Consider the following 72089-nt stretch of genomic DNA (forward strand, 5'->3'; position numbering starts at 1 on the left):
TAACAAAACTACTGAGTCAGCAAAGGTCCCCTTGATTCTTGTACCCTTGATTTATATCCTTCTCAGCTTTGAAACTGACCTGTGAGATTGGATTGCTTCTCTCCTGAGGGGACCCTTAGAAAGCCCTAGAAACATATGGTTAGTCTCAGGAAACATCAAAACAGCATCACCTGCTGAACCCACCCTGCGTGTGGTTCTGTGTTCTTATTGTGTGTTATGTGGCTCACATCACAAACAACCCGTTCTATAAGGAGAAAGGGTTCCCCCATTTCACTGTCCATGCTAATCCTTCTATCAATGGGTGAGGACATACTTAAGTTTAAAGACCTAGATAGTGTAGACATATAAGATAAAAAGTTTATGCCCCCATGCAGACACTGTGTACACTCCATGGTGTATTTCACAGCTTATTCTCAGTAATTGTGGGAACATATAGCATGTTGTTAATTTAGACAGAATCGTTCTATTGTTGGTGTCCTGGGTGCTTCTTTTTTTTCCATTAGCAGTACATTGTACACTTTGTTCTTCAGGTTAAGACATCTGGACATCTGGTCTAAGTCAATCTTTAGTGTGTAGCATTCATAATTTTGGCTTTGTATGATTATTCTCCTTTATATAGATTTATTCATTTATTTAATTACATCCCAGTCATTGTTTCCTCTCCCTCCTCCCAGTTCCCACCCCTGTTCCCAACCCCAATCTATAATTAAACCATACATTTCTATAGAAGCAGAAAGCTTTCGTCACACAGCCAAAACACTGCAGTTGCTAATGTATGATAATGTTATACCTGAGCCCAGGTGTCCCAGGCAGTGTCTGTTGGTGTTGTGTAGCATGTGCAAACTTATACATGTTATATATTCAGGACCACGCCTGCCAGAAATACCTTGAATTCATTGCACTTTTGACTCTTAATTGATTTTTGATCATTGCATTCAGAAACCTTTCAATGTTGAAAAAAGTCATCACCCATATTCAGCTGTGGAACTCCACATCGGGTCAAGACCTACAGTTTAAAAAGCCTGCAGAAAGTTAAAAAAAGGCTTCAGGAAGATTGGAAGATCCAGATGGGACAGACTGACACTGAGGGAACAGTGCCTTCCACACACAATGGGGCTGATGCTCATATGAACTTGCACTGTGGTAACATGCACAGAGTCTACAAAGCTCAGACAGGTCCCCATCTCTGAGAAGGGGAACTGACTATGAGCTCCCATCTCTAATCAAGAAGTTATCTTCAACTGACAACCACTGGCAAAGGAAAAACTAGTTTTCTCCCATGAAGTCTCATTGGGTTTATTAACCACACTTGAGGGTAGGCATGATGCCTACTTTTGTCTTGTCTGTGTGTGGGCATTGTTTTGTCCTACCAGTCTTTTGATTGTATTTTATGGTTTCTTCATGTCTTTTTTATAGGTTTTGTTGTGTCTGTGTGAACATGTGTGTTTCTTGTGCTTTTTGTTTTGTTTTGTTTTTGTTTTTATTTGCTTAGTCTTTTGTTTTTTTATTTGCCTTTTTGTTTCCAAAAGAGGATGCGAGAGAAGGTGTGGCATTAGATGTGTAAGGAGACAGAGAAGATCTGGGAGGAATTGCATGAGGTGAAACAATGATCAGAATATATTGCATGAAAGTAATTTATTTTCAAAAAATACAAAGCAAAATTACAAAATGAAAGCTGTGGTTTAGAGACTTACTTCTGGCTGTTTTAAGAACATCTCCCTGCCAGTCTCCCTCAATTTTCAGCCCAGCAAGCAGTGTGCACTTAATTCTCTGATGGAGATAAGCTCTTGGGTGAGAATGAACTGGCACTGTGAGGAAAATACTTTCCTCGGTATTTTTTACTGATGATCTATTAGCTAGGGGTTTTATTTGTTAGACAGCTTCTCCAGAAACTGTGGTGTATGTATCTTGTGTTTAATCAAAGCTTGCATGAGTTTGAATAAGGTTTCTGAACTTGTACACTGAAGTCCAACCTCTTCAGGAAAAGGAACAAGCTTACACCCTCACAAGGGCAGGTCCCTTAGGGAAGAGGCAGGCAAGCTGCTGGCTATTGTGGGTCAGACATGAAGCCCATACGTGCTGTGCTTGAACCACTGGACCGTGTGGGAATGTGAGACCCAGCAATGAGACCCTCTGGTTGTCAAGAAGTAGATAGAGCTAAGGGTTTGTGCTCCTGATGGTTGTGTATTGGTACACTCATTTCTGCCACCACTGGCTGGGTTATTCCTAGCTACTCTTGTTAAGAAGAAGGACCTGGCCCATGGATGACTGGCAGAAAGCTGCACTCACCTAGCTCAGTGGGAAGCACACTTTTAGCCACTGCACCTAGGATCTAAAAGTGAACAAGGCTCCTTAATTCGGAAAATTGTGCAGCAGACCTAAGTCTCCATCCTTCATCTCAGGTAAGTTAGCAATAGGTGTTAGAAGAAATGACTGTGGTAATTACCAACAATATTTTCTTCACACTTAGAATAATTTTATGACTGTTATTCACATATGTATATCTGGGGACTGTGTGAATCCCAAGGAATACAGATGATTCCTCTCTCTACCATTTTGAGTTAGAAATTCTGCAAGGCCTGAGGCATATACCTGTAACCCTAGCAAATAGAAGGTTGGGGCAATAGGATTTCTCTGAGTTCAAGGAAAGCATGGGCTTCATAGTGAGGATAAAGCCAACTCCAGATGTGTAGAGATGGCCTATATCAAGAAGAAAGGAAGGAAGGGAGAGAGGGAGGGAGGGAGGGAAGAAGGGAGGAAGAGAGATAGAAAAAGGAAGAAAATAAAGAAACCCTAAGTCACAAAATAGCTGTACCGACTTTTCAAAGACAAATTCCCCAGGACATTCCTTTAGACTTCACACTTCCCAGCCACCTGCTGAGCCACTTGCCTTTAACACAGCACATGAAAATACAAATGCATTCTGCTTCTGTGGTAGCAGTGTTCAGTGTTTCGTTGTATTTTGCAACCTACAGAGTTTTCCAATGGCCCACTGATAGTTCTGACATGTGTCCTCGCTCAGCTGTTTGATCTTGAAATACCAGATGTGCCTTCACACAGTGCTCAAATCAATCATTGCCCCATCCATGCTTTATGCCTCGTTTGATGTTCAAAGATGGTTTCTTTCCAATCTGTGTATAATAGAAGCATAAATGACGAGCAAGATCAGTATGTTACTCAAGACCTAAGACTGGAGATATAAAGAGATTTATGCTTCGCTTATAATCCAAGGATGAGTCTCCAGAGCATGGCGAAAGCCAACTCACGATGTGCCGTTCTTCAGTGAATTCAGAAAAACCCAGTCAAATAACTGCAGCCTGCTGATGGGCAGGGGATGCAGAGTGGAGGATGAGAGCCATGGGAGGGTAGACTCCCTAGTTCTGCATTTCTTTGCTCTACACAGTTGAGAAAGGAAGTAGCTACAAAGAGCACCAGCCTACGTTAGTCTTTACTTTTCCCTGCCTAGGTAATTTGCTCTCTTTCCTTCATAGTCAGTGTGGTCAGGCTCATTAGACATTTGCCATAAATGGAAAGCTCTAGAAAAAAAATTCATGCTGAGGTATTGGTGATTTAACAAGCATACATTTTAAGCACTAGAACAATGTGACATGTGGGATTATGTCATGAGACATGTGACATGTGACGTGAGAGACATTGAAGTAATGTCTCATGATTTTGTCTCTGGTGGTGTTAGCACTCAGATGTTGATGCTGTGGCAAGGAGGACACAGGGAGGGATGAAAGGCACTGGAGTCACCTTAATAATCATACTCATATCAGACCATAAAGTGCTCCCTAGTACATCATGTTAAACAAATGAAGCGACATCTTTTCAAATGGTGTTTTTTGACTAGTAAGTCCAGTGTTGCGTTGAGGTCTAGGTTAGACATCACAACCTGGGTGCTGACATGGACCTTAGCTTGCTTGACCCAGAGAGACCTTCTCCCTGATCACTTCTGAGTCCCAGGACCCAGGGATTTCTGGACACGTTTCTATGTATGTTCAAGGATAGATTCAGCCAATGGAAAGTAGTGCAGCAAGGTCCCACCGAAAGTCACACAGGTGGCTGTAAAATTAAGGGGTGACTTCTACTAGTAACTTGTCTCATATTTGAGTCTGTATTGGTCCACACAAATCCAGGAGATGAACTGGCACAGAGCACAATAGCCACGACTTGACAGAAACCAGAATAAAATCAAAGTGATTTTTGTGGTTTTTCTTCTTGGTCACGTGTAACCACCTGAGGCTGCACTTTCCTGAACCAGTGTCTCCACCCCCATGGTTCATATGATTGTGCCCTATCCACCACCACACCCACACCCACCCAGAGGCTGCGGAGCACTGAACCACAGAGAGACACACGGGCTGTACCCACTTCCATTTTGCTTCATCGTCTTCAACATTTCTCTCTTTAATCCAGTGGATGGATCACAAAAATGTGGTCAAAAATGGAGATACCAACTTCCTGTCCCATCGTTCATCCATGCTGTGGCAGGTGGCTCAGTCTCTCCAGATTGTTTCCAAAAATAAGGAAAAGAAATGGTTCTGTCTATGTGAGGGGATACTTCATAATAAGGGAGTTGATTGACAGAAGTGAAGGGAAGAGTACCAGGCATATGACAAATGCTAGAGCCAAAAGCATCTATTTAATTACTCTTTGGTGTGTGTGTGTGTGTGCGCGCGTGTGTGTGTGGGTGTGTTTGTTTAATGCACACTGGTGTTTGGCCTGTATATCCTGTATATCTGTGTGAGGGTATTAGATCCTGGAGTTTACAGACAGTTCTAAGCAGCCATGTGGGTGCTGGGAATTGAGCCTGAGTCCTCTTGAAGAGCAACCTGTGCTCTTAACCACTGAGCCATCTCTCCAGCACTATTTAATTACTCTTCATGGTAGTTTTTCCTTGTAGGAAACCAGAAACTAAGAAGTCATCTAACAAGATGACGAATTCGCTAATTAAGGACAAAACTCTTCGTGTTACATAACTTACTACCTAGTGAGTTGTGGAAAGTCTCCTGACATCTCTGAACCACTTTAAAATTGAGGCACTGTACATCACATCTTATACTGATGTGATATATAAACGGGTGTACTTGGTACAGACCATAACCCACCTCTCCACTTATGAGGCAGAAGCACTGACTCGTGATTTAGGCGATCCCTATGCTATTGCTGCCCACCACATTACTGTGTATAGTTGTGAGCGCTCTGGTGTAGGTGCCTTCATCAGAGCCTGTGCACACATTCATCCATCCCCTTGTCTTTGGAGAAATCACTGTTGCTATGTTAGTCGCATTCTGAAACTCAGCCATGAACGTTGAGGCAGGCACCACATGGGGGACTGAATTTAGATGGAAAGAGTGAAGAGATCAATGGAGGACTCGGGCAAGTGTGGCTGGAGTAACATGAAGAGGCTGCACCATCAGGTTGGACAGCCCGAACAGGAGGAAGTGCTGTTAAGTGTGGTCTCCAGCCCTGGCAGGAGCTGGGACAAAAGTGAGCTGGCAGACAGCCACGATGCAGGGCCCCCTCTCTGCCCTCCTTAGTCATCTTCCTATCTTTGTCCTCTATAGAAAGCACTGTGCTGGGGACATTCATCCCCGGGAATAAAACCCTGATGCTTCCCATAACTGTGGAATGAGGAACAGGAAAAAACATGGAGTCAGGGGCCATAGAGGCAGGGCTGGCAGGGTCACCTGTGGGCACAGTTCAGCTCCAGGTAACATGGCTGTTTGGCACCAAGCCTGTACTTTGCCACCGAAAACCCATTTCAGAGGACCTAGGGGCATAGAACAGATTTAACACCGGGAAATTTGGTTTGGCAGCAAAGGTCTATTGAAGTTCCCTGTCCTACCTCTTAGCTCAAAGTTGTATTTCCCAAATACTCGGGGTGAGTGTAATGTTACAGAATGCATGAACACTCATCTCTGACAGTCTTTATTTTAAGGCGTAGTTGGCTTCCAGAGGTAAGTACATAAGATCCATTTTCGGCCACATAAACCGTGTTGACAGTACTTTCTGGCCTTGCATTTTCAAGCATTTTCATTTATTTAATAAAATGTAAAGGTAAGTCTGATTTGTGTAAACTGCTCTCAGAGGTTAGTCCTGCGTCTGACGAATTGCGGCAATCTACTGCTCCTCTGCAGCAGCTCATGCTCTCAGCAACTCAACATTCGTTGGCTTCAGCTTTGTGTGATAACAAGTGCAAAGCAGATACTTTCTTCCTCAAGGAATTTATGGTTCATTTGGTAAGAAATGTCAGGCAAATAAGAGAGAAAAATGTGCAATTAAAATATAACAAGCTAAAAATAAATTTATTTTGCAACAACATTGATTAACATGGAATATATTATGTTAAGTTAAATAAGCTTGACACATAAAGACAGATGTCTGGCTGGGAAGGTGTTCAGTCGGAAACTTGGCTTATATGCATGAGGACCTGAATCTGGAAAACCAGAAAGCATGCAAATAGCTAGATGTGATGGTGTGCAGGTATAATCCCAGCTCTGGGAACACAGGCACATTCCTGGAACTCACTCCAACAACCAATAAAGGAGGGATTTCCAGGCTCAATGAGAGGCTCTGACTCAACAAATAAGGTGGGGAGAAAGTGGAAAAAAAAAATAAACATAGCCCTGAGACCTCCATTTATGCACAAATGCCTGAGTATCTGTACATGTGCACAAATGCATTCTTCCCCCCGCTGTGTCTCTCCCTCACTCTCTGTCTCTGCCTCACTGTCTCTCTGTCTCTCTCTCTGTCTCTCTCTCTCTCTCTCACACACACACACACACCATGGTGCCTGTCTGTGCTGATGCTACAGAAAATAAAGAAGATAATTGCATCCTTTCAAAACCTATCTGACCTATTTAGGGTCTCTTTCAGGATCAAAGGAAACACAGCCACTGAGCCAGAGGCTGAAAGAGCCTGTCTGCTCATGTGAAGCTTCCAGCTTTCCACTCCTAAGTCATTCACACTATGAGTGGACTGTGTTTTCATTCTTGTATGTGCCAGAATTTCTCTTCATGTATTTCTTGCTCTGCTCTTCCTGAGAGCGATAACCAGGGGCTTCACGCCAGAGCAAGTGTCATTCCGAGTTTGCACATAGAAGATTGTACCCAAGCAGCCGAGGAAAGACAATCAAGAGGACTCATGAAAAAAAAAAGTCAAAAAGTTTAGGAATAATGTAAATTTGAGCTCATATTAAGCTTCTCCTTTCAATGAATGATTGGAGCAGATCACACAGCCTTGCTAATGTCATAGCATTGAGACAGAATATAATGCACCTGTGGTAAGCCATGATCCAACATAAATGCTTAAAATGGGGACAATTTTATTCCATAAATAAAGCGATTTATATGTTTGTGTATGAACAAAGGAAACCAATAAATACTTTATTTTTCAAAAGCATATCATAACAATTAGTTCTTTTGCATTATGTATTTACTTATTTTATATCATGCATAAGAGTCTAAGGGTTTGAATGTGCAGCAGGAGCATTGGTTTTGTCAGAAACAAAGTTACAAATGGAGATGAGCAGCCAGGTGGTTGTTGAGGGCCAAACTCAGGTCCTCTGCAAGTGCACTAAGTGCTCTTAACTGCCGAGTCACCGCTCCAAGCCCATCAACTAGTTCTCAGCATATACAACACTAAAAATATTCAAGAGTGTCCACGAGTTGTTTTCTTAGCAATGAAGTCAGGCTCACTGACCTGAAGTGGGGATATTGCTCTGGGGATAAAAGTGGGAGCTCCACTCTGAGAAACAGGGTGCCTTAATCAGGAAGACCCAGCAAAACTAGGCCACTACCCATGGAGCAGGCTGAATTCTGCAGTTCACATTTCTGTAAATAAACATATTTTTCCCGAGGGGACTCCATATACACTCAGCACCCCACCACATGGTGCCATAGACAGTAATTAATGGACTCTGAGAGGTGTGGTTCCATGCAGGTCTGAGAACAACTTCATTAGACATGAAATGAGTAGAATCTAAACCCAACTGTCTCCTGAACAATTCCCACACGGAGAAGAGCAAGGGATTGGTGTTTCTAGAGCTTTCTGCCTCACCTCTTTACTAATCATTTCTGCTTTCAGAGTTTGGGATAGGAGAAAGAAGGAATGGAGGACAAAACTCATCATGGTGGCTCTAGCCAGCTTCATAGCTCCATAATTCTCCGCATAAGGGTCAGGCATTTGTCTCCCAAACATGGAGGAGTATACACAAGCTAGGCTCTCCCTCTGATTCTCTTCAGCACTATTTGAATGAAGTGGACCATTGAGAAACTACTACAGAACAAGCCTCCACCCAGGGGACACACTACTCCTCTGGGGAAGCAGCCTGCCCCTTCTTCCAGTCAGCAGCTTGAGGAGGGGAGGAAGCAAAAGGAAGAAATGATTCAACCCTCCTCCAGTCCTGTGGAAAAGCCCCTTGCCCTGAAATATTGGGGGAGGGGGAATTGGAGCTTGCAGTTGTGAGAACAGGAGGCCATCTTTGGTCATTCCCTTATCCCTTTTATAAATGTGGAACAACTTAACAGCTACTGTTTTCACTTCAAAGCTTTTACCAAAACTCAGAAGAGCATAAGTTCCTTGGGATACATTGTGTTGACTTGTAAACAAATCCAGCCTTTGCATTTCACTGGGGAGAAGGGTAGGGCATTAAGTACTGAATTCTCTCCATCTCAATTTAACTGGAGAGCAATTCTGTCATTTTATCATCTTTAATCTGCTTTATAATGACCCCCCCAGGGTTGAAACAAGATAGACTTTAGATAAACCCATACCATGACCACTAAGTGTCCATCATTGCTTTTAAAACAACTAAATGAATGTCATCACTTTACAGGTTGGACACTTGCAGTGCAATGCGTTTGAGCTGCTCAGTGTCACTGAACCGGTTATTGCCATTCAAGAAACAAACATTTCTGAGTCACAAAATTGGTGCTTTCAACACAGCATCAGGAAAACTTCCAAAGGAAGTGTTGCATGCCTTGCTGAAGAGCCTGGGGGTCAGGCAGGCATCACTAAAGAGTGCTGTGCTGTGCTGGCAAGAAATTTGTACAGCAGGCTGGTCTTGGCTTTAATCCTTTGTCTCTATCAAAAATGCCAGAAACATGAACATAGAACATCGCTCCATTTGTGTTGGTTATGTGTCCTCAAGACCAGCTTTAGATGTTTGGGGGTGGGGAGACAGAGAGTAAACTTGGCTTGCTGTGTGCATCAGGAGGCTGCAAGGCTACTGCAAACAGGGACACTCACTTTGACACCTTAATTAAAGAGCCCATTTCTCTCCCCTGTGTAAGGAACATGTGACCCACGTGGAGATACTTTGCTCCTGACTACACATTATCTTTCCTCATGGAACTCTTCATGACCAGATCCCTTCCATGAATCACACATGTAGCCATTAGTATCATGGTGACTGTGTCATGACAATCATCCGCCATTTCTTCCCATTTTAAAAGAAACTATTGACCTCTTCTGTAATAATAGGTTTTCCTGCTCAATTTTTGGTAGTCAGCCAGCAATCGTCTATTTTTCTTCTCAAAAATATAACGGTGTGGTTGGAAATCCTTTTGAGATAAGAACATCTAGGGAACATCTACCTGAGGAGAGATGCATGCATACACACACAGAAGTAACCGCACACACAGCGGATACAGTACATAGACTTTCTGTGTATAGATGCATTTTTAAACCCATTAACAGACAAACATGTATGGCAGCTGTGAAGTCCTTTCTGGCGCTATCATGTAATGGTGGGTCTGCACCCATTTAAGCGATTTGAAGGAAGCAGATGGTTGGCCTATTGAAACAAACATAGCAGGTGGGTCCATCTCTCATTGATTGGAAGTTTCTTGGGAAGCAGCCTGCTTGGTTTCTTTTATAACATTGCACAAGTGCTCTCAACCATAAACGTGAAAGCTTTTTTATCTTTTTAATATTCAGAAATCTAGAAAACCCCTCCCTTTGACCCTTTCTCCTTCATTCTTTTGGTCCCTATGGATGGTATGAGGGAGAAGTGGTGAGGTATGGTGCTGTGTTGGTGATGGTGTAGGATGCAGGATGGTGGGGGGTGGAAGACTGTAGAGAATGAAGGATGCATGGTAGGGGGTTGCTGTGAGGGTCATTCTTGGGTCATTACTAGTCAGGTTAGCAAGAAGGAATCTCCCAGGAAGTATTTATACCATAATTCTTCTTTATTTAAAATGAGATACAGATACATAGTCAACACTGGAACAAACTATTTTATTCTAAACTGAGTTCATAGAGCCTTGACTTCCAGCCCCTACTCTAACTCATAGCCTCTGGTCTTACTGAGCAGCACTATGCCTTGCTTTGTTCCATGCACAGTGTAGACCACACTGATGTCAGTGTATCCAGCAATGCTAGCAGTTCTAATTGGCCAACAGGCATCACACCACAAAGGGTGACAGACATAGAACCCAGTGCCTGAGCCAGGGTTTCTTTGTTATAAATGATGCCTGGCTGTACAATCGGCCCTATACATTCTGTAAGGTAGGTCCAGGCTTGTGCTTCTGGTGCACATCCCCATTCATTGCCAAAAGCACATTAACTCAATTTCAGTGAGCTAGTTTCTGGGGCTCTTCCCAGAGGTCACCTTTTAAAATCAACCCTGCCAAGTTTTTCAGTTTTTAAGTAGTTAATCATAAGCAAGAGTCCAAATCTCTACTAAGTTAAGTTTACTCCACACCTGCTTTCCTTTTTAAGCCAAGGCAGCTGGGGGATAGAGACTAGAGTGATAGTCAATGATACCTGCCTCATGGCCATAGGAGGGTAGGCTAAAGAGTTGCAGTCTCAGCCTCAGGGAACCTGCCAAAACACAGGTAAGTTTTGCCAGCTGCCAGTCTCACCGTGGTGCTAGCCCCAATTAACACACCGAGACTCTGTATTAGATATAATTCTGTTGGCCTGTTACTTGTTTCTTATCGGCAAGCTCTATCTTAATTACTAACCCATTTCTATTAATCTAAGTACTTCCATGTGGTCTTATCTTACCGGAGAGAGGGGACCAATGGTTCTGCTCTCTCAAGTCTCTCCATGTTGACCCTCTGTACTACTTCCTCAAATCCTCCTTGTCTCCTAGTCCCGCCTATCTTGCTTTCCTATTGGCCAACAGTGTTTTATTCATTAGCCAGTATGAGAAACATATTTACAGAATAGCATCTCCCATCAGGTGCCCACTTCGTTCAGTCATGAACTTGCCCTTCCTTTCCTCCCTCCATCTTCTTTGGAGATGCCATCTTCATGCCCCTGTGTGAAACACCAGCCCAGTTCCTTGAGTCAAAGACCAGCTATCAATTGCAATTATATTAATCATGTCTTACAGAGAAATCAAGTATGTTTTCTGCCATGATTTTACATGTACATATGTTGTGCTGTGTGTGTGACTTCCTTTCATCCCCCCCCTTTTTTTTTTCCTACTGAAGGAACCATGTACAAAGCATGCATGAGATCTTCCTCCTCAGTCACTGTGGAGATTCCCATTAGCTTGTGGCTAACTATATTTCTTGAAGGAAAGTTTAATTATCTTGTACAAGCCTAGTTTTATTTCACTTCAAAATGTTTGTACTTAAAACTATTCCTCCCAACATTTGTGGCCTTTGTATAAATGTAACAAACCTTTAACTTTTTCCTTGTTGAAGTTATATCCCTGAATCTCTGTGCTCAAACTACTTTGTAAAGAAAATTTAATGAATAGATATAAACACACACACACACACACATATTTTATATAGCCTCCCTTAATCCTATGGCCAATAACCAACCGACATGCATGAATTAGAATCTTTACAATGTACAGCTTTGAATAGAAACAACATTTGCATGCTTTCTTTGTTGCTTTTTTTTTTTTTTTTTTTGGTTTCTTGAGAAGACAGTTTCTCTGTATTGCTTTGGATTTGGAGCCTGTCCTGGAATTAGCTCTGTAGAGCAGGTAATAGTAAATTGTAATTAATAAATAGTAAAATCAAAGCAACTGATTTTTAGCAAAACATATAAAGAAACATTTTAAATATATACAATTACACTCAGAGTTACTTATTTCAAAATATAATAAAACCTAAGTGAAACAATTTTCAATATTATCAAATGTTTTAAATCTACTAACTAAAGTAAACCCTGTGAGCTACAGCAATAATGAGCCTGGTAAGACATTTCTTGGGAGTAAGCAACTACTTCCAGATTGAATGTAAGGGCTGCTTCACAAGGTGAAAGCTGTAGTTACTACAATTATCAGGGCCAAAAACCTGCGACTAGATAAGTCAGAGCCCCCAGGGAGAGTACCTACTAGTATTACTGTGATAGATGAACATGGTATCACACCAACTTCTAATGACATATTGTTATACCCATAGATCAATGCATCTCTCAGCCCTTGTCAGAGAAGATTCTTTTAGCAGCAGATGGCAGTAAACTTAAAGATCCACAACTCTTCCAATGTTCACCCCTACAAGGGTTGGGAAGACTGCACACCTCCTTCCAAAACTCAGCAACCATCATGGAAGAGGGGGCAGAGAAATTCTAAGGATCAGAGGCAGTGGATGACTACAGAGAAACAGTGTTTTTAGGCACAACAGGAAAGATTCACATAAGAACTCATCGTGGTTTTGACCTTGTGACTAAGACCTCTGCAAGCCCAACCCAGACAAAACCACATCAAAGAGGGGGAAAGTTGCCAATAAATCACTCTTCTGGATAAGAAGTTATTAGCTATCAATAGCTGCTGAAAGAGAAGGAGTCAGTTTTCTTTATGGGGCAATCCCTAGTAGTCAGCCATGCTCTGGTGGATGGCCATACATCCAAGAGTACATGAGCAGCACCAATGGGATTTCACAGATTAAAAAAAAAAATGATGACATATTTTTAGTGGGTAGGAAAGCAAGGGAGGACCTAAGAGGAGTATATACTCAAAAAGGAGAGGGAGTATGAACATACTCAAAGAAAATATGATAAAGTGATGGGGGTATTCTTCTGTATGCTTCACTTATTAGTTGATGAATAAAACACTGTCTGGCCAATGAGGCAGGAAGATAGGCGAGACTAGGATGAGGAGAGTTCTGGGAAAGGTAGGCAGAGAGGGGCCACCAGAGCAGTTACCATGTAAGCCACCAAAGGAGTGACAGATCTGGGCATTCTCTGGTAAGCCAAGACCATGTGGAAATAAACGGGGTTAATAATTAAGGCACAGCAAGCCAATAAGAAGCCCAAGCTACTGCCCAACAGTTTTATAACCAAGATAGCATCTATGTGTTCATTTGGGGCTGAAGGGTGGTGGGATCAGCAGGGACTGAAAATTTTGTTTATGTGTGTGTGCCATGTGTGGAGGGAGTGGGGGGATGGGGAGGGAGCACAGTGGAGGCTAGACAGAAGAGATCGCATTGTCTGGGGCTAGAGCTACAGGCAGTTATAAGGGCCCCAACATGGATGCTCTTAATTGCTGAGACATCCATACATCCATACATCCCAAGAAACTCAAGTTTAAGTTACCGCGGAAGCCTTCCTCGCTTGCATGTCTCTGCAGAGCAACACTATGGTTTAGATGTGAAGTGTCTCCTTGCCTTCACATACTGAATGCCTGGTCCAAAGCTGATGATGCTCCCAGCTCAAGGAAGTGCATCACTGGGAAGATGGTCTGAAGGTCACAGTGGTTCCTTGGCTCCGTAGTGACTCTGTGTCCTGTCCTCCGTGAGGTTAACATCATCTTCCTCAGCTGGTTCTTGCTATGTTTTTGCTATGTTCTTGCTATGTTCCTTCTGTGGGTCCAGACTCAATGGAGCAAAGATCTGGAAAGGTGGAGCTAAAGTAAACCCTTCCTCGAGCACATCTATTTCGACTTGTGAATTGTTTAAGGAAAATTTAGTGTGGGCTTGTATTTCTAATTGTCCACAATGAGAAAGGAATTTTTAAAAAGTCATCTAATATCTACTAACACATAACTGGTAAGGCAAATTCTGTTCATTAAGTGAACACCATGTAGTTTTATAATGGATGAGGGAGACTGGTTGTTCTCCACTATTTTGATGTATATTAGGCTTTGCTCTAATTATCTATCTAACAAAGAAACCAGTAGACTCTCTCCAAATCCATAATTGCCAGTGAAGCCTGCCTCAGAACTGGGAATACAACCATCCTCAGTTATCCCCAGCCTGTTCCTTAGGAATCCACTGGATGACACTTACTGCAGAGACAACTGCTAATGTGCACTCCTTGCTGAGGGCCTGCTTCATTTCTTTGTGTTTTTCACAAACAAAACCCCTTCAGTAGATGAATGCCCACTGCAGGGCAGACTCTTGCTGGATACATATTATTAAAACAGACGCGATAAAGCCCAGCTGGTATTGCCATCTTATTTGAACACACAGTACCCATCATTATGCAGTAAGTATGTCTTTCTTTGAGAAAATAACTTTGTGCATCTCCATTTTCAAAATTGGAAGTAATCACAAAAATAATTCAAATAATAACAAAATAACAATAATTTAATGAAATAATTATTCCAGTGGTTCAAACAACAGGTTTTCTGATGCAGTCATGACCTGTACTAATGTGAAGGGGCTGTGGCCCCCAGGCAGCAGGACAGGGCTCAGTTCATTGTCAGTGCTTCTGTGTTCAATTATTTCTCCTAAGGCTTTGGTGGCTATTTTCTGTTTTACTCATTTTTCTTTTCTTTTCTGGAAAAAAAGCATCTAAGCCCAACTAGGTCAAGACAGTTAAAAGAGAAAAGTCATTTTATCCACTTAGTGAGAAAATATGTTGAAAGTGAATTCTCTGCAGTCCATAAAGAACAAAAATAGCAGTTGTGTAACACTGCAATTTTTTTTAAGTCTGGGTTTGTGCATATTCTTTATTTCTCAGCACTATGTCTGTGAGGAGGGCACTCCCCACTGCTGTCCCCACATTTCCTCTGTTCAGTCATCTGTTTGAATGGTCACTCCATTAGTGAGAAAATACCTAAGTTAGCTTACTTAATGGGATCCCTGCGGATGAGACTCAATTGATAAGAACTGTTCACCAACAAGTTGAAGAAAAGATTTCATCCACGTGTACTATATATGACTCGGTCATCTCATTGCTTTAACAAATCTTGTAATTATCTAAAAAAGAATTGGGGAAAGAAATGCATTCTTTGAAAGATTATAAAAATCTTCAGCCTGGAAGACTCCAAATCTTGTGGTTCTTTGTGCCTGGCCCCTGGAGATGTGAACATCTAGATATATTTTTTCAATAAAAAAATGTAATTAGGAAACATCACGAAATCATTATGTGTTTGAGCTGACTGGAAGCAATTCTTTGTTCATTTTCTCCCTTGCATTCTCGGGTAGTAACCTTCAGGATATTTCCCAGCAGGCCTAAGTCATTACTTTTGTAGAAAAGGCCGATCCAGCCCCGCTGTGCTTCTCCATTCTGTATTTATAACACAGTAGATGCTGACTGGGTGGAGTTGGGTGGTGGCGGCTAAGTGGAACACCATAGAGGCTGGGACGGGCAGTTGGCCCTCCTGCCACTGGGCTCTTCTGGGAAGCAAAATGAAAGGTGGCTTGTTCCCCTTGTCCTCTAAATCCATGAAGTGGAAGGAGGAGCTTGAAAGACTCCCTGAGGTAGTTATGGGAAACAACAGAGAGAGTCTAACAGAGGACTCACAGACCCAGGTAATCTCAATGTAAAATTGGGTTAAGGCAGCTTTGTAACCACTTTCTCAAATTTAAAGCACACTATATCTAGGAAGGGAGGTCCTTGAGACCCAGGATGCATTAATGACGGTGAAGACATCCATCATGGGGGAAGCTTGAGGTTTAGAAGGTTAGGGAGGTTCCTACAGTTGTAGATTTCCATATGATCTTTCAAAAGGTTGTTTTTTATATTATTTTGGGGTTGTTTTTTATTTTGCTGGGTTTTCTTGTGGTAGTGGGGCTATTGTGAGAGAAAGAGAGCATAAATTAGGTGAGTAGTAGGGTAAGAAGAATCTGAGAGGAAATTAGGGAAGAGGAAATGCATGAGTAAAAACTGTATAAAAAGTTATAATAAAAACCTTGTACATATATTTTAAAAAACTGACTTTGGAGGTTCTAAAAGGTTCTCAAAGACCCAGGAAGTAAATACAAAAGTCTCAGAAGTCCCTGAAACTGACCAGATGTATGAGTCCCCACCTCCTACCCCCCAAACTTACATAAGTAATGAATATTACTGGGAGACACTACGTATTTAGTCAAGCCACTCAGGAGAAGCAGACAACAAGCAAACAGCCCAGGTGACCTGTGCGGCTACTTGAAAACTTTCTCAGCCATTTTGCCATTGGCTTCTGATGATGTAGCTGCCTTTGAGTCATTCCTGCCCCTTTAAGGACCGCCCATTTTACACACCTAAAAATAACCCAGTAAACTCATTGGTTAGCCAAACTGGACATTGGTGGGATCTTTACTTTGATTTGTCATTGGTTACCTCTCTAGGGCTAGTAGACATTATTTGCATCTTCCTAAAAATAATGTCATATAACAAAGATCCTCAGGTTATCAGCATTTCTTTGGTTATATGAGCAATTGGCACAAACTTCAGATTTCTAAGTTATGCTTGAAGGCACCGCAAGACTCCAAACATTAGTAAATTAGTTAACGGCAATTGCAGAGACTCAATTCCCACAAGATGTAACTGTCTTTCCCAGCAGTCACATCTATGCTTACCCGATCCAAATATTGAGAGCGCCCATCATCCTTGTTATCAGTAAATGACCCAATGATTTCTTGATGATGTTTGGCTTTCCATGGATTCCTTCTGCCTTTTTAGAAATGCATGACTTATGCACAAAGCATCCTGTGATCAACCATGCTGGGTAACAAAAATTAGGCAGCGTGTTTGCAGATGTACAGACAATACTACCCAACCAACTCTGAAGACCAAATAATGTGCTTCCAAGGTACTCTGGGCTCCCAATTTCTGCTGTTTTTGTCACACCACTATCCTACATTTCTATCCTTTAGGTTCTAGTATCAACCAGACCATCTCTCATGTGAAAAATACCTTGTCATGTTCCCATGGCGATAACCATAGAAAAGAAAATGTTGAAGAGTCCATTGCTGACTTTAACTTATTGCTTCATTGCTATTCCTGTATATTGACTCAGGATTCTGAGATTAATGAAAAACAAGAACTAAGAGGAAGTTTAACATATGATAAGAAAAACAAACTAAACAATGCACCCCAAATGCTTATTTCCTTTGTCCAATTAAATAGAGCAAGTGGAAGTTAGAGTGCATGTAACAGAGGTTAAATTGCATGCAGTAGAGGTTAGTTAGATTGATTGCAGTACAGGTTGAATTGTATGCAGCACGCGATAAATGTTGGATTGCATGCAGCAGAGGTTGAACTGCATGAGGTAGATTAGATTTCATGCAGTAAAGGTTAGATTGCATGAAACAGAGATTAGATCGCTTTCAGTAGAAGTTAGATTGCATGTGGTGTTGATTAGATTGCATGCAGTGGAAGTTAAATTGCATGTGGTGTTGGTTAGATTGCATGTGGTGAAGACAAGATTGTATGCAATCAAGGTTAGATTGCATGCAGCAGAGGTTAGATTGCATGTGGTGGTGGAGATGAGATTGTGTGCAATGGAGGTTAGATTGCATTCATGTGCCTCTGTACCAGTCATTGTGTCAGATTTTTTCATCTTGTCCCACCTTCTTCCAATAAAGGTCATATCCATCAAACCTGCCTGATCTGTAACCCCTTCCCTCCCTGCAGAGGTCAGAAATGACCCACACAAACTGTTTTCATACAAACATTTCAACAGTCAAACAAATGCTGCCACAGAGCCAATAAATCCTCTTCCCCAGAGCTTTTGTGAACTCCTGGGAATGTGTTTATTCTATTTGATTGTTGGTGTATAGTGGGAGACTTCTTGTTTAGTTGGTTGTTTCGCTTTGGGAGTGGGGTTGTTTTTGTTTGTTTTGACTGTTATTTTTTGGGGGGACCAGATATTCAAAAGCCTTGAGCATGCAGGACTACTGCTATCTAATTCTGAGATACCCCCTGTCTCCCAGAGAGCCCCTGAAGGAAACTCATTGGCACCTTCTTCGGAGATTTTTGGCTCCAGAATAATACACACACACACACACACACACACACACACACACACTTGTTACTTAAGTTGCAAACATCACAGAAATCTGTGTGTCTGCCATAAGAGATAAAAACTATCTCACACCTCTTAGTTAAAGGCAAGTTGCTACTGGAGAGGAAGAGAGTTGAGAAATGGCAATGCAAGAGGAAGGGTCATGACAAGCTAATCTGATGAGAGGACTGTAGTGCTGGGCCTGATCTTCAAAGACACTGGACTGCTTGACTGAATCAAAGACCTCCCAACATGCTTTTAAGGCAAAAACAGTATACTGAAGGTACTACAGTCTAGTCTCACATTGTGGAAAAGAACTTGTCCCTAAACGCAGCATGGTCCCCAAACATGACTCCCTAGAATGGAAATTTCACCTTATGGATGAAATTCCTAGCTATGATTCTTTCCCATTCTCCCTATAGAGAGAGTCCTCTGGCCTTGGACCTGTCCTGGTGCATGCCTATGTCATAGGAGTAGATGACATTGTTCATGATGATGATAGTAACTCATAGTAACTCAAAGAATAGAAAGCAGTAATACTACATTGTAATAAGAGAGTTTCCGCCCCCCCCCCCCCGCCCTCCAGCCTGGTCCCACAACCTCATCAGCCCCAAATAAAAATACACAGATACTATATAAATTATGAAACTGTTGGCTGATGACTAGGGTTTCTTATTGGCTAGCTCTGTCTTAATTATCAACTCATATCTATTTATCTAAGTATTTCCACATGGTCTTATTTTACTGGAGAAGGGTCAGGCATGTCCTACCTTCCTGATCTCACATGGCGTCTGTTATCTGCCTACACTTCCCAGAATTCCCCTTGTCTCCTAGCCCTGCCTATACTTCTTGCCTCATTGGCCACAGTGTTTTATTCATCAACCAGTAAGAGAAACATATAAACAGGAGGACAACCCCATCACTACATGACTGAGAATATTCCTTTGAAATGCACACCTCACAGGAGTGTTCTGAAGCAGTTCAGCTGTGACAGCTCCAGTGCCTAAGGAGGTTGAGGACTATAACAGACCTGCTCCAAATCGTACTTTGCTTTGCTGGGGAAGGGTAGGGCTGAGTCACAGGACACAACCATATTCCAAAGGTTGGCTTCAGCCTCCTAAAATATATGTTGAGATCCTCATCCTCAAGACCTGTGAGAGTGGCCTCATTTGGAAATAGAGGCTTCGCTGGGTAGATACAGCATCACTGGTATCTTCATGGGCAAACTGAGATGTGAGGACACACAGAGCCATGTGTACACTAAGGTGGAGAGTCATCCTGTGAGACTGAAGAACACCCTATCATTCTGAAGTGACCCAACCTCACCACTGGGCTCTGACGACAGCTGGGGGAAGCAGGCTGGGTCCCACAGGGGCTTGGTGACAAGTACCTTGCATCTACATGCTGAGCCTCTTTACGGACCTGAATTACACCAGTTTAAACTTTTTTAGGAGTGGCCTGTGAGCAGCTCACACCTGGTTCGTGTTGCTTGGCTTTTCCTCTTGTTTTTCTGTGAGTGTAAAAATCTCCTTTTCCTTTTGGACTGTGACTATTGAAATGTGTTTTCTTTCTTTTTCCCAACGTAATATTTGATTGATTATTTGGGAATTTCATATCATGCACCCCTGATCACACTCACTTCCCAATCCTCTCAGGTCGGCCCCCACCCCAACCTGTGACTTTCTACACTAGAAAGAGAACACACACACACACACACACACACACACACACACACACACACACACACCAAACAAACAAAAGACGAAAAACACAAGTCCAATTTGTATTGCCCATATTCTCACTGAAGCGTGGTCAAACTCCCAGTGGCCAGTCCCTTAAAGAAAACTGAGCCCCCCAAACATACCTGCACCCTCAGGCGTGGAAGGCTACACTTCAGAATGCTTACCATGATTTTTAAGAATTCTCTCTGATGGCTTCCTGTCTAGGCTGTTACCTTTCTGGGAGATGTGGTAGGATGGGGTGGGGGGTTAGGATTGCCAGAGAAACCTTCTATGTCCCTTATTCTCTACTGTGAATCTGCAAAAGTCCCTTTCCTTTACACTCAGCAGGAGCACTGATCACAGACTTCCACCTGGGTTCTGGTGACAACACAGCACATTATTTCTGCTATTTTCCCTACCATGGTTTTTTTTTTTTTTTTTTTTTCCTTCTCCTGTAATGTCTGTGGAAACACTGCAGATCCTTGTGAATTTACTACATTAACGGCACAGGTCAGCAATGTTCTTACCTTCTTGAAACACAATGAGAAACCACTCAAACTGACAGGGAAAGGAAATGGCCTAATTAGCATTCTTGGAAACGTTTTTCTGGCTACATTTAAAAAGGGTGATGTCATAATTAATGTTTTATAGACACCTACTGGCAATTTGCCATTATAATTATACAGTTGCTAATATGATGTATACAAAAGAAAACACTGAGAACAGGAAGTATTTTATAGGAACTAGGTCTAAAATAAAGTAAGATGCAAACAGTATCAGCTCCCCAGTGCTGGGCCAGCAAAACAGACAAGAGAGCTAAGGGTCCTCCAGATGCAGGAGACTCCAAATGCTACTTGGGATATGTGACACTTAATCATCGTCTAAGAATATCAGCATGATACCCTCCAATGAGAGCTGTGTCCTCTCACTGACAACTATACCATCCGATGACAGCTGTGTCCTCACTGACCATGATGCCATCCGATGACAGCTGTGTCCTCTCACTGACCACAATACTATCAAATGAGAGCTGTGTCAGCTCACTGACCATGACACCCTCCAACAAGAGCTGTGTCATCTCACTGGTGAGACTCCAGACTTTTCTCTTGACAAATAGTAATCTGCTGGTTTCTTTTTAGAGACCTTGATGGACAACACTAAAAAGAATAGCATGATTTCTTTCAAAGTTGGAGATGAACTTGTGTGCATTGACCTTATTTTATCTGAAAATTGAGAAACAAAAAACAAATGAAAGGTCCTATCTTTTGGCCTTTCTTAAGGAATACCAAGTTAATCCTTTGAACATATGAAGTAGAAACCTTAAAAATTACTTCAAACTGCACAAATCTACTATCAGCCTGTGGGAAAGGCAAAAGAAAAAGAAGTTAATTCGGAACCAACCAAAGCTTTTTATTCAACTTAACCATATGTATTGACTGTATGTCACCACTGGGTCTACATCACTGTCCAACAGGCTCTTGGACACTTTGTGATATTTTTAACCACTGAAAACTAGAAGTGGAGATTTGTGGAAAAGAAAAGGGTTGAGATCATGAATAACACATTCTTAACAAAAACATTATTGTGCAATGAGCAGAGAGAATTAAGGACAAAGAGACCATGGGAGAAGTGATTAAGGAGAAACAGTAAGAGGCAGCCATTCCTTACACTGATACACAGTAGCTCTTTGGTGCAGAATTAGGAAGAAATTGGTTGCAGTGTTTCTAAATGTGACACAAGTCACTTCTGACTCGGGATGTGTACAAACAAGGAGCATCATTGTATGGCAGTGTTGCATTTATTTGCAAACACATTGTCAAATTCACTCTTTTGGCATGGAGATGCAGATATGTTAAATTACCATACCAGGTACACCTTAGTAGTCATCATGGGTTGACCACAGGTCCTACCCATACCAGTTAATGAAGAAATCGGGCATTTTCCAAAATACCTTAATCTCCAGAAGATACAACACAAGTTACAATAACAGAAAAAATACATGAGAGGACTCATGGCAGCCTAAATCACATGCAGAATATGGGGAATCTTCTGACAAGGAACCGATGGCATTCTGGTGGTTACTGAGTGAGACTCAGCAAGAGAGATAGATGAAGAGGAGCCTGGACAAGGGGGATGAGGCTTCAAGGAGGCTGTAGAGGCAAAGGTGGAGAAGTCTGCAGGGAATGGGACTGTGAAAGTGAAAAAGTCAGCCAAGCATCTGATTCTGATCCTAAGCAGAAACAAAACACAGGGAATAGAAAATATTCCACTTAAACAAATTCTGGTTACCCCTTCTTCTACTGAACTAATTTCATTGTCTCAGACCAGAGCTCCTTCTCAAAGACAACCCAGTAAACTCAACAACATACACAATTCAACTGTATCAACAGTAATGTCATCTAGCTGTTATTAAACTTTGTAAAGAACATAACTGTGGGTGAGAGAGGGGGGGAAGGAAGGGAGAGAGAGAGTAGGTATATGTGAGAAATACATGAAAATGTCAACATCTCCAAATAATAAAAATCTAATTCAAACAAAGCTATGGCTGTTTCCTACCCAGGAGTTTCGGTTTTGGCAAGTCATCTTCTTTGGCTCACTATCGCAGGATTGAATCTGCAGTGGCATACTCTAAGTGTGGGGGCGTAAGCAAATACATCTGTTTTGATAGAAAAGCTGCACCATTCACCTTTAGCATCCTCAGCTGTCCTGCCTGACTCCTGTTCGCCATCATCATCAGTACTTATTGGAAGATGACCCCTGAGAACCTCTCACCTGTACTTGTGTGCAATTAAGTTCATCAAACTGCCGAGGGGTTAGATGGGAGCTGAATGCTACATGTGGTTGATCACTCAAGTAAATTACATAAGTGACGATCCATTTTTACCAAATAACCAGCTGTCCCTTTTTGCCTGCAGGTGGCTTATTTGGAAGCAGCTTGCTGTGACAGTGTTCCTGGCGCCCTCTAGATACAGACCACTTAGCTGTTTCTCACATCTGAAGCTTCAACTGGTACTTCCCTCAAAATGGCCTCCCCACCCCTCCAAAAAAAAGTTAGCTAGGGAGCAGAGTTCCTGGAGCCCTAGCTCCACAACTCACCATGGCACAAGCTAGGACAAACTGGGGGAGGGGGGGCTGAAGGGACAGACTCTATCTCTTCATGTCTGCCTCCTGCTGCAAGGAGATGCTCCTGCCTGTGTCTCTGACACTCATAATCCCCATGAGATCATATACCGGAAAAATCTATTGGCAGTGCTCAAGGAGAAAGGGTAATGGATACTTTAATTCACTTGATTTAATTACACACAAAACATGCATGGTAAACCTTCTGTCTAGGTGTCAAAAATACGAGAAAATCTTGAAGTGAGGAATTATGAGTCACAATTTCAAAGGTTATATAGTCCATGGCCACAGGCAAGACAGACTTGAGAGCACAGTTTCTCCAGCCATGGTTGACAGGAATTCTGGGATACCCCTTTTATTCTAATGAGGTCCTTACCCTACAGCATGGCACCCCCTTCATCTAGGACAGGTCTTTCCCTGTTACTCATTTCTGAAAGCTCCCTTGTAAAACCCTTAGAGGTGTGCTTGAGCAAGGGGCTTCTTAATGTGCAGTCAAGAATAACTACTCCATCATCAAAACATCACACTATGAGGGGCCAGGGAATGATGCTGCCAAGCCTGAAGATTCAGGTTCAATGTAACCCCTGTGAAGGACAGACAGAACACACTCCTATAAGTCATCCTCTAATCTCTATCTACAAGCCATGGCATAGGTATGCAGACACCCACACCCACAGTCACTCCCCCCACACACACACACACTCACTGACAAACATATAGTATCCCATAAATGTATACGAGTATAATTTATTAATTAAAACACAAATAAAATTTACTCAAAAAAATATAAATTTGAGTCCACACATTTTCATATAACTATAGAAAGTGTGTTTAAAAAAAAAACCTAAGCTCTTGTTATGTGTGCAGAGTTCAGGCACCTGAAAGTAACCATGATTATGTCTTAGGGTCAGGATCACGGAAGAATATCCCTGTAGTTCTTTAGCATTTCCTCTTTCATGTCCTGCTTTTTGTGCATGTGGATATGTATAGAGAGAGATGGGGGGGTGCATTTCCTCTTGCTCCTCATCTGAGTTGATACATCTTGGGGCAGAATCTAGGCAGGGAACCTTTTCAAATGCATTACTTTACAAAAGCAGACATTTGTTTACCCCTGATAGGGAAGGGAAATGCAGTAAATCTGCATAACTGCCTTCCACAGTGTTCCACCAGACCTTTTTAAAAAGACTTGCCAGCATCATTATAAGAGCACACACAATTAAAATGCAAAGAAGAAAATAGGGAGCAGTGGGGGGTTAACACAAATGGCAATTGCTTCCCCAGTAGACTGGGTTCTAAAATGTACGGTTGAAATGTCCTTCAAAGTTTCTGCTGCAGAGAGACCACACTATCCAAGGACATTGTAAAAGACCAGCGTCAGACCACAGAGCTCAATTTAGTATTGAGGGAAGCTAAAACTCAAAGCAAATACTGAAAGAAAATGTGTTCAAGCTTCAGGAGCCCCATGATAATAGTGGGGAAATTTGCTTTTGGAAGAGGGGGGGTCTCTAATCCATCCCAATAAAAACTGTCCAAAATAAATTTCCTATATGTCTAAAAGCAACGGTATGTTTACCTAGAATCAACCATAATCAGCTAGAGAGTTGTCTTCTCCCAGTCCTGATGGCAGAAGATGTGGGGGACTCTTGGGGTTCCTCTTAAAACAGCAAATACCAACATCAGGGTCCTACCCTCATGGCCCAACCAAAGGGTTCCACTTCTGAAGCCATCAATCAAAGGCAAGAATTCAACGTAGGGTGAGCAACGCAGGACATTCATCCTATCACAGGAAGTCTCTACAGACAAGCCACTTAGCTCAATGTGAGGCATCAAAGTGATGAGCCAATGCCTTTTGGTTAGGCATTGGGTGAAGATGACTTTCATTAAAGTAAATAAGAATTGTGGGTAGATAGTATGTTAAACAGTGTAGAACACTTGTTGAGTTTACATTTTCTGGCACACATCCACCCCACCTGTCAGATCTACAAGTACAAAGTACAAGCAGGAAAGCCTTGCCACTGGAGGCAACTTTGCTCCCACCAAAACACAGGGAAATTGAATGGTGTCGCCTGAAGAGAAAACACAATCATAAGTACACCCAAAAGAAAGTTATCCAAAACCTGTGCCTTCTCTCCAAATTAGTTTCCCAGAGTCACTTATTCTGTAAGGTGCCTATAATTGTGTGAGATGCATTGGGTGCCAAATAATAGGCTATAAATAGGAAGCTCAGGGGAAACAAACATTGTATTATGGATCATTTAGCTGGAAGCCCAATGTGGAAACTGCTTCAGATGGTGTCTTTTATGGATCAATATTCTTTGCCAGAAGTACCACTTAGTGTAAGCATTGGAGAAACCAGGATTGTTAAGTATGTAGGTTTTCTTCAAGGGAAGGAACAGTGATGCCTGGTCACCTGGAATGCTGGATAGAAAGCGGTGGGAAAACATGATGATGCTGTGCTATTTCATCCGAAGCCACCCTCCACCTGAATTTTCTCCAAATTTTGAGACTTGTTCAGGCCCTAATCCTGGACTTTGTCTCTCTCATGAAGACACTCCATATGCTCTGCATCCTCCACCAACAGAATCCATCCTTATGCTTATACAAATCCTCTCTAGGCTAGCCCTAAGCTCTGTTTATCATCCAGTAGAACTCATTCCTATTGCAAAGATCACAGGTACTGTGCTACTTTGCCAGGAAGTTTCTGTGTAGCCATGCCTAAAGACACTTTTTTTTTTTGTGATAATTGTATGATGGTATGATGCAAATATGTGTTGCTTTTGTTGGTTGAGGAATAAAGCTGTTTTGGCCAAAGGCTAAGCAGAGTAAAGAAAGCCAGGTGGGAAATCCAAACAGAAAGAGAGAGAGAGCAGAGTTGAGGAGATTCCATGTAGCTGCTAGGGAGGCAAGATGCCAAGGCATCATTGGTAAGCCACCGCCACATGGTGATATGCAGGTTAGTAGACATGGGTTTCCCACCCACCCTTTGCTGGAACTGGTGGCATTCCATCCTGTACTTTCCTAATGTCTGGGTCACAATCAAGGTCCTCAGCTGACCTTCAGCAAGGCAGTGGAAACAGGTCCTGAGCCGTCATGTGACACAGGCTGCCTGACAGAGGAGTAAGAGAATAGAAGTTGACTTGAGTTAGGAGAGAAAGGAGGGCATGCATGGTGAGTAGAAAATTTAGACTTACGTCCTATACTAAAGAAAAGACTGGCACAGTAGCAAAGGGATATTTATAAAAAAAAAACTAATGGAGAAAGTTTTCCTCTTAAATGAAACAATTAAAAGCTCACCTGTAAAAGCCTGTTCCTAAGCATGTGTGCCATTGGGACAGAATGGGCAGATACATCCACAAGAGGAAAGAGACCAGACATTACTGCACAGAGGCAGCTCCCACTGGGTTGGGGGTCAGGGATTAACCAAGAGCTGAACTTAATAAAAGTCACAAAAGAAAAAAAAAATTCCAAACACAAATAAGTAGCTCACAGTGAAAGTGTGTGCTCTTTCAAACTGAAGGAAAATATTATATTGCCAAAGGCAAGCATTTCTAAGCAAGACACAGAGCCCAACATCCTTAAAGAAAAAGGTTGGAAGGTTTTAACACCAGACTTCTGAGAAAGTTTGGATGACAAAAGCCATCTCAGAGAAAGCATTTGCACACTTAAGGGAGGTGAGTCATTTAGTTAACATGTAAAATAATGAAAGAATGTCTATTTGGCTTTTATGTCAAAGGTTTTTTTTCTTTCTCCCCCTCCCCCAGGGTAAATGCTGAAAGATCAGAGAAAGAGCCTGTAGTGAGATAATCACTTTGTCTGCTTCTGTGGCACTGACCACGCCCATTGTGGGTGGAGCCAGCTGTGGAAGTGACCTCTGGAACTAGGTCTGAGGAGGAGCCTGGGAATGCTCTCTTGCTGGTGACCTCTGGAACTAGGTCTGAGGAGGAGCCTGGGAATGCTCTCTTGCTGTCGGGATGCAGAGAGGAGAACATCCTGTGGAACCTGCTGACCTGCTGGTGTTCATCTGTCTGGGTTGTAAGTTTTTTATCCCTGAATAAACACCTGTTCTGCCTATTTGTTTATACTGATTCTTATTAAACCGTGATAGGAGCCAGCCACAAGAGACACATGTAACCTCTACCAATGCTCAGATCAGAGGGGTGATGCTGTCCTCAGTCTGTCTCCTCAGACTGCATCCTGGGACTGACTGCCTAGACTGCTTCAGACTGCCATGAACTGTCTCCTCCTGCAGTATTTTCTTCTCTCAACCCAGCCATATCACTCCTGTCTCCACCTCTCTAGTGTTGGGATTAAAGACTTGTCACTCCAAGTGCTGGGATCACCTTTGTGTGAGCTTTGTTTCTCTTTTAAACTGGATCAATTTAGTGTAGCCGAGGATGGCCTTGAACTAACAGAGACCCTTCAGCCTCTGTCTCCCTAGTGCTGGGATTAAAAGTGTGTGCCACCACTGCCTGACCTCAATGGCTGGCTAGGTTTTCAGTTAAGAGAAGTTGATGCTCACAGGTGACCCTTTGGGGGGGGACTCTGAACTATGTGTGCCAGCTGGTTGATATCTGCCTCAATCAGAGAACTCAATTGATGGAGAGCTGCCACCTCCTATTCTCCCCAAAGGGGATTCTGCCTAACATCCCCTACAGCCCATCAGGTCAGGTAGTGTTCCTGCCTCCTTCCTCATCCTTCCTGCAGAAAAATCCCCTCCACAGAGAAGGACCCACCTCAAGACCACACACGTGCTTGTTACTAGCAGTTTTCCTGCCAGCCTGTTCCCACAGCCACATCAACTCCCAAATAACACACAGAAATGCTATATTGGATATAAAGCTGTTGGCATGTTACTAGTGTTTCTTACTGGCTATCTCTGCCTTAAATATTAGCCCATTTCTATTAATCTAAGTATTTCCACATGGCCTTGTCTTACCAGAAAGAGGGTTCTCTCAAGTCTCTACATCTTGAATCTCCTCTCTACTACATCTCCCAACATGCTTTCTGTCTCCTAGACCCACCTATTTTGACTTCCTATTTGCCACCAGTACCTTATTCATTAACCAACAAGAGAAACATATTTACAGAATGACATCTCTCATCATACTCTCCAATAGAACCCAAGTATCCTCAATCCTTGTAGCAAGATGCCAGTGGTGTTCAGGGTATCTGTGTATATAGAGAATAGGGCTCTATGCCCTCATCAGGTAATAAACCAGAGGACCAGAGGATAATGAGAGCAGGTCATGAAAAACTGAGGCACAATTCTTCAAAATAAGTGTGTGTGTGTTTAATTCAAGAACTTCTAAACCTATGGGGGAGAGGCATTGCTTTCAAATATATTTCATCTTTGCTTATCTAGCTTAGTCAAGCCTGACACTTTCACTAGGCAGTAAAATCTTCCACAAGACCTCAGTTTAAGTTAAGCATGTCTAAATCACAAAAAGATGAACCTGTAAAATCAGAAACCATCCTTTCCAACTCTTACTACACAAGCAGAGATCTGATAAACATTGAATCGATTTAAATCTTTCTTGGCTCCAAAGCCCAAGCTAGCTGTCCATGGTAGAGACATTCAGGGTGGTTTTCTGGGCCCATGTGTCAAACACTTGGAAAGAGTTGTCTGTCTGGAACAGCTCTGATGCCACTGCCCAGCATAGACTAGGAAGCCCATTGAAAAGGCAGGCCATACCCCTGCAAAGTTCTGGGCTTCTTGGATCTAACTGTCTAGTGGCAGGTGAAGAGAGAGAGTAATGGGAAGATCCAGGTTAGAAAGGCAATGGCCAAGAGGTGGCCATGGACATGACAGTCAAAGTACCAAAGCAAGGCAGGAGGAACAAGGCAGTACTTTGCACTTTGACTTATTGCACAGCATGGCAGCTAAAGAAAAACAATTCCATTTAAACTTCTGAGAATAAATTTCAAATGATCTTACCACCAAGGCTAAGTATTTAAGGAGAATATATTGGTTAGTTTAAGTATTCCACACAGAATTCACACACCATAGCCAGCATGTGGCACACACCTGTAAGGCCAGCACCAAGGAGGCTGAAGCAGGACCATCTTTAATTGGAGGCTAGCCTGGACCAAGAGCCTACCTTGAAAAAAAAGAGAACAATAACAAAACTATGAGAAATATATAAACAAAGATAATTTGTCAGCTTATTCTTTTTAATTTGAAAGAATTAAACTTTAAATTATAAGACTTTTAGAAATTTAGTAACTGACTAGATATTTGAAGAAAAAAAGACATTATTGTTAATTTTAGGATATTAGTAGCATTGTCCTATTTTAAAACAGAAATAAAAAGATTTTATGAATGTCTAATCAAATGCAAACTAATGAAATCAAGGAAATAAAATGTGTTTTATATGAATAAACATATATAGTGCATATTCAATAATCAAAGGGAAGGAATTATGATGTATGTGATAACAAGGATAAATTTGAGAATGGCCTTCTTGGTCATGCAAGACAGCTAGTCTCAAAAGATACATACTGTATAGCTTTACTGGTATAAAAAGTCTGAATTTCCAACTAATAGAGCAGAGGGTTCCTTGTTGTTGCCAGGGGCTTGGATAAGGACTATGGAGAGAGTCTAATGGAGTGGGAATCATATCTCAGCAAGGCAGGATGATGTTCTAGATATTTGCTGGGCAGAATTGTCCAAGAGTTGACAACCCTGCATTGTCAACTCCAAAAGCTTTTGAGAGGGTAGACCTCAGGTCAAAGACATTTTTTATCAGGTGAAGATGGAGTCTTTCCTAATACATCTCTGACTTGAAATGGTTTGTCTTCTCCACACCACTGCCTTGTCTGACTTCACAGTACAAATCTCAGATCACAGTTCAAATGATTGACATGAGGGAATTACCTGCAGCTGCCATTTTCTTGGCCTCTGTGTTTGGTAGGCTTTAGAGTAAGCATGTCACACTCAGGTAATGAATCTTGACTCCCACTCTACACACATGCCTCACCACAGCACTTTTGGAGAAGGTTGAACACTCCTGCTCAGGTCATCCTTTGGGAGCCAGGCGAGTCCAGAGTTAACCTGGGGCCCTGATACATGGAGAAGGGACATGTCCTTCATGTCCTTATCTAAAACCAGTCCTGGGCCAGCCTTGAGGGAGCTACTGCTTAGGATCCCAAGAATTCTACTTTTCCTTCATTGAAGGGCTGTGGTTTTCAAGCCCAAAGCTACTGAGTGCTTGGTCTGTGACACACTTGAGAGAACCGTGTTCCTTTTGTTCCTTTCGTGGGACACTACTTGATTAGCTTCCTGCTGACTTCCCTCCATTTTGTGATAGTTTGCTGCTGACTGTGCTATTTCCCCCACAAAATAAGATGCTGTACTTGTTAATAAACGTGCTTGGCATAAGGCATCAGCTTATACAAGACCTCCTGACCCTAATATTTTTCCTATTTTGTTTACTGTCTCATCTCCTGGCTCTTCACCCTTAAAGTCCTGTCGCTAAAGAATGACCTGCTGAGCCAGGTCAGATGTCCCTGCCCTCTGTGGCTGACTGGAACAGGAGTCATTCAGTTCCAGAGCCCTCAATCCTCTCATCTTCCCAAGTCTCTGTTCCCTCTCCCCTTCACACCTACCCCCTATTCGTGTACCTACTAAATAAAATATTAGTACTTATTTTATGGCTTAGATACCAAAATGTTCCTGAAGGTTCTTGTGTTAAAGGATTTCTTGCCACTAATCAGGCTTTTAAGAGGTGGTTGCACTGTAGGGACTCTAACCTAATCAATAGACTAATTTGTTGATAAATTATTGGTAGAATGTTCTATTAGAAGTTAGGGCATCCTGGCATTCCCCTATACATGGAATTGGGGTGGGGGGATGGGAGGGGAGGGTGTTTAGAATGCATGTGAGAGGGCAGAGAGGGTAAAAGGGAGGGAAGGAGGGAGAGAGGGTTGGGGGGAGGGAGGGAGGGAGGGAGGGAGGGAGGGAGAGAGAACTGGGATCGACACGTAAAACAATAAATTAAATTAAAAAAATGCTTTGACTCCAAAATTTAAGTTGAAGGACAAGTTACTGGGGAAAAGGATTTCTATTTTTATTTCCACAGAAAATGAAAAGATGTGGATTCCTTCCAGACTAATGAGGTTTGATCACGCCAGACTGCCTGAAACAGAGTACAAGCTGATCCTACATTCAAAACAGCTGGACAAAGCAGCCTTACAGACTACAGCCAGGATATCTGAATCTTCTTCAAATTCCCCAAGACAGCGCCCCTTACCAGCAGGAAGTAGCTTGGAAAGAACGATGCCCAAATTCCCAAATATTGTGTATAAATGTTTGTTTTCATTTAATTGGACTTTGTTATATAAAATTAAATAAAATAAAAAAAATAAATATAAAAAAAGAAGTTAGGGCATCCTAAGAGAGACATACATGGTCCCCCCAGGGAAGAGGAAAGGGACAAAATCCCCTGAGCAAGTTGGGAGCTTGGGGGAAGGGGAGAGGGAATTAAGAGAAGGGAAGAAGAGGAGGGGTGAGGAGTACATAAGGGATCACGAAGATTGAGTTGGGGATGAGAATACAGGAGAGCAAGAAAAGAGATGCCATAATAGAGGGAGCCATTATAGGTCTAAAGAGAAATCTGGCACCAGGGAAATGTCCAAAGATCTACGAGGATGACCCCAACTAACAATCTAAGCAATAATACCTTAAATGCCCTTCCACAATAATGAGATTGATGACTACCTTATATGCCACCCTAGAGCCTTCATCCAGTAGCTGATAGAAGCAGAAGCAGACACCCACAGCTAAACGCTGAGCCAAACTCCTGAAATCCAGTTGCTGAGAGGGAGGAGTGATGAGCAAAGGGGTTAAGACCAGTCTGGAGAAACCCACAGAAACAGCTGACCTGAACAAGGGGAGCTCATGGACCTTAGTCTGATAGCTGGGAAACCAGCATAGGACCAACCCAGACCCCTGAATATGGTTGTCAGTTAGGAGGACTGGGCAGTCTATGGGGGCTCCGGTAGTGGATCAGTATTTATCCCTAATATACAAATGGACTTTGGGAGCCAATTCCACATAGAGGGATACTCCCTCAGCCTAGACACACAGGGGAGTGCTTACACCCTGCTCCAAATGATGTGACAGACTGTGAAGATCCCCATGGAAGCCCTTGCTCTTCCAGGGGAGCAGAAAGGGGATAAGTTAGGGGGCTGGTGGGAGTCAGGAAGGAGGGTAGGGAGATGGAACTGGGATTGACATGTAAAATAATATTGTTTCTAATTTAAATTAAACAGTCATAAATAAAAAAAAAGAAGTTAGGGCATCTATGGAGGAGGTACCTGGATGGAGGGGCACTTTCAAAGATCTTTAAAACCTTTCTGTTTCACTTTGCTTCCTATCTGCCAGCGGGACAGCATCTCTGCTTTGTCATAGCCTTGGTACAAGATATTCTATCTCACCCCAACCCTGAAAGATGCAGCCATCTGACTATGGACTGAAACCTTGAAACACAAATTCTTCTTCTCCTATGCACTTGGTCTCAGAGGTTTTGTCACGGGTAGAAACAGGGTGGGTAATACAGCTCCAATCCTCATTTCAGATTCTGTTATTGAATAAATCTGGTCAAATTATCTCATTTCTCAGACTAGCAGATGACAGGCAGGGGCTGGGGAATGGGAGAAGGTTGAAAGAAATGACCAGGATGGTGAATGGCATTTCTCTAGGAATTGCCTAAATCTTCTTTGGCTTAGATTATCCTTAATTCTATTTTTAATAGCTATATTTGTTTTTAGACAAGTTCACACACGTGTACAATATATGTTCACCATCACATTTCCCAGTTCACTACCACCCCATCACTCTTCTTCCCCAATAAATCTCTCTCCAATTTCATAGCTGTTTGTTTTCTTTTGTGGCCCACTGGAATTAATGAGGACCATCTGTGTAACCACGAGTTTGGAGCCATCTGTTAGAGCCTGGTGGGTTCATCAATAGTTACACAAGTAAAGAAAGGTTCTCCCTCTCCCTAAGGCCAATCATTCATAGGCAAAGGGTATGGACTCTGAGTCCTGCATCCCCTTATTTAATATATTGTTGGTGGGACCAGTCTAGAAAATGGCCTTTATAGCTCTCCACACTACTTTCCTTTGTCGTTTTCCACGATGCTCCCGAGCCTCAGAGGGGGAGGCGTAAATGTCTCCTTTAGAACCCCAAACTGTTGGTTCATCTCTGCATCCTGGGCAGACATGAGTCTATGTATTTACCATCATTCTTTGCAAGGAGAATTTTCTCCTATCAAGCTAGGAGCAGCTTGTATATAAGTGTCATAATTTGAAGGCAGTTTGCTGCCTTGTCAGGTTTTGCTAAACACATTACTAAGTTACCTAACTGGGTCTACAACCTCCCTATATTTTAATTCCTACCCAGGCTCACAATATAAGGCATAGGTTGTATTACTACCCAGTCCCCTGCCCATGGAGCTGGTTATCCCGATGACTGTCAAGCTGTTATTGTACAGGTGTGTATATCTTCCCTGATTGGTCAGATTTCTGGTCCAAAGGCTCATATCTGGGCAAGACTTACTTCCCCCAGCAACCCACTGTACACCCTTTAGTAGGTTAAATGATACCTAAGATTGAGGGAGTTTTCCCCTCAGTGACATTTTTTGATACAGTTCAAGATAGAGGAATTAGATGCTAATCTGAAGATAATATTATAGATTGTTTCTGGGCTGTTGTAAAACACAAAAGCTTTATAGGTATTGATAAAAAAAAAAAGGTATTGTATATAGATTGTTTCTGGGCTGTTGTAAAACACAAAAGCTTTATAGGTATTGATAAAAAAAAAAGGTATTGTATATAGATTGTTTCTGGGCTGTTGTAAAACACAAAAGCTTTATAGGTATTGATTAAAAAAAAAAGGTATTGTAAAAAAAAAAGTCCCCCAAGATGCACACACAAATAGAATAATCTGAAGAATACTGCAGATTGGGGATCACCTTTGCTTTAGTGAATTACACATCACAGTAAGAACCACCAGGAAGCGTAAAACTAGCAAGACAGATGATGTCTATTCCTAAATTCAGTTTACAAAGCCTGGCAGCTCCAGACTGCCTTGATAAATCAGACAGATTTGTGGTCCCAACTATTAGAACGATGGTAGCTAGTTGGAAAGTGTCTACAAGGAGCTTTTGTGTTCTCTCAGGAAAGGGAAAATGAGGGTATTGTCTTGGGTCTAATTGTCTTTACAGGTCTGCAGAAGATACCTTAGATCAAAGGAAAGCTGCTGTGTGGGTCACAGTCATCTTTAGGAGGTCCAGGCTGCTGTGAGTTGTTCTAAACAAGGTCTGGCCTGAACTCTTAGAAACATACGTGGTGACAATGAAGTTCAAGGCAAACAGAGGGGAGATGAGTAAAACTTTTTCCCAACCAAGAGAAAAAAATTATCAACCTCTTTATAACACCAGTGCAAAACCAGGCACACACACACACGCACGCACCCATGCATGCACAGAGGAATGCACACACAAACTAGACAGAGACAGACACAAACACATACTCACTCACTCACTCACACACACACACACACACACGAATGTATGCATGCATGCCCACACGCACGCATGTGTGCATAGGCACAGGTGACTACTTCATAAGTCCTGCCAAATGATGGGAATGCCAAGCCTCAAGATTCTGTATGAGGCTAGCTTGTGGGACAAGATGTTTTTATTCCAGACATGCTCACAGAGAGGAACCACTACCCTGTTCAGAGAATGAGCTTTCATTGCCTGACCTTAGCATCTCTTTCCTGTGATTACTCAGCAACTTATCTGCCCACTCATGTGTTATTCTATGTGTCCAAACATTTGAGGGTCTGTTTTATATTGAGTCCATTAGTTATTCTGAGTCCACTGTATAGATGAGCACTTGTACGACTGCACAAGTACCATGCTTACACTTTAGAATGAAAGTGTTTTAAGATGACCTTTTTAGTCACTCACTTTGTCTTTCTCAGGGTTACCTTGGCCATCCATGGCCTCTGATCCTCTGAAACATTGATGAGACTGGTTTTAAGAAGACTAATATGGAAAAAATATATGAATTTTACTCATGCTACACAATTCTTTTAATTAATAAGTGACTGGATTAATTTTGCTTATTCTGTGCACAAAAAATAAAAATATTTAAGGTTCAAAATAGAGCACATTATTTTAATCTTACTTTTGTGGAGACAGTGGGCTTATTTGGGTGCTTATATCTCAGAATTTGACTTCCATGTAGATGAAGTCAGCTGTTGGCTGGGACAGTAGTCCTCTGGCTGTCCACACTGGCTTCAATGTTTGCCTATCCTGCTCGTTGACTACAATGGCCAGAAGGGTTGGGGGCTTCTGAGAATCTCTCTCTTACCGTGAGGGTCCACACAGTGGCTGACTCAAGGGTCCTCACAGCATGAGGTGGGCTCAGAAAGGGAACATCGCCAATGTGAAACCTCTGATTGAGATCTGCGGAGATGCTGCAGGGCGTGCGGGGGTCACCTTTGTTGTTCTTACTGACTAAGATAGTCACAGGGTGAGATCGCATTCAAAGGGCTCAGGGATGGACTGTTATGATAAAGTCTGAGGGGGGATCCTTGCGTGGGGGGGACCATGGGTGGGTTCCATGGTGGTGACAGTGACTGAGGCAGGGAACAAACAGCCAGGCAGACAGAGCTTAAGTGAGAAGTTTCATTAGAAAGGGCGGGGGGAGAGGAAAGAGGTAAAGAGAAACAGAGACAGAGAGAGTACAGAAAAGAGGGATGCAGGAAAAGTCCTGTCTGCTCCAGGGGCACAGTGGGAAAAGAAGAGACCTGAGAAAGAAGGGCGGGAAAAGAGCATAAGTGGGTGGGGATCTGTCTTTTAAAGGGTCCTTTGCACCTGCATGGAGACTATGAAATCATGAACCCTGGGCTGACCAGGGCACTGCCTGAGTGCATCTTGTCAGGTGACAGGGGCAGGCCTGACTCCTTACATGGATTCTACCACCCTGAAAGAAGAATGACATTGCCCATTTGTATTTCACCAGGCAACACTGTCACCATCACCCTTAACCGGAAACGAGTTGGAGTTCCCTGTCTCTCGACTCTGGCTCTCCTTAGGTATCTCACAGGCTTTCAGATGGACTTCCAGTAGCGTTTCCTCCGGGTCCATGGAATTCTCTAGCAGTCATATCCCAGTCACACAATGCGGTTCTTAGCACTGAGTTCAAAATGGGGAAGCTGTGCATGCGTGAACATAAATGCTTCAGCTATTCTGTTGCAAGTTCTCTCAATGCTCTAGAGGTCAACTTCACTAGGGTTAGTCCAGAAAGACCTGCTCCACATTGCCAAAAGCACAGAACACAGCTCGGGGCTGATGTTAGGAAAGATGGTATCTTTAAAGGGGGTTTTGAAACAGGTATTTATTTAATTGAATTATTTTCCTGTCTGTCAAGATGTTTCCAGAGTGAGAAATGTCCAGACCATACTGAGTCATCCTGGTACGTTCTGCATTCTGACTCTAATCTCCTATAATATACAAGTTATGTGTGATCGTTTTAGACATCTTTACCCTCCATACACAAATATGAAATACAAAGGGAAACTGAGGGCTCTGGCAGTAAGAATAATTCGTTGACATCACACTCTTGAAACCTGAGGACGAAGGTTAAAAGACTGAGGGGTAGAAGAGTTTTCTGTTCTTAAAAAGGATTCTGAAATAACTGTAGAATAGAATGTAAACTGACAAGTTCTGAACAAATTGCTTTAGAACTGTTTTGAAGATTCCTTTAAAGTAGCAGCAACGTTTAAGGGGACTCTGCAGAAGAATCTTCCATAATCGTGACAGAGAGGATGAGCAGGGCCTTTGGAATAGCAGAAAGGACAGTGTACCTCTGGTGAGGATGAATCAGTACTGTAAGTGAAGGGATTGTAGGCAAGAACCATGACCTGATGTTAACAGCAGCTGGACGGGGAACCATCTCAAATGTGGCTCCTCCAGGCTAGGCCATATCTTCAGATGCTCGAAGCATCACTCACCCTGCATTTCATGTGTGATTTCATAATAGTCCCTGAGCTAGGATTATGACCATGAAGGTCAGAATCCCCTAATAAACATGTGACAACTCCTCAGCGGTTTTAACCATTCCTGAAAATGGATGACCTTGGAGCATCAGGTTCATACCCAGTGATGCATTTAAGATGAACACAAGGAGGGGCTAGGGAAGGGGACTCCTACCCCAGATGCATTCTTACATTCATAATACTTGGGGCAGTGGGGAGGTGGAATTAGATGCTAATCTCACAAATTATATGTGTGTGTGCACATATATCAAGGAATAGAAAACAGCTACAAGAAACAGAAATACCACTGTATTAATCTCACCAATAATACTAAGGATATGAGACCAAGGCATCAGCAGCACAAAAGGAAATAGATAAAAGGGTGCCATCAAACCAAAAAGATTCTGGGCAACAAAGCCAGCAACTAACATCAAAACGACTGTGTTGCACATGGGAGAAAATGTTTGCAAGCCAGATAGATAATAAAAGATCAGCATCCAGAATGCGTATGGTATGCAAATTGCTCAATCATTAGGAAGCAAACAGCATGAGGAGAAGCTAGGAGGAGATATTGCTTACAGAAAACTCCATGGACAACAGATGTCAGACATCTGTAATTATCAGAAAAATTCAAGTTAAAAACACAATAAAAGACTACCTTACATATATTAAAATGGTTAATATGAAAGATAACAAGTGTTAGTAACCATCTAGAGTAAGGAGATTCTTGCATATTGCTAGTGGGGTTGTATGTTAATATATTAGCTCTGGAAAATTCCTTAGGAAACTAAAGGTAAAACTACCATATGGTCCATGAATACTATCAATGAGGCATATCAAATTGACATGGCAAATGACGGTCGAAAGGAATCTTGTCTTTCATAGTCAACATCACTCAAAACCAAAGTGTGGTATCAATCTAAGAGACCATCAGCAGACACAGGAATAAAAAAAATATATTTATCTGCTTACTTATTCATCCCATACTATTCAACTATACGAAGAAGGCAATCTTGTCATTTATGGGAACATAGAAACCCAGAAGACAGTATATTCGGAGAAATAATCCAGACCAATGAGGCAAATCTGGCACAATTTTGCTGACATTTTGCTTCTTCAACACCTAAACTCAAAGAAGCCAGGAGTAGACTGGTGGTTACAAGGATAATGTTGGTCTAAGAGAAGGAAATTTTGAACTATATGGGGGTAGATATATTCATGAGTCATTCTCCCAGCCTAGTGACTAAAGATACTAACAATGTGTTGCTGTCTTCACATTCACTAAAGGAGATTTTCAATGTTATTATCATAGGAGAGTGTGTGTGTGCTAAACTCATTGATTTAGTCAGTAATGTCAAATAAGGTGCTGTACAAGCTATGTCACATGTGTGCATTGTATAAAATATGTTATATATATGCATAACTTCTGTCCTGTGTGTTAAAAGATCTTCACAATGTTATTTTGTTATTGTGTGATTTTGTTACAAGGAATCTGGCAGCTTCTTATTATGCTAGTTAGCTACTGATATCATAAATACTTAGAATGGTGTGTAGACCACAACTACCCTATATTCTAAAACAACTGCTCCAACATTCCTCCTTTGAAGTTTCTCTTGCATTTATAAAGGAGAGATGGAAATAATAAACACCATGTCCATTAATGAGGAAATTAGTTTTGCATTAGGAATACAGAAAATACTTTTAAAAGTATGAACCCAGAACCACTAAGTGGGAAAAACCAGTTTGGGAAACTTTAACCTACTTCATCACAGACTAGGAATTAACATGCTGGGAAAATAATCCTCAGCTGTTGGAAGGTTCTCAAAACTTTTCAGGAATTTCCTAGAAAATAACTATACATCCCATAATACACCTTGGAGTGTGTAGACCTGAAAGTGCATCTTTATCTTTCTAGATGTGTGCCTACTTTCATCTGTGTATAAAGAACTGTTGGCCTTCCCTTAAACAAAAGGCTCATTGACAAACGGATGCCTCTACCAGAAACAACTGAACATCAATAGCCAATGAGCTGAAATACCTAAGAGTGATTCTTAGCCTTCCTAACATTTGACCTTCCTCGTGTTATAGTGACCCCAAGCATAAAACTTCATAACTGCTATTTGCTACTGTTAGGAATCCTAATGTAAACATCTAATATGCAGATGGTCTTAGGTGAACCTTGTGAGAGGGTCATTCGACCCCCTAAGGGGTCATGACCCACAGGTTCAGAATGACTTAAAACAACTATATATTGCATTGAAAAAAAAAGGAGAGAAAAAATTTTAAATGAGAAAGAATGAGAGAAATAAGAAGAAAAAAGATACAAAAACTAAACATGCAAAATCTATACTTATGAGATAACTGTGAATCACATACTCTATTTGTGGTGGTGAACATGGATCGTTGATTGGACTATAGTAAGAAACACAAAGGGAATTAATTATGAGGCACCATTCTGGATGTGCCTACGGAGTGTACCAGACAGGGGTAACTGAGAGGGAAGGACCACCCCGAATGTAGGTAGGAGCATCCCATGACCTGGGGTCCTAAACTACATTAGACAGAAATAAAAAGAAGAGAAAGTCAGCCAAGCCAGATCTCGATTAGTGTATCTGACCGAGTCTTTCAAGCACCGTGACCTTCCAGCTATAATGGTGTCAAAAACTAGGAGCAAACATCAAAATGATTGCACAGCTGGGCCAAACATGTAGCCTCCTCAAGAGTAGGAGAGTTAAGTGGCCCAGATAAAAAGGAAGGAGTCTTTATAAACAAGTGGAAGCCCGAGGTACATAACACGGGATTACGAAAATGTAACTTTGTACATTTTTGTACATTGTAAATTTTTCACTATCAACTAGTTATTGAAACATACTATGAACCATTGTGTGGTCAACCAGTTCTCAGAACATACCATGAAAGAATGGAAACAATTTATGATATGTAAATCACAAGATTATAGAGAAAGAAATAGTTAAAAAAAAAAAAAAGACAGCTTGGGTCATGATAGAGAAAAACACCACAGGGAACAATATAGAATTAAATAGTTAAACCTAAATAATGTTTAACTAGGAAGAGGAAGAAAAAAAATGGAGTCAACTGGTCAGCTGGTCCTAGACATACGTTATGATTCGTCTGTGCTGTGATCAGGTATTTGGTTACAGCAATGAAAAATGCAACATATATTTAAAAGAATGTGTAATGTAATAATATGGAGAAGTAAAAACACTTTCGGATTAAATTCAAATTACTATTTTTAATTCAATATTTATGGATAAAGGAAATGAAGAAAATATAATTTTGGAATGATGGATATGTTGCTTAAAATATAGCTATAAAACATTAATCAGTAGAAAAATAAATTCATACAACAGATGTGTATGCTAAATGACCTAATACCCTGAAATAGATGTACAGAATTAGTGAAAATTAGAGATGAAAGATGAGCCATGCAAGCATGGTATTTCTCCATAAAACAACATCAATAACCATTCTATTTAGTTCATTTTTAATTTTTTGAAATTTTGATCTATTCTTTATGGTTATCACTGTAAAAGTCAGCTCGCCCCTCCCTGAATGCAAAAGTCATCTCTTATCTTTTACTTTCTGGACTAATTATTACCCAAAAAATCCAGAAGGAAGAAGCTGAGAGAAGGAAATAATGTCAGACAACTGTACAAACAACTATATTTTTGATCCTTGATTCACCCTAATGTAGGATTCTTTCCTGCTCGTGTGAAACGTAATAAATTCTATTGGACATAATTTGAGCTCTGTGCCTATGAAATGCCAAATTCTTGCTAGGAGATGATTCACTAAATGATAGTCATGGGGAAACTGCGTCTGAAGTTTCTAAAGAACAATCTAGAGAAGTTTGTGATTTAATGACTCAGAAATATTGATTTTGTTTTCAAGTGGCAATCTATCAAAGTCCTGGTGTGAACCCTTGTCTAACTTTAAGCCTTCTTTCCTTGGATGAATCAGTGAGGACTGATTCACAGATCTTGTCCTTGTAAGTAAATGACTTGTTTCTTTTCTACTCAGAAATAGATTAGTAAAGGATGCAGCCCTTTACTGAGTGGGCTGCAGCGTTGTCCAAGGGCATATACGATGACCATCTCATTCCACTGAGATGGAGATGTATTTAACCATGGACAATCTTTTCCTGTAATTATTCTTCTCCTTATACCTTTTATTTGGGTTTTTAAACATGTGAACACATAATTAGGCTTTTTATCAAATTTGTGAGTGTCCAATAATTCAACTTTTTTCTGATATTCTTTATCAAATAACTTTTTTGTTAAAAGAAAATTACATCCTTTTCCCCTCTATTCTCCTTCCTATTCCTCTTTTACCTCTTCCAAATTCACAGCTGTTTCTTCTTTAACTATTGTTGTTACAAAAAAGAATAAGTATAAATGCAACCTACTGAATCCAGGCAGTGCTGCCTGTATGTGTGTATTTCTAGTGCTAACCACTATGTTTGGAAAACAGACCAGGGGTCAGGTCCCTGGGGAAGACATCCCATTTATATTGAGATATTAACTATTGTGAGAATTGCTAAAGTAGATGTTTATAGAATAGAAAGCTTAAAGTAGGGTGGTAAAATAAAATGTACCTGAAGTATTGTGATGACATCCTAATTAACCAAATATAGAAACTACTGGGCATTTCAGAACACCTGCCGAGAGACATCCATAAAGTCATCTTGGGAAGTGATCTTTAGGAAAAATGTTTCTCCAACGGAACAGAATATTACACTACCTGACTCTGTGTGTGTGTGTGTGCGCGTGTGCGTGTGCGTGTGCGCGTGTGTGCGTGTGCGTGTACGTGTGTGTGTGTGTGTGTGTGTGTGTGTGTGTATGAGCTTATCAAAGAATACGACTTGATATATGTGGCGTCTGGCTCCCGCTCTCACAGCCATTGCTCCATAGAGACAGCGCTGGGCCAAGCACGAGTCGGAAGGGCACTGGGCGACTCTGTGCTTCGCGGATGAAAATCAACTAAACAGGCAAAAGAGATACTAAGAAGCCAAGAGGTAAAATGTCCTCATATGCATTCTTTGTTCCAACTTGCTGGGAGGAACACAAGAAGAAGCACCCATATGCTTCTGTCAACTTCTCAGAGTTCTCCAAGAAATGCTCAGAAAGGTGGAAGACCATGTCTGCTAAAGAAAAGGAGAAATTTTGAAGACATGGCAAAGGCAGACAAGGCTCATTATGAAAGAGAAATGAAAACCTACATCCCCCTCAAAGGGGAGACCAAAAAGTAGTTCAAGGACCCCAATGTACCCTGTACAATGTACTCTGATTATCGCCCAAATGATGGGAGATGTCATTCTGTAAATCTTTCTAATGCTGGTTAATGAATATAGCACTGTTGGCCAATAGGAAAGGAAGATAGGAGGGGCTAGGAGATGAGGAAATAGGAAGTAGTAAGGAGGGGTCAAGATGGAGAGTTTGGAGAGAACAGAACCGTCATTCCTCCGCTCTCAGTAAGACTATGTGGAAATACATAGAAATGGGTTAATAATTAAGATAGAGCTAGCTGATAAGAAACTAGTAACAGGCCAACAGGATTATATCAAATACAGAGTCTCAGTGCATTATTTGGGGCTGGCACAGCGGCGGGACGGGACAAGACCAGCGGCGGCAGGCAGAAAAACCGTACTCCTTACACCCAAAAAATCAAAGGAGCACACCCAGGCTTGTCCATTGGTGATGTTGCAAAGACCGTGGGAGAGATGTGGAACAACACCACCGCAGATGACAAGCAGCCCTAGGAAAAGAAGGCTGCCCAGCTGAAGGAGAAGTACGGAAAGGATATTGCTGCTTACAGAGCTAAAGGGAACCACGATGCAGCGAAAAAAGGGGTGGTCAAGGCAGAAAAGAGCAAGAAAAAGAAGGAAGAGGAAGATGATGAGGAGGATGAAGAGGAAGAGGAAGTGGAAGACAATGAAGAAGAAGATGATGAAGATGATGATGAATAAGTTGGTTCTAGCGCAGTTTTTTTTTGTCTATAAAGCATTTAACACCCCCCCACACACACACACCTCACTCCTTTTAAAGAAAAAATTGAAATGTAAGGCTGTGAAAGATTTGTTTCTAAACTGTACAGCGTCTTTTTTTTTTTTTTTTTTTTTTTGTATAGTTAACACACTACCAAATGTGTCTTTAGATAGCCCTGTCCTGGTGGTATTTTCAATAGTCACTAACCTTGCCTGGTACAGTCTGGGGTTTGTAAATTGGCATGGAAATTTAAAGCAGGTTCTTGTTGGTACACAGCATAAGTTAGTTATATATGGGGACGGTAGGTATTTTTGTTTTTATTTTTGTTGTTTTTTGTTTGTTTTGGGTTTTTTTTTTTAATTTTCATCTTTAGTTGTCTCTGATGCAGTTTATACGAAGACAATTGTTCTGTTAACTGAATACCACTCTGTAATTGCAAAAAAATAAAAAATTGCAGTGTTTTGTTGACATTCTGAATGCTTCTAAGTAAATACATTTGATATATGCTGTTTGTTTTAACTGATAAGCATCCTTAGCAGAAGAAAAATTCTAAACTTTCTAAAGTTGTTTAAAGTAAATAGTTGAAGAATTTGCAAGAATAATGCATGATGGGAAAATAAAAATACACTTGAAATAATAGGGGCGATTTAAAAAGGAGAGCAATAAACATCAAAAACATGACATGACAGCCCTGCATGTATATGCATGTTTGGTGTTTAAGTGACACTGGTTACTGTTGACAATGAAATTGCTATCCATGGAAGCTTTTGAGCACCAACAGACCTTCCTGGCAAGGAGTTGAAAGTTGGGAATCAAGAGCCTATGGTGTTGCTCTCCAGAACTCCAGGGTGTAAGAAATGTGATATACACTAAGGCCTTCAGACCTCCATGGAAGAAAAGCAAAATGTTGGCAGGCTGGTTGCCATGCAAGTGATTCCTATCGCCACCAAAAAACCCAGTCTGCTCTTCCATAGCTGAGTGCCCAACAACAGGGTGTTCAGTATGGAAGTCACCCAGCCCTTAGGCACTCCCAACTCAGTAACCAGTTTCCCAGATCAGGGTGACTAGATTAGACCCATGTCCATAGCGGTAGCTGACTATGGAACCATATCTGTGTTAGGTAGAAGTTTCTGTTCTGCCAGCAACTCTCCAATAAATACACTTAGGCTTATATTAATCACAAATGTTCAGCTGATAGCTCAAGCTTGTTAGGAAGTCTTACATTAAATTAACCATAACTCTTATCCATATGTGCCATGTGGCCTGGTACCTTTTCTTAGTACTGCATGCCCATCTTGATGGCTCTGCATCTCCCAGCGACCCTCTTACTCTGCCCGTCTCAGAAGTTTTCGTCTGGTTGCCTCACCTATTCTTTCTGCCTGGCTATTGGCCAGTCAGTATTTTATTAAACCAGTTTGGGTAACAAATCTTTACAGTAAACATGAGGACTATACCACAACATTTCTCTAAGCATGTTTCCTACAGGTTCTTACATGTGCATTTAAAAGTTAGTGTTCACTGAGCAGTGGTAGGGCATACCTTTAATCCCAGCATTTGGGAGACAGAGGCAGGTGGATTTCTGTGAATTCCAGGCCAACCTGGTCTCTGGAGCGAGTTATAGGACAGGCTCCAAAAGATACATAGAGAAACCCTGTCTCAAAAATCCAAAAACCAAAACAAACAAACAAAAAACCCAAAAAAGTGTTAGTGTTCTTCACATTACAAAAAAAGGTTTATCTCAGGTTCATGTCATTGCAAGGTCCTCAGGAATAGACACCTGTTTCCGGAATTGCCTTAGTAATTACCACATCATTTGCAAAGCCAAAAGAAAACATTGTGTTTTACATGATGCTCCATCAAAGCCTTCAATGTTCTAATTTTGTAGAATATCATCTTCATAAAATTATAATAGAGACCATGGGATCAAGGTCAGACTCAAATCAAGGCTTACAGACTTCAAAAATGTAGAAATGACTTCTTCAGGGAACCAAATAAGTACAGTTCCCAAGGAACCAGTCAATTCCCACATCTCCAAACTATGAGAATAAGAGGAAAATAAGAACACTCTGATTCTTTTTCTGGTTCTAGATTCACAACTTGTAGATCAGAATAAATACCAAGATTCCTGAATGGTATGGAAACCGTGGTCTGTGACTATGCAGCAGTGTTCTGCCTTTATGAATACCAGAACTGTCTCCTGAGGCACAGATGTAGTGGACAACCAACGGCTTTCAAGGGCTACCCTTCTTCAGGCTGTAGGAATCCTCCCTCACTGCGGCAATTGATGCTCCCTTCTCAAACACCTCAGCAGGTCACTAGATGCCATGCTTGTTCTCTGAGTCACTTTCAAAGGCAGTCGAAAAAGACTCACTATGCCTTGCTTCAAACATGACTGGGTTCTTTTAGTGTGTTGGGTTACATATGGTCTATATTACGCAGGTGTCACCTTAATCCCCTTAAAATCCTAGGAAGTGGGTTATATCATTGTTCAATTTTACAGTTAGGAGGTGTTGGCCCAGAGGCCAGCTTTCCTGAGATGGCAAGATACTCTAACATATACAGAGATGGACTTGGATGGCTTGGCCTGTTTGAAGTCTTACCTTTGGCCAGTTGCCCTTTTTTATGCTGAAGATTGGTCTTCCTAGGACAAGAGTGATTGCTTATGAATCCCTGTACCATTCCCACTGCCTCACCTGGCAGAGTCTCAGTGAACGCTTATTGAGTTCATGTGTAGATGAACAGAAATGGAAATTTCTGTTCACAACACTCGCAGAATCAATGGAGAAGTTAAGTATTTGGAATCTCACTTCCTACTCCACAGTTACAGATCTCCTAAGCTGTGGCCCCTCACCACCCACCCATCACATTGTTACTCTACACTCTGTTTACAGTGAATGAGCTTCAGTGCTGAAAATCTCAGGATAAACTGCAGAGATATTAAAGTCTTAAAGGAATTGTCCTCCAGCATACAGAGAAAGACTGTTCTCAGCTTGGGTGTTGAATAGACTCATTTAGAACTGTTGCAAACCTACATGAGGGTTTTAGAATTTAAAGTGTTAAGTTCCCACCTTCCTATGATCAACTCTACTCCCCAACCATGCTCTGGGAAAGCCATGTCATAAACAATTTTGAATTTAGAAATGGAAGCCAGCCTGCTCCTTGCTTCTACCCAATGTGATGATTAGTGCTGTCAACATGACAGAATCTACAATCTTCTGAGATATGGGTCCCTGGACATGTGTGTGAAGGTCATCCTATGTTAAGTGACATGAGAAGACCCATGTTAACTGGGACTGGGACTGTTCCTGGGCAAGGGATCCTGGACAGTGAGGAATGGAGAAAGGTAGCTGAGAACTAGGAAGCATGAGTTCATTGCTCACTGTTCTTGACCATGGATGTGATGTGACCGGTGTTCCAATTGTACACTTGAACTGAAAGCTAGGAAGAATTCTTCTCCCCTTAAGCTGTGTATGCAGAAATATTTTATCACAACAATGGGAAAAGATAGGAAGAAGTCCCACACAACATTTCTGCTTAGTTATGGAGAGTCCATACTTTCCCCGTGGCTTACAAATGCCTAACACCCATTTTGATTAGGGAATCTTCATCACCTTCTCAAAAACTTTTGTGCTTAAATGTCACCCATCAGTGGTACTGTGGCAGACACTGGTGACTTCCTTCTTCAGTTTTCTGGGAACTACATCACAGCCTTGAATTTTGTGCTGGAGCTGACAGGGCACAAGCCACTTCCCCCTTCAGGCTCACTGGCTCTCCATGTCCTTGAGCTGCTTTGCCCTAAAAGTCAGTCTCTGTTTTATAAACTCGGTGTGTTCACTAGGCACAATAATGTATGCATGAAGAGCTTTGCATGGGAAACATGAATGACAGCAATTGATCTAGGCTGTGAACTTGCCTTGGCCGACTCAAAGAGGTTGCTTCTCCCTGTGTCTTTAAATCTGTTTCAACTTCAAAAAGAACACTGAAATCAGACAATGCAGTCTGTCTTCCATATGTATGAACTTCTTTTTTATTACTTTAAGAGTAATTTTGATTACCTTTATTTGGTCACCTTTAACAGTATCAGATCTTGTTAGTGATGGAATTATCTGGCCCAGTCTGGGTCCATACTGTTGCTGCTTATTTTTATTATTACAGTATGGGTATTTTATTCTCCAAATGTGTTTTTCTGGGCATGCCACCTCCTTTCCACCCCTTCACCTTGTTTCCGCATCTTGACTTTGAATTACTATTTCCTTTGAACACGTGTGTCATAACTTGTCACATAGCACAATAGGGCTGTGACAAATCCTCTGATGTTCCTTGAGTTTTGCTTTGCTGTTGCCTTCTCTGTCTGCCATTTATATGACATGCTCATTTCTCACAAGTGCCGTGGCAGAGACTTCCCATGGGATCCCCACATCCTGCTCTCAACTTGAGGTGGCACAGACATTCTGCTGAGATATGACGCCACGGCCTTTGCTGTGATATGACACTGTGACCTTTGCTGCCGAGACTCTCGGGATACGTGTTTTTCTATCTGAGCACAGCCTGGGGTCCACACGTTAGGGCTGTCTTTATTTGTGTGACACAAGGAGGAGGGCCTGATCGATATGATGGTGCCATTCTTTCATTCTCCTATTGTTGACAGCGTTAAGCAAGCAGACCCGGTTGGGACTCGAAGACAGCTCGTTCTAACAGTTTATACCTGGACCCTCTGATGGCTGGTCTTCCAGGTTTCTACCCAGCAACAGCAACTCCTCCTAACATATAGCAGGGAAGAAACATGACTTACTAACTACCACATTGCTCTTAGGATGGTGATGCGGGTAAAAGGGAATTAAACCAAGCTTCACTCAGAGTCATTCTTCTTTCTTTCATTTGAAGTGTTTTTCTGTCTTCGCATTTGAAGTCTGAAGTGTTACTGAAATCCAGTACTTTGAGTTTTCTTCTGTATTATTATTATTATTATTATTATTATTATTATTGTTATTATTAATGTATAAAGGGAAAGAAAATCTCCAGTCTCTATGATCCCAACTTTATCTGTATCACAAACTCTCAGTATATTTATTTGTTTTAAAGCCTCGTTTCTGCTGTGTCTTGGGAAGCTTCCTGTGAGTTCATCATCTAATCAAATGATCCCATGCTGAGGTCATTAATAGTCAAATTGTCTTGCCAGTGTAAGTAACGAGTTCTATTTTTACACTTCTTTTGCTATTACTATAAATATAACCAGTGCACATTGCAGTTGGGAACAAAAGGAAAATATTTCAACTCTGAAGTGTGTTTACATATTGTCACCTTAACTGAGAGGAACCCAAAGAGACATTCCCTCTGCTGTCCTTATTGAAACTCTAGGATGGCACTAGGATTCTGCCCTTTCCCCAGTGGGAAGGCCTGTTTCTTCTGCTTCCATGGTCATTGCCATTCTTGGCACACAGCCCTAGCCCTTGTCAGCTCCAACAAAGCTAGAGACACACAGGAACAGCATAAGAAGCAAGCACAGTTGGAACCTGTAGTGTCCTTCCTTAGTTAGGGTTTCTATTGCTGTGGAGAAACACCATGGCCATGGCAACTCTTACAAATGAAAACATTTAATTGAGGCAGCTTACAGTTGCAGAGTTTAGTTCATGTATCAGAGATTTGTCGCCATGGCGGGGAGCATGGTGGCATGCAGGCAGACATGATGCTGACGAAGGAGCTGCCACATGATGGTAAGCAGGCAACAGGAAATAGACTGAGTCACTGGGCAGTATCTTGAGCATATGTCGTGATGATATGCAGGCAACAGGAAGTAGACTGAGTCACTGGGCAGTATCTTGAGCATATATGAGACCTCAAAGCCTGCCCCCACAGTGACACACTTCCTCCAACAAGGCCACACCTACTCCAACAAGAGCTCACCTCCCAATAGTACTATGGCCTTTGGGGATTATACATCTGGTTTCCTCTATACCACAGCTAACACTCTCTGCTCCTCACTCTCACCAAACCCTTCACTCTGTTCTCTCTTTTCACAAGTTCCATTCCTGATTCTCCTTATGCCTCTATATTCCTGTCACACAGTACCTCCCCCAGCTCCTTGGGCCACTTCTATAGCCTTCTGCAGTGGTTGCTGTGTTGGTGCACATATCTAAGCTCTCTGAGAATGGAGAAAGGTCTTGTCTTGTCACATTTTTAACTTAAAATGTTTCTTAACATGAAGTGAATTTCTGAAACATCACCCCTGTGTAGCAGACTTCTCTTTGGCCTTAGCTCTCTGCCTTTCATTCAAGTTTCACTCAGTGCCTAGCCTTCCCCCAACCTTACCTCTTGCCTGGGACCCTCTCAGCTTTCAAGGGCTCCTCCCTGCCCCCACACACCTACTCTAACAGCCACTCACACTGAGCTGGATATCTACTGACTCTGCACATCCCTGCCTGCCCCTCTAATCCACTGTGAGATCTGCAGAACTTATAGATAAAGTTGTGATGGACTCTGAACCCAACAAGGCAATGGTTGGAGATTGATACGTGAATGGCAGATCAGAGTGGCTCCTAGACTGATTTTAGCTCACTCCAGAAAATAGTCCTGATTTCTCTGGAATGAAGTGGGTGGTATGAATTTGAGTTCCTGTGGCTCTGTGGACAGAGGGCAGTATGTTCTGACCTGTAGTCCAGCACTATCCATGGCCTGAGTCCTACGTCATGTATGTATCATGATGTTACCCAGTCTGATGGAATACAAACTAGACATCATCTTTATATATGTCTCCAAATGTACTTAGAACAAAAGCTCTGTGAACAAATTGTAAGTTGTATTCTTCATCTAACCTGTAGCTTTTCCTGTGCAGGAGGACTATGCTGCTACATCAAAAGAAAACATCATTGATGGCTTCGTGGCTGTCCTGTGGCATGCTGAAACTGCTTCCTTTGTGTTCCCTGGATAGGCCTTCCTGTCCTCAGGGAGAGACTCCAGAGATGATGGAAAGGTCTTGGTGTTCTGTGGACTAGCTGTCCTGCCCTAATAGGGAGAGAGAGCTAGTGGAGAGAAGTTCCTGAAAGGCTGGAACAGAGAGGTTTGTTCCTAAACAACTATCCCAATGGGGGGGGGTCTTCCTTTCTTCCCTCTCCTCCATCCATTCCAGCTTGCAAATCTCTTCCAGGAGGGAGGGCTGACTTTACCTCACTGCCTCACATCTCAGCTTGTCACCAAGAGCTCAAAAGAAAGTGTTCCTTGCCCATATGTTTGAATCTGTCAACCTGTGTTCATTTGCTGGCAGGAAATAAACTTCAGAGTGAGGATTTTGGCACAAAGTGTGAGACAGACAACATGGCATGAGTCCTAGTTCATTGTGCCTGCAGCACCAGGAGCCTTTGCTCTTCTGTTTATGAATCACAATTCTGAAGGAAGGCACTTTGAATGTCTGCTGCAATGCGGGTCTGTGTAGCACCTGACATGGTTCTGTCTGATAACCAGGAATGTCTCATTTCTATAACTTTTATCCAAGCAAGGACATGGTCTCAGTACTACTGGAGGCACAACACTAATAAATACTTTTCAGGTAAGGGTTGGAGGGCACAAATTGGGGATACTTAACACACATGCTTCTGCTCCTAATTGGTAGTCTGGGCATCCAAGCAAAAATGCCTTGTCCTTCCCTGGAGAAGAGTGCCAGCCAGTAAAGTTGACTAAAAACAACAAATGAGAGATGTCATTCTAAGATGCTCTGTTAGCATCAAAGGAGACCTGAACGCCAACATTCTGCTATGATCTACTTAGAATATTTTATACTGTTGTCATGAACTCTTGCTACGTATTGTTTGAAATAACCATAACAGAAAAAGACTGTACACAAGCTATTGAAATTGTCACGTCTGTCTCAAATTAAAAGTTTTAGCTAACAGATTATAAATAAATGACCATTTAGCTGCAGTTAACCTTAGCAATATAAAAACTAAAATAAACAAGATCTAAGCAACTGAGCTAAAAACAAAGAAGTTGGAGATTCAGTAGAAGGCAGTTAACTTAGCTAGGTGGGTGGCGCATGCATGTAATCAGTACTCAGAGAGAGGTAGGATGAAAATTTGATACCAGCCTTGGATGTATACCAAGATCCTGAAATGAAAATCCAAGAGCTAGGGGCCAGAGAGGTTGCTCTGTGAGTGAGGCAAAGCCTGGAGATCTGAGGTTGATGCCTGGATGGAGAACTGACTACACAAAGTTGTTTTCTGACCTCCACACAGGGGCTGTGGAGCACTGTCCCTGCCACACACGCACATCTTATGCCCATTCACACAAACAATAAATAAGAATAATAAACCCAAGGGTTAGGGATAAAAAATCAACTTCATAGTACTTGCCCAGCATGCACAAGATCCTCGATTTGACCCCGAATACCCCAAAATCAAGCCAAAAAAATTACCTCATCAATCTCTATAATTATGTTCATCAAAGAGCGTGATTTCCACCTTTGTCTCCTTGCTTGAATTGAGATTCCTAGGACATTAGCACACTTCTGAGCCTGTCTGTGAGGACTGACTACAAGGAGACTTCTGCAGAGTGTGGGAGCACCATCCCACAAGTCGGGAGTAAAGGAATAAAGAAAACAGAGAGAGGCCTAAAACTGGGCACGGTTTCTTTTTTCTGAAGACATTTTCACTGGCCCGCAGGTATACCGGTATACAAATCAAACACTTACTGATGACAAACCATAGAGAAATTTAGTTTAGTTCAATTCTTCAATATGCTACAGCTTTACTACTTACTAAAGATGAGAGTAAATTTTAGGCTAAAAAACTATGTGTATTTAGCTTTGCATAAATGACTAAATCTTAGCAGAATAGTCTCTTTAACGTTGTTCAGAATTGACTTAAAATTTCAATTTATAGTCATCAAAGACAAGAATGTTGTGCTGTATAAACATATTACAAACTGGCATCCCTGTGTTTAGGTCCACTTCAGAAATTGTTGGAAAATCTGTCCTAAATCCAATGCCATTTAAAAAAAAAAAAGTGTGTGTGTGTTTTTCTGCAGGCATATATGTGTATCAGGTGCATGCCTGGTGGGCACAGAGGTCAGAAGAGGGTGTCACACCACCCTCTGGAATGGGAGTTAAAGAAGGTTTGGGCCACCATGTATGTGCTGGGAATCTAACCCAGGTCTTCTGCAAGAGCAGAAAGTGCCTCTTTAACCGCTAAGCCAACTCTCCCACCCCCATACCAAACTTCATTCAATTTTTAAAATGAAATTCCTTCAGTCAACAATTCAAACACCTATTTTTTAACCAGACACTCTAATGCCTTACAGTCCAAAGATATTGTGTGCTGAAGAATGACAAGGAAAATGTCTTTTCTGTAGTTAAAACACCATGTTTATATAAGAGCGGAAAGCTTTGTATGTTCAGTAAAGATAATGAATTCAAGACACGCAATGGTCTTGAATCTGAGCCAATGTGTCTCAGGTGAACGGCCATGGAAAAGGCAGATGGCTTGTGCTTAGAACCACGGCTGCTGCTAAGTTGAACCTGGGACATGAATGAGTGTTGTCAGAAGCACCTTGGATTCGTTATGTTTGGCTGTGAACTGATTTTTGCCACTGTGCATTCAGAATCCTGTCACTGTTCGCAAATATGTCACAGCACCATATTTAACCACAAGGCCCCTGGTGGTTATGGTGGAAACAACCCCCACATTCAGCTACATATTCCCTGGCCTCCTCTATCACAGGAGGATTCCGGCTCGCAGGGTGGACTGGAACTCTGGAACTGAGGAAGGAGTTTCCCTTCCTTATGTTGTTCCTGTTGGGCACTGTGTTGCAAGGACAAAGTCTCATACACACTACAGTGGTCCCTCATCCAGTGTCCTGTTTTTCACAGTCATTCACAGTACAAGGTTTAAATTAAGAACTCCAGAAATAACCTGATTTTTAAATGGCATGCCATTCTCTGAATGATAAAAATCTTACACACAGTATTGTCCTGCTTAGGATGTGAAAAGCCCCTTTGTCTGCCTCACTCCTGTTGTATACGCTACCTACATGTCAGTCACTCAGTACCTGCCTTGGGGTAATGCCATGCCTACATGGGCCAGCTCAAACAAGAGGCAAGCGAGGTGGGCATGTCAAGACAGGAGCCAGGCCATCTGTGTTATAGGGCGAGAGCTGAGCAGCATTCATTGAGAGTGAAAAAGACAGTGGCAGTGTGCATGTGTGCATATGGCTTTGACTATTGCATCTTACCGTTTTATGTCGTTAGTTAGTGCCTACTATATTTGATTTATAAATTGTTTCCCCTAGCTATGCATGTATCAGAAAAGGCAGTTTGTATACAGTTTAGTTCAATTCCACCAAGAAACCACCAAGGGAGACTCGGAATTACATATGTTTTGAAGATGGGATACTACTCTTATTTCTACAGTGAGATTCTTTATTTTGTTTTTTCTTTCTCACATATAGTAAGACCCTGAGTGCTGGGTTATAGCCTTGTGCTTCCATGCCAAATTGAGGTTTAGTTTTTGTTGGATGGAAACTTGTTAATTTTTGTTAAACATGAGTTGATAAAGCACTATAACCTTGAAATATTAATTTTTCAATGTTTAAGTTTGAACATGTTACAAGAATAGTAAGGGTTAGTAAGGAATGGAGAAGATCTGGGAGGAACTTGGGGAGAGAAAAGACCTAATCAAAATATACTGTGTAAAATATTTTTTAGATAAAAAAAAATTTAAAAGCCTAGACATGAGCTGAACAGCGCAACAACAATAGACATACAGAACATGGAGCACCCAAGCGATCTCAACCCTACTCAAAGAACCACAGTAGCCAAGCAATGCTGACTGAGAATGGGAGAAAGGCTCTTCCCCAGGTAAGAGCAGACCAATTGGTTATCCAATAATAAATGGTCAACCCTAAAAGTATACCCATACATAAAAGGAAGGTCATATTTATGTATATAGGTTTACATGTATATGTACATATACACGTATGTATATAATTTTATGCTATAAAATTTCATATTCAAAAAATAAAAGGAATAAATTTAAAATGAATAGTGAAAATTTTATTAATGCTTCTCCCTGTTTCTCCCAACAGTGGGAACTTACATGAATGCAACACAATGTCAAGTCTGATAACTTCACCTTGGGGTAATTCTTCTGAGTAGACTGCACACTGACCCTTGTTTCCACCAGGTTTTACATGCACTCATTGCCACATGTGAATACATGAGCATGCATATGGGTGTATGTAGGTGTTTGAGTGTAGTGAGATATCCACCCCACCTGCATCTGTAGCATTGATCATGCCTATTGGGCATGGTCACAGGTGCAGACATGACAGCATGGGTTTAGGTCTGGGGTCCCGACACCAGCTCGCTCTCTTGGTCAGTGAGAGCAGCCTGGGTGTGGATCCTTGGAGCAAGAACTTGCTGGTCATCAGTTTCTCATGTAAATGCATTCTATGCATCTATCTTTGAGTGCAATTGTTTTCATTCATGAGTATTGTGTAAGGAAATACATTTGTATATTTATGAATGTGTTTCTATAGATGTGTGTCTAAAAGTTTGAGTCTGCTAACATATGTGAGCTAATCTGTGTGTGTGTGTGTGTGTGTTTATGTGCCTATGTATTTATGAATGTGTCAGTGTGATTGTGCACACACATCAGTGTGCTTGTACACAGACATCACATATGTATTTATGTGTATTAACATATTCATGTGAACATAGGTGTATGCATTAATGCATATGCATATGGATTTATATTACAGCTGTCTGCTCAGTTCTTTTCAGTCTGATCCATATGCTCCATCACCAAAGTCAAAGTATGGTGTCACTCTACCATCAGAAAGGGTCTCTTCCAGGCCGAACTTGCCCATTCCCTGCCCTTGGCAACTGCTGATGATCTGTTCAGACTTAATTTTAGTATCTTCTTGTCCCACTGCACTGGTTTGGACTTTCTTGATGAAAAATGTCAACCATATTTTACTTGGTTTCCAGAGACATTAAACATTAAGGACAAATCAAAGAGGGATGCAGTGACCTTCCAGAAGACTGAAGGAGGTAACTCATTGTCTCTGCTGCTCTTTCTCGAGTAAACCTTAGCTTTGCCTTCCTGTAAGTTCAATAAGTGAGAACATTTCAAAATGTGTGAAAGAAAAGCTCAGTTCACAGGAAAAAGTAACATGATGACTTCATTTAATTGCAAATTTCCCTAGACATCTGTCAATGATGATGGCCAAGTCACTTCCCATACAATCTTTATAAAGTCATATGCCTGTTAGATATTCACCAAGACTTTAATTCCTATTCTGACCAACATGTCCTTTCATCCAAGTCAGGGGAAGATTTACTCAAAGGTGAAAGAAAGAAAGCATCATCCAACATCTTAATATTTGAAAAAAATGATCTTTTAAAAAGTGTCTTCATTCATGTGTTTTGCAAGCTTACATTGCTGAAATTGAGCTATTTTATATTTATTATACATGCATATATTACTGCAACAACATAACTATACATTATAGTTATTTTAGTATAATATAGATTATACTGTATTATTATGTATTATTTTATGCATTTTATAATATAATACAGCTCTTGCCTTTATTACTAAAAACATACATTTTATAATTTCCAGCATTTACTCTTGATTATTATTATGGTTGGCATTGTAGCAGCTACCTGGGAATAAGTGAACATGAGAGCATCACCCTCTATTTGTATTCTTTTCTTTGAATGTATTGATGGATGCTCAGAAGGACAGATCTGTCATGTGACCCAAAGTGCTCCCTCACCATGAGACCAGACTTTGCATTCTTCACAGGTTCTTGAACAACTGAATGTTTTAGTTAATATTTGTTCTGACTTTCATTCATTAAGTGTCTTTGGGGCAATATCTTACAATCCTTTGCATCCAGACATAAACTATGATGCATGGGCAGTTAGGCATGAAGATGAATAGATGGCTGACAAGTGGTATAACCAATATACCTAAAAATAGTCTAAAGGAAGGGATTTAAGAATATGGCTATGTGGATAATTCCCTGACCTATCTTTCTGTTTGAATATATCCAAGTCAAATATTGAGTGGACTGACAGTGTTCTCCCTAAGCATCTCTAGCCAAAAGGAGAGCAGAGTTCATGGTTTTACATCCAGAACAGTCATAAAGAACAAGAGCTGCCACAATAAAATTAATGTAAATAATAGATTTTTGTCAGGCTTTTGTCTTTTGACCAGAAGTTGGAGCTGTGGTCAGCACCATGGACAGAGACAAACCACTTAAAACTTTAGTATACCCAGTGACATCTTTCAAAAAGAGTTTGGTTTTATATGAGAAGATATATGAACCGAGTCTTTACACTGGGGTCATTTTAGTGGAGGTGTTTTAATAAATATTTGTTCAATTTTCACATTTATTTCACACTTAATTGGCATTGTGATTGGATGGTGTCCTTGGCACCGATAACCTTCAGCTTACATTCAACTAGCACTCAGTTCTCTATAGTTATTTGTATTAGAGGACTGTAGTCTAAAGATCTTTGACTCATAACTTCAGTCTTGAAAGAACTATTACAATAAAGTCAATCTGCTGCCACTGTGGCTACTGAAGATGGTTAGTGACTGGCCTGATTTTAACTCCAGACATGCTCACCTGAGGTCTCCATGCTTATCTTGCCAACAGGAAAACTGCCATCCTCCTTCCCAGGCTTTCTTGCCAGAACTTCCTGAAACATGAGGTCATCCTGGCCTTGAAAGAAGGTTCCCTTCTCCCTGAGTGGGAGGAGGAGTATTGATGGTCCATGTACCTTTGTGAGAAACTCTGCACCCATTCATACACTTACATACATTATCCCTACTGAAAATGACTATAGACAAAAGCACCTTTATCCCTGTTTATAGACCATGCTCTCACATTTATTTTTGCATACTCATCTCTCCTCTCTCTGCCATGTAACACTTGAAATGTTCCTATTACTAATTTTAGCTGGGTTTCCTACAGGACTCATTAAAATGGGTATTTTGCTAATTTTACACTGCACACTACAGATGGAAAGTGTGCAATTCCTCTGAATCTCCCAGTGAACCTCACTTTGGATGCCAGGCTGGGTCCATTCCATAAGGACATATGAGTTTCTGGGGTCTCCAGACAGGATTTTTCACAAAATTCCTAAAGTTAATACATAGGTTTGCTGAGGACTATGTGTCTTTTTCCAACATTTCAAACAGGAAACAATATATGTTTAATAAAGTTCTTGCCCACTGGGATTAGAAAATGTGTCCTGCTCTTCAGGGGAACCTGAATTTGGTTCCCAGTGTCCACAGTAGGCAGCTTACAAGAACCTTTAACTCCAGTTCTGGGGGACCCAATATGCTTGTCTGACTTTTACATGTATTCACACATAAGTGGGATATACTCACATAGTCACAGATATACACATACACACACGTATAAACATGCATGCACATAAACACACACCATACATACATAAAAATAAATATTTTAAAGGTTGTTGCCCGCTTCTTTTGTATACTGACTTTGAGCCACTACTACTTGAAAAACATCTATAGAGTTTATAGGATCTATGTTATTTTTCACAAAAATATTATTTTTCTATCAGTGATATTAAAGACTAAACATGCTTAACATTAAATGTCTTGTGTTAATCCTTTCATCAGACCTCAGTATGCTTGTCATGTATATTTTACATCCACATCTGAGACAAAGATACACACAGCACTGTCTATAACAGACTGGCAGGCAAGCAAGTAGTCAGGATGGTGCTGAATAGAGTGTCCTGTTCCAGCTGGCCCTTAACCCACCATCCTGCCTCTTAAACAAGTTCCATAGAGAATACGGTTTCTGAGATGAAAATTTCAGGTGGGTCATGATGGAGGACACTACTTGGTAGGACACTCTACTCATTCCTTTTCAACTGGCTTTAAGGTCTCACTCAACTTTTGGTTTGCCTATTGAATTTTCACTAATCCTTTTCAGTTTTTGCCCCATAGTTTTGAATTGAAATTAGGGCAAATAGACAGACCAATCAGAATATCCACATGAACACACCCTTCTTTAACACTGGTGAGGGCCTTTGAAAATCCCCCACATGGGACTTTTTATGTAATCCAATCCTCCTTACACTAAAATAGCCAGACTCTTTCTTGGTTTTACCAATTGGATTACCAGTATCAATATGGTATAAATAGATAGGTAGATAAATGATAGATAAATGATAAACTGGAAGGAATTATTGGAAAATTGGCCATTATGCAGGCTACTAAGTTCACACAAGTGGCTACAAGCTGGGGTTCTGGCACCTTGGCTCAATCAAAGTTGAAAGGTTTAAAGGTCTGAGTACCAAGGATGCTAACGGTGTGAGTCTCAGCCAGAGGCTAAAGAGTGGGAACCTGTAAGTCTCTTCTGTAATCCTAGCATCAAGGGAGGACCTGGAGTTCTGAAATCCAAGGACAGGTGAAGAAAGGTACCGTAGTCAAGGGAGAGTAATCTTGCCTTCTGCTTTTCTCCCTTCTGAGAGCCCAGGGGATGGATGATGCCTTGCCACACTGTTATTCCCACTCAGCCAACTGCCTAACATCTACTGCCTCACACCCAGTCCTCCTTTAATCACACCTCAGGACACACTCAGCAACACTTCCCCAGTGGGTCCCTTCTTAATCCTGCCAAGTTGGCACATACACATAATCAACACACTCATGGCAGCCCAGGCCTGAACAAGCTTGCCAGACATGCCAGCCCAGACCTGAAGAAAATGTCCAGACATGTCCAGAAGTCCCTGAGTAGAACAAGAGGTGTTACCTCACATTGGTGCAGTGGCATAAACCTCAACATCCAAACCAAATTTTGGTTGAGGAGTGAGGAGCTGCTCTCTACCAAGTGTGTAAAAGTTCTGGAACTGACAGTAATTTTCATGTTTATATTTTTCCTATCATGTTCTATAATTATTTTAAAGAAATTAACTAAGGTACACCAAAGGAAAAACCATAAAAGTTTCCTCTCCCAAGATAGCCCTTCATTATAATTTCCTGAAAACTGCCTACTATGACCAAATTATTTCTGCACATGACTCTATACAACCCCTGATGTCGCTCTTCTGCTCTGATTTCCAGATTGTCAGTGTACCTGTGTTGTTCTGTAGGCTCCTGAACAATCATAGCTTGTCTTAACCCAAGTGCACATCTCCAAATACTAGCAGACCCAAGACCATAGGCTAGTGGGCCTTTAAGTGGACGTCACCTGCACTGGTTTTTGCAAAAAATAAATGTGGAAGATATACCCTAAATCATCAGTAATCTGGCTAATTTTGTTTGCCTATAATACCATTAAGTCATCTGGAGTATACTTCCAACCAAACTGTCCCTAGGCTGCAAGCTTGGCTGCCTGCTTAATATTGGCATTGGGATGTAGAGAGATACAGGTTATTGATTGTCCCTCATATATCCAAAGGGGGACCCCCAATTGGTACCTCACCTCCTCATGAGCATGTAGCTTTTGTGTAGCTGATGGTGTAAAGCAAGCACCATTGATCTTGCCCTTTGTGCTCTCCTTCCTGTGGTGTGGTGGCTAGTCCTGTGAGCCGGACAAGATTGAGAACCACTAAAGAGACAAGTCTCTGTCTGTGGATTCTGTGAGGGATTTTTTTAACTGTAGTGGCATCTTGCCTTGCCAGTAAACTTACAGCAGTGGCCACACCCTTTGGACATGGTTTCAGGTGTGGACTTGATTGCTTTAAAGTGACAGGGATGCACTCTCACATGGATCATAGAGCGCATCAGAAGGAATGCTACAAGTTCAATCGCAAAGCAAGATGCTGCTACAGATTACTTAGGTTAGATTAATGGAGGCAGGAAAACCTATGTTAAATCTTGGCTGTACCATTCCACGCACTTTGTCTCTCTGGCACAGAAAGGAAAAAGCAGCCTGGATGTTGGCCATCATCATTCTGTTTCCTGTCCACAAACACAATGTAACTAGCTTCCTCACAACCCTGTTGCTATGACCTCCGAACCAAATTAATCCTTCATCTTCTTAGCTCTTTCTTTAAGTTGCTTTTGTTGCTCAATCAAGACAAGTGTGTGATATATCTGGCTACAAAAAGCAGGCACAGGGAAATCTGACTGCCAGTGGCTGGTAGAAGCAGCAAAGGATGGAAACCTCAACTGCAACATGGAACACAGCTGCCCTCACTGCATCTGCCTGCAGGACCACCCAGGCTGCCTTCATGCTATCAGTGTTGTCCAACAGTCAGACATCACCCCAGATGTTCCTCTTTGAGGCTTCTTACCTTGTTGAAAAGGGCAACACTTACCTGCTGGCTCAAGTCAAAGGTTGAGAAGCATCTTTGCTTCATTATGGCATTTTGTCAAGTCACGGGTTTCACTTGTGTCATCACGCCTCATACCATCATAGATTCACCAATTCCCAACCATACCTCTTTTTCCCCCTTGGCCAGTCCCACTCAAAATCTGTTTTCCAAAACCAGTGAGAATGACCCTTCTCACAAACCCCAACCCAATGGCTGACCATGCCTATGCCAGTCCTTCTGAGAGCTCAGTAACTTGCTTTAAATAAATCCAATATTTTACTGTAGTTTATGTCAGGGTGAATTTTCTGATATGCTGTCTGTAGGAGAGGTATAGATAATTGGAGCATCAATCAGTAGTAAAATAATGAAGGATGAAAACATTAAAATGTATTCTCTTGTAAGTCTTCACTTCTTAATTATAAATATGGTTAAACTGTAAACAAAGCAAACAAAATAAAAAACTTTCTAACAATTATTATAATAATTATCATTCATAAAATAGCTGAAGTCTTCACCAAACTAAACTTTCTTAAGTTATTACATCACTTGTAGATTGAAGTTTCTTGCGTTAAATATGTTAACAAGATGCCCAGTTTTAGACTTGACTAGGGCAATGGGAGAATGAAGAAATCACAGACACTCATACAGAAAATCTGGGCTCAGATGGGTTGTGTACTATAATGGACACATACCAACAATAGCCTGGAAATCCCATCCTGCATCATATACAGTACTAAGAGGAAGAGGCAGGTTAACTTGTCTAGGTAGGTGGTCTCTGTAGGGAGCATTGTTAGGTAGCTATCATTCAAGAGGAGAAAGCTGTCATTAATAGTATCTGCACACACTGGTTTTAGCTAAAGGTAAACTATTTGCAAGCATCCATTCTAGGACCAGAGGAAGGTTTTGCAATTCCAATGAGCTGGCCCTAGGGATGTCTTTGCTAGCCCCATGGATCTGAGACCCTGGGGATCTTTGTGTGGCCGTACTCATGTCAAATACACGTTCACTGGGACTTCACCTACTCTCCCCACAAACTATAGTTAGAAATTAATGGTTTATAGTCACTTTAAATATTTCTGATACCTGTGAAAGAATTAGCTTTTCTTTTGTATAATACTGAAAGAAGCAAAGTATGCATAGTCCACAGGCCACCCATCTGCTGTCTGTTGTCTTGGGAAACTAGCACGGCCACTTTATATGTCACCCATGACTGACTTTATGTTGTATTGGAGATGTGGATAGATGAAGCAGAAGTTACATCTCCCACAAAACATTGAGTGTTTATTTTAGATTTATAGAAAAGGCTTGCCAACCATTGATCTAAGGCATTACAATAAAATATTTTAGCAAATCTGTTTTAAATATCCTTTCCTTTATAATACGTCAACTCAAATTATTTTAACACTGTTCATCTTAGCAAGTATGAGGTCCTGGCCTATGCAGACAATTCCAGACAGTGACTCATAGAAAATTTCAAACACAGAGAAGAAAAGTATTCTAAATCTCATTCTGACTCTGCCCTCACATCTCGTTTTCTTGTCTTATCATGCTTTGAGCCAATCCTCCATCTTTTAGCCTGCCAAATACACATCTCTTTGTTTTTCTGAATGCATTTCAAAATGTAGAGTAGAGTCCATGACTAAGCAATTCAGGGCAGCCTTCTGCCCTGTGCTTCTGCTACTGACTCTTTCTCATTGCTCAGTTCTCAGTCTCCATATATGACCCTCTGAGGGGACTTCCAAGCTCTGGCCATCACAGGCAGCCCCCAGCCACTTTTTACTTCTGGGTTTTACACTTATTTGTTTCCTGGATTCCTCTCCTTCTTGTAGTGAGGCTGTGGAGGCTGTGGATGATTTGTCTGCTGCCATATCCCTAGAACCTGGACCAATGCCTGGGACAGAGCAGGTGCACAGTGCACACTCTATGAATGAGTGAACAAAATGGATGAATAAATGGGTGATTTGCATCTATTTGACAGAGCAAGGCTCTACCATTCATTACAACAAAACTTTTCCCAGGAAAATGACACAAAACAAAGGCTGACCTGAATAATCCACCTGAATCCAAACTCAGATTTGGATCATGTCTGTTTAAAGGGCCAGCAATTTAGAAAATGCCCATGCTGGTATTGCAACTATCTCCTTGTCTTAACTGTTCAGTGCAGTGAATTTGTCTGTAAGACAGCTGTCACATCCCAGGTGGTTTCATTATCCATTATTTTGTTCTACCTGCTTGTTTGCTTTGCCATGTAGACATTCTTTGTCCATGTGGCTTTGAAACTGACATAAAGATGGAGTCTGCATAAAGGTCATAAAAGGCAACATTAGCCATGGGATACTCTGTGCAAACCAATAGGGGAAACAATGCTAACTACAACAGACATCAAACCCTGCTGACAAGAAAGGACAGAGGAGTCTACAACCAGCCATGTGTTTGCTGTCTCAGAGCACATTAGCCATGGTGGGAATGAGAGGTCAGGATTTTGAAAATCTGAGCTGGGAGTAAACGGTGTAAAAAGGAAGGCAACTGTGAGGAGCTTGTGCACGGGGGATTATCAGGGGGAGGACGGGAGAATGCTTGCTAGAGCTCCGAAATCACAGCTCCCACGAGATGAGGATCTCACATTTTAGGAATGGCAGAATTTGAAACTCTTGTCTGTACTACTCATTCCTAATTTCCATTGAGGCATCTTCATGGAAGTAATGGCCAGCTGCAGCCAGCACTCGTGCTGGTGAGAGGGAGGTTTGGGACTTGAGTCAGTGTTAACTGAGCCTCAATTTCGGGTAAATTGTCACCAGCTTCTGCTGCAGACAGTGTGTGGGCACTACTGAGTAACAGAGCAAACATGGCCGGTTATGTTAAGGACACAACCTTAGGGAACATAAGGATGACCATCAACCGTTAACTGGGTTTGAGAGTAATTACAAGTTCCCACTCCAAAGTAATACTACATCCAAACTCTCAGGATTTCTTTTCAGGGGCATGACATGTCAAGAAAGAATCCAAACATTTCAAAAAAAACTGTGGGGCATGAAGCAAAAGCAAAATCTGGTTACCCTAGTGCCTGAATCGTAAAATGAACAGATGAATAGTACTGTTACTAAATTCCTCTTGCTAGGGTATAATTCAGGGTGAAATGGGAAATTGCAGGCTTGTGCCAAGAATTGCACATACCATGTGCAAGAACTTACTGTAAGAGAGGAGCCTGGGAACTTGCTTGGCTCCCACAAGCATTCTGGGAGCTGTGCTTGCTTTGGTCAGCTCACCATTGCGGAGTTCTTTATCGATTGTGTGTCTGTTTTCATGGTAATTGTTCTTTAATGCTGTAACATTTGGTAAACCACCAGTCACGGGAAACTAAGGTGACAAGCTATCCTAACCACAGCTGGTTACAGAAAGTGGATGTTGGAGAATGACTACTGACAGTTCCAATAACAATATTACCACATGGTGACAAGCAAAGTCAGCCGAGTCTTGGTGGATTAGCCAACAGGTCAGCGTTTGGTTTGGCCTGGAGAGAATCCATCCTTAAAAGAAACTTCCTCCTCACTTTGTTTTGCAAGATGAATGGAATTTCTGAAGATTTGAATTTTTCATGGAGTGACCCTGTGCCCAAACACAAATGCCTTGTCCTTTCTGCTTGAGGACCTGCACTCACTGTCCCTGTGGCTCAAGTGGATTCTTCCAGATATTTAGACAATTATCCTTTTCTCAGTACTCAGGGTGGGCTGCTCACATCACCTGCTCTGAGAGACAACTCCGGTCTCTACAAAAGAGTCATGACATTCTAATCTCTTTCTCCTGTCTCTCTTTCAATCTCTCTCTTTCAGTCTCTCTCTCTCTCGTGTATATGATGTGATCATGTATGAGGTATATGCATTAGTTGGTATGAGTGTGGACACATACATGCTACAAAGTGAATGTGGAGGGCAGAGGGCAAGCTCAGGCATTGATGCTTGTCTTCCACCTTGTTTAAGATCAGATCCCTTTGTTGGTTGTTGCTGTATACCTGGGGCTGTCATACCCAAGAGTTTTCTGGTGATCCTCTTGTCTTAGACTCCCATCTCATATCAGTATCCCTGTGATTATAGGCATTCACTACCACTCTCAGCTTTATGATTTGAACTCAGGTCCTACCACCTGTTCAACAAGCCCTTTATATGCTGAGCCATATCCCCATCCCAGTATACTCATTCTTAAAAAACAAACAAACGAACAAAAACCTCACTCTGTCCCTCTTCTTCTGATGGAAATGGGCATGTTGCTCCTTACCATGCAAGCAAGGAGGATGTGTTTAGCTAGCTTCACAGGAGAATATGCTCAACAGGTGTTGGGGGACGACGGATAACGAGATGCTGTCTTTCCGTGTTCCTGATAAACTTTCAGTATGAAGAAGTGAGAACACTCCAATGAAACCCAAGTGTCCATGCAGTGCTCCCTTTGTGTAGTTTCCTCTTATAACCCATGCCTGAGGGTATTAGCATCCCTCTAGCTCCAGGGACACTGATGGTAGGGAAGCTGGATGCTTCTCAAGTGATGCAAACCCAGTGGACCTTGAATCCCTCACATTAGTCCTTGATTCACTTTTGAACTCTACCCCACCTGTCAACTCTTTGTGATGGAAAGTCTCATGTAAGGCACCCCAGGAGTTGAATGGAAAGGAAAGCAAATAAAGATTTATAGAGAAAGTCGGATTTCTCTTATACTTGGTTTTGCCTTTCTAAAACTTTAAAACAAAGTGGGAAATTCCAAAAGGTAGAACATTCCAGAGTGACAAGTCTAGAGGAAGATACCCCTAAGTAGATCTTCACCTTGAGATAGACTTTGTTAAAAAATTTTTTTTAATATTTTAGCTTAACTTTCTTTTTTAATTTTTTTATTTATCTTTTCTTATTTTACAAATAGATCCCTGTTCCTTCTCCCTTCTTCCCTCCCTCCCATGGCCCCCCAACTCCCCTTCCCATCCCATCCCCCCCAATTCCTGGGAGGATGATGCCTTCCAGGACGGATCAACAAAGGCTGTCAAGTCATTTGAAGTAGGGACTAGGCCCTCCCTCCTGCCTCTAAGTTAAGGGAGTATCCCTCCATGAGGAATGTGCTCCAAAATCCCTTTTGTGCACCAGGGATACATCCTGGTTCACTGTCAGAAGTCCCTTAGACTGTCCAGGCCTTCTAACTGAGACCCATGTTCAGGGGTTCTGAGTCAGTCCCATGCTGGATTCCCAGCTACCAGTCTGGGGGCCCGTTAGCTCCTCCTTGTTCAGGTCAGTTGTCTCTGTGGGTTTCTGTAACCTGGTCTTGTCCTCCCTCTCTGCATCTGGATTCCAGTTTGGCTCAGTGTTTAGCTGTGGGTGTTTGTTTCTGTTTTCATCAGCTACTTGATGAGAGCTCTATGATGGTGGATAAGTTAGTCATCAATCTCATTATCAGGGAAGGGCATTTAAGGTAGCCTTTCCACTGTTGCTCAAATTGTTAGTTGGGGTCAGTCTTGTAGATCTCTGGACATTAACTACAGGGAATGGTCCTGCAGACCAGCCTGGCCTGGACTTTATGGAGTCTACCTGCTTCAGCTTCCCTAGTACCCCACACCCAGCTGAGACAGCATTAGTTTCCAGGATGGCCTTGGTAGCCAATACAAGCTGACACTCCAGTTATTTCTGCAGTTAGCAATATAAGCAAAATTAAAGCCCTGTGTGGCCATGCATTACTGTGAAAATCTCCCTTATCTTCTAAAAGACTTGGACTTTACCTGGACCCCACAGCTGAATTAGCAAGTCACCTTTGAAGTCACTTAAGCTGCGTGCTAGGCTTGTTTGTCTAAACCTGCTTGATAAAACAATGGGAGAGCTTGTGGGAGCAGGCTTTGGTGAGACTCAATTTCACAATAAACTCTCTGATTGGCTGACTCTTCTACTCCTTCCTCCCTCTCTTACGACAGTGTTCTTGAGCCATAGGTGTGGGAATGTTTTGTAGATGTATCCACTGGGACTGGACTCCATGACTGTACTTGCGATGCGGGGTGCGGGGGGGGGGGTTGTTAATGAAAAAGATGGCCACTAACTTCAAATGCAGCAAAGAGGACCGTATGGAACAGTTAGAGAAAGGGGAATGAAAGGGAAAATGTTGTGATCACATTGTAATCTCCAAAAGGAAACAAAATGAACCAATGAAAAAGAAGAATGGGGCAACCAACATTTCTTGCTTGGATTCAACTTGTTATCAGCTTTTAAAACCTAAGATAATACATAACTATACTCTTAAATTATGTACTCTTCCCACAAAGCAATACACACACGTTTGCATGCATGCCATGGTTGCAGTTTGCTGAAAACAGTGAACAAACCAAGGGCGACATTACAAAACAAATACCTAGGATGTGCTCTGTTGGCAGAGGTGTTTGCATTGCTGTTAGCTATCTCAGTCAGCTGGGGTCAGTTAGAGTCAGTAAAATCCAATCCCTTGTAAAACTCTGTCAAAGATTTATGTAAAGTATCCCTCATTCCCTCCCCCATGTGATGCTCTCTGTTCTGGTCAATGAACAGAGAGCAACACCCTTCTTTGGGGACAGATGAGACAAGAGCACGTTAAGGTGGGCACAGATTCAAGCTCATACAACAGACAGATTGCAGATAGGAGGTCAGAAACCACAAGCTACAGAACAAGGAGGAACAGGGAGAGACGTGAACAATGCAAGCTAGCCTCACTCTTGGTCAAAATACTCTAAGAGGAGGTTTAGACACCAAAGTACGCCAGTGCTTTTCACTTTAGATCTATCTTTAATGTGTTTATTCAATCAAGACCTGAAGTCACCAGGAGGACTCTTACTTTTCATCGCCCTGAAAGATGATGGAACCACTCTCTGGAATAAGCAGCTGCACTGCCGTGCTGGGGAACTCTCCCAGTGTCAATGCGCTTATGGGGAATGGTATTTGATGTTGCCCTTGCAGTCTGGTCATTGAGCCTATGTTCACAATGTGAAGCTGAGGACAGCGAGGAAGATGGATTTATCGCTCTGTCCTGACTTGAATGATTTATTAGTTGGACAGAGACCTCTGAGAACTCTGCTCCTTCTTCAAGACAGAAATCCCAGCCCACCTTTCATCCCCTGCCACTCATGGCTTAGTTTACACGTTTGTTTGTTTCTGTTTCTCTATGCATTCCAGTTTCTGAATGGTTCCAGGCTTACAAAAAAGATCCTTATGGACACAGAACAGTGGGTTTTCCCTGACGGAAATATTCTGGGAGATCAAGGCAAGAGCCACACACTATGCTGAGGGCATTGTGGGCTACTTCCCTGTGCCCTTTAAGACAGCCACTGCTCCTTAGCTGTCCATTTCACACTAACTGTCTTACTGACATTACGTGCAGTTAGACGTTCAGTTGTTAGCCCATCATCAACCAAGGCCACCTCTACATGAGAAGTTGTCCTCTCATACCTAGGTCTTCTGTCTGTCTGTCTTTCTCACTTAATTTCAGTTAGACCTTCCAGGGAGTGTAGACAATGTATGTTTGTGATGAATGCCTTCCCTCTTTAACACCTAAAGCAGAATTATCATTCCAATCTCATGCGTGACCACTAAGGCAGTTTTGGAGATAAACATTGCTTAGTGTTAATTCCCTCCTTAATCACTTACATGTTGTCCTGAATCAACAATGGGCACTACTTCCCAGAAATAAACTCTTTTCCTAGAGATTTGCACATTTGGATGAACTTGTAACTGCCTGTTTACTATCATCAACCACAGAGCTTGGGGTCTTGAATGACAGACAATTGAAAGCAAGTTGAGCCCTAAGAAGAGACCACAGCAACCACAGAGCAGACAGCACATGCTGTGAGTGAGCTAATGGGCTGTGGGAACCGCGGTGCCACAAATCCATCAAAGTCCAGAGCTGAAGGCAGGAAGGCAAAATGACTGATATATTTTATATGATGTGAGAATCTGTTAGCCAGTTCCATCAGCATAATCCTGTTCTACTAGCCAGTGCAGCATCCACTAACAAATGACATCAGCATAGCCTGAGCTACTAACCAGTGCAGTGTCCACTAACCAATTATATCAAAATAACCCTGCACTACTAACTAGTATAGTGACCACTAACCAATTACATCAGCATAACCCTGCACTACTAACTAGTATAGTGACCACTAACCAATTACATCAGCATAGCCCTGTGCTAACCAGTGCAGTATCCATTAACCAATTACATCAGCATAGCCCTATGCTACTAACAAGTACAGCATCCACTTATCAATTATATGTGTATAACCCTGCTACTAGCCAGTGCAGTGCTCACTTTTAGACTATCTGGAGATGAAGGGAGGGTGTGTTACCCTCTGAAGGTGTGGTTTGCCTTATGACTACTTTGCACTGTTTTATTTGTATGGGTTTCAGTGTCATGAGTTTTATGATTACAGTTCTAACTTTGTTGCTAAACCTTAAGACTAATGTATGTATTCATTTAATATTGTATACCATTTCTATAATTCATTTAGTTTGGGGTATAAATGATCTACTTACTTTCACGGAGCATTTTTATTATTAATGTGGTTTTTCATACCCAATCTACCTTCAAAACTGAGAAAAATTATTTGCTTGACTCTACTATCCAAACACATATATACACAGACATGTACACACACACACAGAGTACCTCCTAGGACTTCCTGACTTAGCAGAGCCTTGAGGCTACTACAACACTTAGAAATGGCACCCCATGGCCCTTCTGTGCATTAAATTAGGTTGACCATTGCTACATTGTCTGTTTCTTCCTCCTTTTCATATCTTACACCAAACATGGAGAATGGAAGAAGCCGTATTTCATCCCTTGACTCCAATCTCAAATGCCCCAACCCACACACCACTGTCATAGCTGGTATCCTCCAGTACTGCAGAGGTCAGGCCATTCTAGCAACTCTGTCCTGCCTTCTCAACCCACCATCTCCCAGCTTAGTGACTGCTGAGTGCATGTGTCCACATTCAACCGGCAGCATGGGAAATGAGATTGAATTGGTAAATTGGATCAGGAAGTAGATGTCTGATGCCATAAGTTTTCAGGAGTTATTGGAAATTCTAAAGCAGGGACTGAGGATTTGGCCCAGCTGTACAGTACTGCCTGGAAGGCATAAGATAGTCTCCAGTGCTGGGAAAAGCAAGTTCCAAAGCAGATGGGTAAATGGTAAGACTTGTGTTTCAGAAGGAGATTAACTTCAGCAAAGTAGAACAGGGTGAGTAGGCAGAGAGCAAAACAACACAACTATCCAGGACTGGTAAAGCTATAGAGTGGCCATGATCTTGGCCCAGAAGCAGCTACAGACCTCTGGGGAAGTCAGGATGAAGATGTCTGAAGTCACTGTTGTCCACTGATAGTTTGGCTGAGTCACTCCCCAGGCACATTCCTTCACAAAAAATATACTGGAATATGAACGTGAGCACAGCCATGCCACTACATGTCATCAAATGGAGACATTCTGAGAGGTGTGACCACAGTGAACTCACTGGGAACTTATCAGAAACTGCAAACATAACACAGTTTCTGTTTTTGTTTTTGCTTTCAGCAGAGGGAGAAATAATGAGCTGTTAGAAAAAAGCCAAGGCTTTAGCATGGACCAGCAGCCTTTTACAGCCCCAGGCAGTTGCTGGAAGAGCCCTCCCCATGGTGCTTGTTTGCAGGATGGAGTGGAGGCACCAAGTGGGATGCAGGCAGGCTTTGCGTGGACACAGGTGTGTACACTCTGGGCAGTGCTTCTGCTCACAGCCCCATTGTCAGATGGGACACCACCCAGAGCTGTGCCTGGCAGAGGACAGCCCTGGTCTGCAGGCAGAGCCTCTTGTGTACCTGGACACATCTCTAGCCCGCCTTGGTCCACATTTTACCTGCTGCATGCCTTCCTTCATAAATTGTCTTCTATTTAAAATTATGTATCCTTTCAGCTTTGCCACACTCCTAAAGAGCCACGAAGTGTGCTCACTCCATGTGTTATGTACACAGGTCTCATTGTTGCGACAAAATACCCGATGAAAACTTCAGGAAGGAAAGGTTTACCTTGGCTCACAGTTTGAGGGTGCAGGTCATCATGGCGGGAAAGGCGTGGCAGCGGGACTGTGGGGCAGCTGGTCACATTAGTACCTGCAGTTAGGAGACACAGAGAGAGAGACAGAGACAGAGACAGAGAGAGAGTGTGTGTGAGAGAGAGGAATGCCGGGGCCCAGCCTGCTTTCTTCTTTTTAAGTAGGGGACCCTGGCCCATTGGATGGCGCTGCTCACACTGCAGGTGGGGTGCACTGCTCCATTACACCCTTCTGAGGCTGGTGAGGTAGCTCAGCAGGGAAAGGTACTGTCAACAACCTACACAGCGTGGGGTTGACATGACTGGGCTGAGTGAAAGTGAACAAATGACACAAACAGAAAAGATGGGATCCAGTGGGCTGTGTGTTGGCACCATGAAAAACTCAGCGTCTGTTATGACAGTTGGATAAGGTCTCCGTAAGGGCTCTCTGGAGGAGAACAGTCTAGGGCTCAGGGAGAAGGAAGCTATGACTGATGCTTTCTGTTCACACTGTCAGCATCCATCCTGGACCAGGGGAAGGAGGCTGTGCCATTCCCGTGAGTCTGAGCCACTGTGGCCCTTGACAAGGCCATGCTCATGTCAACCACATACATTAACTGGGACTTCATTCCCTCCCTGTAAATGCACACTCTGATCTTCATGATCTGAATTCAATGCCCAGGACTCACATGATGGTAGGAGAGAAGACTCCTGCAGGTTGTCCTCTGAGCTCCCCAAGCATGCCACAGAACACTTGTGCACACACACAAACACATACACAAAATGAACTTCAATTAATAAAAGAAAACTGCCTGGATAAATCCACATAGACACTCCCAATCGGATTCTGTCGATTGATTCTGAATCCCATGCAGTTGACAGTGAGATTGTCCACCACACTCCTCCTTTGCCTCCTCCACTTTTCTTAGTATTTTCCCTGTGGTAGTTATTCTTGACTGTGCAATGAATTCTTTTCCTAAGGTAGTTATCCTTGATGGTGCAACGACTTCTTAGTTTTATAAAACAAAACTTAGAGAAGAAATCAATATAAGAAAAGTTATCAACTGTTTTATTAAAGGTTGTCAAAAAGAAACAAAAAAAAAATGAGGTCAAACTTGTCAGCATTTTTTATCGACATCATAATTGCCTACAAAAATATTCCTTTCTATAAATGAAATTACTTGGCCTGGACTCTTTCCCCAAATGTGCTGACAATGCTCCCGGGGGACTGCCAACATGATGCTGCAATGGTGTTGCTGGGTTACAGTCTGGCTTCCTTACAGATGTGCGGCACTGTGTTTTAAACTCGGTGGGCTAGGAGTACACAAAAGGAAAACTCTCAGAATCAACATGAAGAGAGAGGAAATAAAAGCAGGGAAGGGCCATTGCAAAGGTCTTTTCCCTATTCACAGTCTATGTCTATGCAATTGCACATCTGCCTGCTTAACTCCAGGCCTTCTATGCTGGGGCAGAAATGTACTCTCCCTGTGTCCAGACCTCACTGGAGGGTAAAGAGGAACACATTACTTTCATTGCAATCAGAGAAACAATGGAGAGGGAGTCTGATATTTATCTAGCTGCTAACTTGCCATCTCAGAAAAGACGGCCCTGTTCCCTCATTGAAGCGGCCAGGGTAGCCACCACATTCTTTCGTCTACTTGACTTCTGCTAGTGTTTTTCCTATGATAGTTATCAGACGGAGCAGTTCTCAGTGCAGACTAG

The 72089-nt window shown here is 41.9% G+C and overlaps 1 pseudogene; it reads left to right on the plus strand.

Annotated features, from left to right (window-relative positions):
• The first annotated feature begins 5369 nt into the window (after positions 1-5369).
• Positions 5370-43001, plus strand: LOC127220803 (high mobility group protein B1-like; annotated as a pseudogene).
• The last annotated feature ends 29088 nt before the right edge of the window (positions 43002-72089 follow it).

Source organism: Phodopus roborovskii, unplaced genomic scaffold, assembly GCF_943737965.1.
Source record: "Phodopus roborovskii unplaced genomic scaffold, PHOROB, whole genome shotgun sequence".
NCBI lineage: Eukaryota > Metazoa > Chordata > Mammalia > Rodentia > Cricetidae > Phodopus > Phodopus roborovskii.